Below are 72,089 nucleotides of genomic sequence, written 5' to 3'. Positions count from 1 at the left end.
GTCAAAAATCTGTACTATATTCACAACTGTTGTTTTGTAGAATTTTGCATGAAAAGGTTGTCTCTTCTACAGCATTTACTCATGTCATGTAATACACATGTCATACACATCAGTAGGACTGCTCATGTGAGTAAAGACTTTTCAGGATTGGAGCTCCATTTTGTAGAATGGCTGCCAATGTAAAGCGAGGATCCCAGCCACTAGAGATCCTAAAGTTAAAGCAGATTTTGAGGGAAGATAGCATGCTCAAAATTCTAAGATGTAAAATTACCACGGTGACTGATACCCGTAGAGACCATAGCAGGAAAGTCCAAGAATTACATCTGCTTTACTTGCAGATGAAATTCAAGATTCATTCAAATTCATAGCTATTAAGGGCAAATCATCTAGTCTGACATTATCTATAACACTGGCAACAGAATTTCACAGAATCACCCCTGCATTGAGTCCAATAATTTGTGTTTGACTGAAGACACCACCTAAAGATACTTTTCCATCTTCTCATTATGCTTTTCAACAATACAGCTACCTACAACTGGGGTTAAGTGAAGATCCAGAAATTAGGAGGTCTATGGCTCTTAGAGCTTTATCATTCTATGAAATAGTCAGCATGGTCTAACTTCAAGCAAAGTTTCAATAGGCAATCAAAAATTAGGATGCATAGTTGAAACTTATCTGAATTAAATGAAACACTTAGTTATCAATAATTGGAGAAGAAATCGCTTGAGAACAATCTTTCTTATGAGTTTTCCAATATTTCTGTGACCGTGGTCGCTGTAGGGGCTGTACTGAGAATGCTCAATCGGGGCAAACTGCAAAGAATAGGGCAGATGATTCCCCAAATTTGTGGTTTTCTTCTAATAATTAGATTCACCACGCCAGCAAAAAAAACAACACAACAGTTTCTGTAATAATTTACCAGTTACCCAGAAGTTAAAATACAGTTCCCTTTAAGCAATCCAGCCTTGGGCTCCCACACAGACAGCCAAGTCTAATATATTGAGGATTACTTAAAATCTTATTCACCATATATAAAGTTATACCAATCCCAAGAGATCAGACATATTACTCACCAGGTCAATGAATATTTCAGATCTGACCTAAATTGATGCTTACAGCTAATTCCTATTAACTGATCTAAAATTTATTTTAGAAAGGAAAGAAAGAATTACTGTGGTTAAAAGATCATCATATATTCAAATATGAATAAAGTTCTTGGGGCAGTTTCATAGCAGAGATTGTGAGCTGCTAAATTTTTTAAAAATTCCTTCCAGAATCAGTTTAACAGGTTATAGAAGGGGTAGTCAATAGGTGGACCATGGGCCAAATACGAACCTCCAGATATGTTTGAATGGACCCCAAAATATTTTTATTTACTTATTATCATTACTTTTAAATATATATATATTTCCTCCGGAGTCTGGACCTTGACTATACCTTGACCAAGAAATCTGGATCTTGACAAAAAATAATTGACCACCTTTGGGTTATAGTATAGGCAGTCCATGTGCAGAGTTTGTTCAAAGTCTTCCATGAGAAATATCACATGTAATCCAGGACATACCTGGAGACCTCAGTCTTGCAGCTTGAACTTCCCCTAATAAAGTTTAAGCAGGTCTGAGATAAAAGGAATCGGGCCAGGGAACTTTTTTATAGTTCCTAAGGAGGCTGAGACGTCTCTTGTCACAGCAGGACCTCCTACCAAGGAAGAATAGGTAATATACATTGTTGCTTTGAAGCAAATCTGTTTCCTAGGCATACATTGATAACTAGTTGCATTGATAGCATAAAACAATTAGCCATTCAAATGGTTCATAGGTAGTTTACTACAAACTTCAAAGAGAAATAAAGAGAATGATATTATTACACCTCAAGTTTCATCTAAATCTTAATATCCCCTTTTGATCTCTGAATCAATAGAATATAGTAATAAAATACCATAGACAAGACAGAAGTTTAGCATCTACAAGCTAATTAGATCACATTGTTAAATTTCTAACAGATATAGGTAAACACAGAAAAATACAATTAGTGTCTCCCTCTAATTCTCTAACAATACAGAAGTCTTGTCTATTTAACAATGCTTTGATAACTATCTACAAAGAATGGCTTGCATTACCGTTTCAATACTTTTCTAATATATCGATAAACGTTGATTTTGGGTCACTTAGCCTGCTGGTTGTTTAACCCTTGCTGACTCAGGGCTGGTCTACACTTGGGGGGGGGGGAATCGATCTAAGATACGCAACTTCAGCTACGCGAATAGCGTAGCTGAAGTCGAAGTATCTTAGATCGAATTACCTGGGGTCCACACGGCACGGGATCGACGGCTGCGGCTCCCCTGTCGACTGCGCTACTGCCGTTCACTGGTGGAGTTCCGGAGTCGACGGTGAGCGTGTTCGGGGATCGATATATCGCGTCTTAACGAGATGCGATATATCGATCCCGGATAAATTGATTGCTACCCGCCCATATGGCAGGTAGTGAAGACGTACCCTCAGTGTCACAACTTCCTATCAATGATTGGGCTGGAAGTATCATAACATTTTCTAATAGAGTTTTGAATGTCTTGTTTCTGGAACACAGTAATGAAAATAAAAATATGTTATTTTGTTGAATATCAAAACAGCAGTTTGGGCTCAGTTTGAAAGCTAGGTATTGTCATGAATTGGGAATATGTCTATACAAATTATGTATGCATGAATTATGCTGATATTATGAATTCTATGTTTCTGTTTCAGGCTGCAAACTCCATTTTGAATGTGCAGACTTTTGCCTTTTCTGTGGTCTGTTTGCCTGTTGGGTTGAAAATTCCAAAGGTTGGTGGCAAAAGAATAACAATTTTTTGACTCTCAACATACACACTCCTTGGGAATCTGTACACTCTAGACAAAAGACAGTCCCTATAGAGGGAAACTGGTTAGCAGTTGAGAAGTCACCTTGGTAATAAAGTCACCTGACTGGGGAAGCTGGCAAGGGTGTCACCTGGGAGGGGAGCAGAAGGTGTTAAAAGGGCTAATGCTGATCTGCTCGGGGGAGAAGCATTTTCTGCAGTCCATGAGAGACCACGAACTCTGTAACAGCCTGTATAAGGTAGGGATACCCTGCCTGCCTTCATGAACCCAAATGGTTCGCCCAGGACTCACAACTGAAGAGAGAGTTAGGAAGTGAGGGACACTGAAATGTCAAATGTTAATTGATTTGTATGATCTGTCCTTTACATAAAGGTGTTAGACTGTGCAAACTGTGTGTGTTTACTGCTTCACAACTATCATTTGTAACCAGAAGCTTCACACCTTAAAGATGGAGATCTGGGAGAGAGATAGGTTTAAGTAGCTGGGGTATTTCAGTGGTTGCCACTAGTTCTGGGGTCTAGGGCAGGTAGGCTGAGACAAAGTCAGTGCTCAGTAAATGTGCCAGAGAGGTCAAAGAATGATCAAATGTTGCAGACTGCTGAGGTTTCAGAAACTTAACACACCCCAGGAGATCCAGAGCACAGAGGTTTTGGATTTCCCTCACAGCAATCCTAGAGGAAAGCTGGTAGGGAGCACTTGCTAGGAAATGTGATATGTAATACATTAAGGATATATTAAGGTCAGTTTTTCTTATCTCAATCAATTAATCTATCTTCAATATAAACTTGCTGGGTTTAATTCTTCTCCAAGATGCACACATAGAAATTAGGAGTAACTTCAATGAAGTCAATGGAGTTACACCACTAGTAAAATTACTGGAAATGAGAAGAAAATCAGGCCAGATTTAAGAAATCTCATAGAAACAAGCAAAAAAATCTTTTTTTTCCCTTTTCGCAATTCCTGCTCCTACTTTCCCCAGCACATAGACTGTGATACCGAGACAACTGAAGCCTGAGTTATGCAAAAGAAGTACAGTATTTCGTGTGAAATTTTATAGAAATTCAGACCCAGAGTATTTCTATTATAGCTGTTTATACTTGTTTTGAAAACAAGTAGCCACTTTTTTTCTGGTGAAATGACTGAGCCATAAGTATTCTGGATAAAGATCACATCGTGTGTGCTTGTTCACAAAGACATTATAAAAAGATAATTTATGATGGTTTTACTTTAAATCCAAAACTTTTTTGAACAGCACTTTGATCAATAATTACCAAACATTCAGGGAATGCTTCAGTCAAAACCTTGGCAGGCCAACACAGTTAATGTTATTTAATTATATAGTAGTAGAGCCTAGAAACCCCATCAAGTATTGCTCCATTGTGCTAGGCACAGTGCAGACATATAATGAAAAAGCTATACCTGCACGAAGAAGCGTACACTCTAAGTAGTAAAGGCATTCCATTACTGGATTACCAAGGAGATCTAAGTAGTTTTTTCTAGGGTCTACGTATCTAGGTGAAAGAGCTACTGGAATACAGCTGAGTGAACAACATTTTTTCAGTTCATTGGCAATTTCAAACAGCAAAGAAAAAATAATTGATCTGCTTTGGTCAAAAATAAAAAAAAAATTGGCAAATTGAAAATTTTAGAAAAATATTGGTTTGTGTCAAACAAAATATTTAGTTTGACAAATTACAAATATTTTGTTTTGATTGAGCTTTTTTAAAAAAATTGAATTTTTAAAAATAAAATTAAAAGAAATGTTAAAACAAAGTTATTTCAAACCAAAAATCAATTTTTTTTTGTTAAAGCTGGCCACTTACAATTTTTCAGATTTTTTTTTCAAAACAAACAGATGAAATTAAAACAAATATGCAAATTTGGTATCAACAAATATGCATTTTTTGCTGAAAAATTATTGTGTGCAAGATTTCAACTAACTCCATTCAGATATACTATGGCAACAAAGGAGATACCAAAAGTATTTCAGTTATGATGTAGGAAAAATACCAATAAGAAATGTAAAATATGTTCACCATGGATGTTGTGAATAGTTTATAGTTGACCAGGGAAGTTATTCCTTGGTTATGTTAAGGTGCCATGACATATTGTTGCCTTCAACAAGGTTACTATATAAACTATTAAAACATAGGGACTGGTGAAAATTCTGAAACCCTTTAATGAATGGCAACTCCACTACCTTATATCTTCCGCTAAGAAAAAGAAATACTTTCATGTAGAAAATGCAAGGCAAAAATAGCATATGTCTGAGTGTTTTTTGTTGCTCAGCCTTGCAGAATTACAGTCAAAATCATCCACTAAAATAGCCTTTGCTTTTATAGGCAATATACTAATCAGCAGAAAACACCATTTTGATTGTATGAATTTAATTTACAATATTAACTCTTTCAAACATTTTAAATTACTACAAGTTGTGTTTTATTTTAACTCAGAACATTTCTTTCCTCCCCAGTTACCAGTGCTCCTTCAGTATGTATTGTTTCCCTGCCCCCCCCCCCCCCGCCCCCTCCAGTATATTTCTGTTCCCTCTCCTCCTCTCTCTCTGGCTACAAGCCTATGGAATAGCACTGCTTATTGTCACATCAGGGGTACTTTCAGGTGTTGTCTCCTACTCACAATTTTCCTTTTTCTCCCCATCTACTGTGATATGACACAAATTCTACCTGGGAGACTATTTTGAAAAATGTGTATGAACATTACTCTGTGTCAAAGAAATAAGAAAAGAAAACTCAAAATCATGGATATTAAGTCAATGATAGTGATCAGTTCACTGAAAATCCCCAAAGAAACAAATTTCACTCTCCATTAACCTTAGTACACAAAGGCAGAGGAGACCCAATATATTCTCAGTGATTCCTTTCTTCTGATGGCCTTTTATAAAAGTGTTACCCCTCAGTTACATACTTCCTGGCACATTATCCCTTCTAATTTTATTTCTAGGTCAACAAGAAACTGATCCCTTGCATTTTTAATGGAAAAGATTACAATGAAAAGAAAATAAAAGAAAATGCAAGTACCAGTCTGGGTCCTACTGTACAGCTGGGTCCTACTGTACAGCTCCTACTGAAACAAAGCCAACCTTAGTGTAAGAAGAGGCAAATACATTAATTTCAATGGTGTTAATCCTTACACTAAGGTTATATTTGGCCCACAGTGGCTCTATAAGAACTAAATCCAAGAATAACTAGTGATTTGGGGCATTTTGTTTTATGGGTGCTAAACTTGAGACATCTATAAGGACCTGACTGTCAGAAAATGACGAGGCCATTTAAAAGCATCTCACATTGAGCACCCTAAAGTCAGGCGCTCAAATCTGAAAGTCTTGACCTAAGAATTCACAGTTGTTGTTTTTTAAATGGATGGGGGAAGGTACAAAATTCTCCATTTCATCTTCCTTATAATTTAAAAGTAAATTATTAAATCTATGTTGCCATGAGCATACTGGGACTTCTTTTGTGCAAATAAATAAATAAATAAATGAATAATGAATAGACATTACAGCTGTTCAATAATGTAATCATTGATAAAGTAAAATCAGCTGCTGGTGTACTAATGTTAAGTCACTTATGTCCATTTGCGAGAGACTTCTCACTAAGAGAAATGTGTTTAGTCTTAGACTGGGGTATATATTTTTTTAACTGAACATGTTAACAAGTCGAAGCTATTTATTTTCTAGTGCAATGCATTTCTTTTTAATCAGGTCAGACACTAATTTGTTTTCCAGTTCCAACAAGCTTTACACAAATACTGTACATTGATGATTTATTAATCATTAGTGTGAACAAAGGAATGGAAAACAATGCGTGTCTCATATTGATGCAAGAAGCAGGTAAGTTTACAGGCTCATATCTAGGGGAGACTTGGCTAGATTTGACCTCAGTTGTACCAAAATCACTCCAGGTTTACACAAGAGTAACTAGACGTCAGCGGACCACGTTGTAGGCAATCAGGCCAAGTGGTCGGAGCGGGAATCAGGCCTAGTGTTTGGAGTTTGATTGCCAGAGACATAGTCAGAGTCAGGAACTGGAGCTGAGGGTCGGGACTGAAGTCAGAGTCTGAATGCCAGAGCCAAGGGTTGAGGCAGAGCAAGAGTTAGGGTATGTCTACACTTGCAGAGTTTTTGTGCTGTAAGTTTCACCAGTGATAGGGAACCATTGGCCTGGGAAAGTAAAGTGCTGGTTTGTGTACTCACTTAATTCCTCAAGCATCAGAGAGTGTTTACATTAGCAGCACTTCCATTGTGGATGAGAGCAGCACTCTGGGGCAGCTATCTCAGAATGCAGTTCTCTCTAGTTTGAGGGTGGGTCTTGTGGGAAGGGGAGGGGTGTGATTGCAGGGCATCCTGGGTCCCTGCACAGCCTCCTCTCCCCAAACACTAATCAGATCCAGTAGCACAGCATTGCTCCAAGCAGGAGATCGTTTGCTCCGTGGAGCAGGCATTGTCACCTGGCCAGATAGGTGAGTACTTGCCAAGAAACCAGGAAGGGGAGTTTCAAAGTTCCCGGGGCTTTACAGGGGGAGGGGTGGATGTCTGTTTACATCTAGCTTGCTAGAATGGTCACCTAGGCAGTGTGGGATATCCTCCGGAGGCTAAAAGCTCTGTAAATAGGAAGAACGTGTCTTCACTTGCACATCACCGCAAAAGCATCACCGGTAAGAGCTGTATGCTTCTCGTGGAGGTGGTTTGCTTTTTGCGGTGGAACTTCTAAGTTTCACTGCAAAAAGTCATTGGCAAGTGTAGACGCTCTCATGGTTTTTGCACAGAAAAAGGACTTTCTCCTCTTTAAATGGCAAGTGTAGACATGCCCTTAGAGTCAAGGGTCAGAACTAAATTACCAAGAGTCAGAGAAGGCAGGAGCAGGGCTGGAACAGGATGGGAACAAGGTTGGAGTGGTGGAGGAACAAAGAAGATGCAGGGTTTAGAGAGATGAACACAGGGAGGCAGAAAGTCCATGTATGTGTGTTTTGAGCAGCCAGTGAGCTACTGATGCTGCTAGGTAAGAATTGGCCTGCTGGTTTACTCAGCCAATCAGGCAGAACGGTCCATCAGGCAGCCTACCTGGCTCATCAAGGCATCAGAAGTACTGAGCTGAGGGCCTTACTCCTGATACTAGAGTAGAATTTGTCCCACTTTGGGGAGAATCCAATTTCCATTAGAATCCTTGGAAGTTTTGCGATTGACTTCAATGGAAGACTACTGAAAATGTAGACTAGTGAAAATATAAATCAATAAATAATTTTATCTTGCCTGAGATGTTTGCCATCAGTCCTTATTTTAGAGAAAAGGAAAGAAATTACTTGTTTCTATAACTAGCATCTTCGTAATATTTAATAATGGAAGACATATTAGCAACGCATCTATTTCTGTCCACCATTCTTGGGGATTTAATTTGTATTATGCTTTTGTTATTTGGTCTAAAAATGAAGTGTACCTCCTGTCACTACCTTTGGCAAACTATTGAAGATGTTACTTACCCTACATTTAAAATCACATTTCTCTGGGAAAGCTTTATGGCATGTTTATCATAGCTGTGGTTGACGCGCTCCTCTTCTTGAGTCTCTTTGGAGGGTTGTAGCATCCATGTTCTCTGCAGATCTCTCATATTCAGATATTTATCTTGGCTAGGATTTTCCAAGGAAGATTGGAAGATTTTCTTTGTTATCCTAGCACAATTCTGGATCTTTTATTACTCTACTGCATTCCTTCTATGAAATGACATCCTAAATGGTACAATCACCGGATTCACATGGACAGTGCCATGATAATTTCTTTGGATTTGTTCTTTAGTACAGTGGTTCTCAACCAGGGCCCTTGAGAGTACTTAGAGGTCTTCCAGGGGTTACATCAACTCATCTAGATGAGCGTTTCATGGGATGGGTTTAGAGAGATGGCAAGTGCAGGGCCAGCATTAGGGGGTGACAAGCAGTTGCCTGTGGCCCCACACTACAGGAGGCCCCATGAAGCTAAGTTACGTGCTTCAGCCCCGGGTGACAGGACTTTGGCTTCAGACAAACAGCGGAGGCTAACAGAGGGAGTTTGCCTGGGATCTGTCAGAGAGGAGGTATGCTAAGTGCTGCATTAGGGGGGCTGTGTTGGTGAGTATCTGAGTGTCTGTTGCAGGGGACAGTTTGTCAGTTTGACCATGTGTTTGATTGTTTGTTTGAACAGTATGAATTGGGAGTGCTTTGTTCCAGGTAGGCCTTGAGTGGGCCTGACTGTTATAAAAAGGCAGTCAGCAGCAAACCAGCTGAGCAGCGAACAGCGGAGGCTAACAGAGGGAGTTTGCTGGGAGTTTGCTTGGGGAGAGCGCGCTGAAGCTTACATCTCGCGGGCTTCTGTGAGTTGCTGCAACAGCTGAGGAAGCTCTTAGAAGGAAGAAATTATGGAAGGTGAACATTCAGTTGTTGTAACCTGCACAGGTTGTGCCATGTTTGTCTTTCTTCCACAGGACAGAAACGACTTTGTCTGTACAAAGTGCAAGCTGGTCTCCATATTGGAAGAGAAGGTTCGAGGTCTGGAGAAACAAGTATCGACCCTGCGTTGCATACGAGAAAATGAAGATTTCCTGGACAGACGTCAGGATATGCTTCTACAGGCACAACGTTCTGAAGAATCGGAGCAGGTTGCGCAGAGGGGACTGAGGGACGGTGAAGAAATTTGGCAGCATGTGACCTCCAGAAGAAGAAAGAGGAGTGTCCATGTACCAGCAATGGAAATACAGGTGAGCAACCGTTTTCATGTTCTCTCCACGGGTACTAATGTGGAGAGTGGACTAGATGATACATCTGAGGGAAGGGAGCAGAAGGAGACTCCACCGATTGGAAGGCATGAGATGCACTGTCCTAGGGATGGGGGTTCCACGACCACCGCTCCCAAGAGAAGGAGGAGGGTGGTGGTGGTCAGGGACTCTCTCCTCAGGGGGACTAACTCATCTATCTGACACCCCGACCAGGAAAACCGAGAGGTCTGCTGCTTGCCAGGAGCTAGGATTCACGATGTGACGGAGAGACTGCCGAGACTCATCAAGCCCTCGGATCGCTACCCCTTCCTGCTTCTCCACGTGGGCACCAATGATACTGCCAAGAATGACCTTGAGCAGATCACTGCAGACTACATGGCTCTGCGAAGAAGGATAAAGGAGTTTGAGGCGCAAGTGGTGTTCTCGTCCATCCTCCCTGTGCAAGGAAAAGGCCGGGGTAGAGACCGTCGAATTGTGGAAGTCAACAAATGGCTATGCAGGTGGTTTCAGAGAGAAGGCTTTGGATTCTTCGACCATGGGATGGTGTTCCAAGAAGGAGGAGTGCTAGGCAGAGACGGGCTCCACCTAACAAAGAGAGGGAAGAGCATCTTCGCAAGCAGGCTGGCTAACCTAGTGAGGAGGGCTTTAAACTAGGTTCACCAGGGGAAGGAGATCAAAGCCCTGAGGTAAGTGGGGAAATGGGATACTGGGAGGAATCACGAGCAGGAGAGTGCAAGAGGGGAGGACTCCTGTCTCAGACTGAGAAAGCAGGACAACCAGCGAGTTATCTTAAGTGCCTATACACAAATGCAAGAAGCTTGGGAAACAAGCAAGGAGAACTGGAAGTCCTGGCACAGTCAAGGAACTATGATGCAATTGGAATAACAGAGACTTGGTGGGATAACTCACATGACTGGAGCACTGTCATGGATGGATATAAACTGTTCAGGAAGGACAGGCAGGGCAGAAAAGGTGGGGGAGTTGCATTGTATGTAAGAGAGGAGTATGACTGCTCAGAGCTCCAGTATGAAACTGCAGAAAAACCTGAGAGTCTCTGGATAAAGTTGAGAAGTGTGAGCAACAAGGGTGATGTCGTGGTTAGAGTCTGCTATAGACCACCAGACCAGGGGGATGAGGTAGACGAGGCTTTCTTCCGGCAACTAGCAGAAGTTACTAGATCGCAGGCCCTGGTTCTCATGGGAGACTTTAATCACCCTGATATCTGCTGGGAGAGCAATACAGAGGTGCACAGATAATCCAGGAAGTTTTTGGAATGTGTAGGGGACAATTTCCTGGTGCAAGTGCTGGAGGAACCAACTAGGAGCAGAGCTCTTCTTGATCTGTTGCTTACAAACTCTGAGGAATTAGTAGGGGAAGCAAAAGTGGATGGGAACCTGGGAGGCAGTGACCATGAGATAGTCGAGTTCAGGATCCTGACACAAGGAAGAAAGGAGAGCAGCAGAATACGGACCCTGGACTTCAGAAAAGCAGACTTTGACTCCCTCAGGAAACTGATGGACAGGATCCCCTGGGAGAATAACATGAGGGGGAAAGGAGTCCAGGACAGCTGGCTGTATTTTAAAGAATCCTTATTGAGGTTGCAGGAAAAAAACATCCCAATGTGTAGAAGGAACAGTAAATATGGCAGGCGACCAGCTTGGCTTAACAGTGAAATCCTTGCTGATCTTAAACGCAAAAAAGAAGCTTACAAGAAGTGGAAGATTGGACAAATGATCAGGGAGGAGTATAAAAATATTGCTCAGGCATGCAGGAGTGAAATCAAGAAGGCCAAATCACACTTGGAGTTGCAGCTAGCAAGAGATGTTCAGAGTAACAAGAAGGGTTTCTTCAGGTATGTTAGCAACAAGAAGAAAGTCAAGGAAAGTGTGGGCCCCTTACTGAATGAGGGAGGGAACCTAGTGACAGAGGATGTGGAAAAAGCTAATGTATTCAATGATTTTTTTGCCTCGGTCTTCACAAACAAAGTCAGCTCCCAGACTGCTGCACTGGGCAGCACAGTATGGGGAGAAGGTGACCAGCCCTCTGTGGAGAAAGAAGTGGTTCGGGACTATTTAGAAAAACTGGACGAGCACAAGTCCATGGGGCTGGATGCGCTGCATCCGAGGGTGCTAAAGGAGTTGGTGGATGTGATTGCAGAGCCATTGGCCATTATCTTTGAAAACTCATGGTGATCGGGGGAGGTCCCGGATGACTGGAAAAAGGCTAATGTAGTGCCCATCTTTAAAAAAGGGAAAAAGGAGGATCCGGGGAACTACAGGCCAGTCAGCCTCACCTCAGTCCCTGGAAAAATCATGGAGCAGGTCCTCAAGGAATCAATTCTGAAGCACTTAGAGGAGAGAAAAGTGAACAGGAACAGTCAGCATGGATTCACCAAGGGCAAGTTATGCCTGACTAACCTAATTGCCTTCTATGAGGAGATAACTGGGTCTGTGGATGAGGGGAAAGCAGTGGATGTGTTATTCCTTGACTTTAGCAAAGCTTTTGATACGGTTTCCCACAGTATTCTTGTCAGCAAGTTAAAGAAGTATGGGCTGGATGAATGGACTATAAGGTGGATAGAAAGCTGGCTAGATCATCGGGCTCAACAGGTAGTGATCAATGGCTCCCGGTATTTGGCAGCTGGTATCAAGCAAAGTGCCTCAAGGGTCTGTCCTGGGGCCAGTTTTGTTCAATAGCTTCATTAATGATCTGGAGGATGGTGTGGATTGCACCCTCAGCAAGTTTGCAGATGACACTAAACTGGGAGGCGTGGTAGATACACTAGAGGGTAGGGATCGGATACAGAGGGACCTAGACAAATTAGAGGATTGGGCCTAAAGAAACCTGATGAGGTTCAACAAGGACAAGTGCAGAGTCCTGCACTTAGGACAGAAGAATCCCATGGACTGTTACAGACTAGGGACCGAATGGCTAGGCGGCAGTTCTGTAGAAAAGGACCTACGGGTTACAGTGGACGAGAAGCTGGATATGAGTCAACAGTTTGTCCTTGTTGCCAAGAAGGCTAATGGCATTTTGGGCTGTATAAGTAGGGGCAGTGCCAGTAGATCGAGGGACGTGATCGTTCCCCTCTATTCAACATTGGTGAGGCCTCATCTGGAGTACTGTGTCCAATTTTGGGCCCCACACTACAAGAAGGATGTGGAAAAATTGGAAAGAGTCCAGCGGAGGGCAACAAAAATGATTAGGGGGCTGGAGCACATGACTTATGAGGAGAGGCTGAGGGAACTGGGATTGTTTAGTCTGCAGAAGAGAAGAATGAGGGGGGATTTGATAGCTGCTTTCAACTACCTGAAAGGGGGTTATTCCAAAGAGGATGGACCTAGACTATTCTCAGTGGTACCAGATGACAGAACAAGGAGTAATGGTCTCAAGTTGCAGTGGGGGAGGTTTAGGTTGGATATTAGGAAAAACTTTTTCACTGGGAGGATGGTGAAGCACTGGAATGGGTTACCTAGGGAGGTGGTGGAATCTCCTTCCTTAGATTTAAGGCCAGGCTTGACAAAGCCCTGGCTGGGATGATTTAATTGAGTATTGGTCCTGCTTTGAGCAGGGGGTTGGACTAGATGACCTCCTGAGGTCCCTTCCAACCCTGATATTCTATGATTCTATGATTCTAAGGCTCATAAGTGAAAATAGGCTCAAGTATCACACTGAAATGTTAAGTATGGAATTTATATTCCAATCGATTTATTTTATAATGGTATGGTAAAAATAAGAAAGTGAGCAATTTTTCAGTAACAGTGTACTATGACACTTTTATTTTTATGTATCAGAGGGGTAGCCGTGTTAGTCAGTGATCTACAACCCATCCTGGACAATGATCCCTCACTTTCACAGACCTTGGGAGGCAGGCCAGTCCTCGCCCACAGACAACCTGCCAACCTTAAGCATATTCTCACCAGCAACCACGCACTGCACCATAACAACTCTAACTCAGGAACCAACCTATGCAACAAACCTCGATGCCAACTCTGCCCACATATCTACACCAGCAACACCATCACAGGACCTAACCAGATCAGCTACAACATCACCGGCTCATTCACCTGCACGTCCACCAATGTTATATATGCCATCATATGCCAGCAATGCACATGTATTGTACATTGGCCAAACTGGACAGTCACTACGCAAGAGGATAAACGGACACAAGTCAGATATCAGGAATGGTAACATACAAAAACCTGTAGGAGAACACTTCAACCTCCCTGGCCACACAATAGCAGATGTAAAGGTAGCCATCTTACAGCAAAAAAACTTCAGGACCAGATTCGAAAGAGAAACAGCTGAGTTCCAGTTCATTTGCAAATTTGACACCATCAGATCAGGATTAAACAAAGACTGTGAATGGCTATCCAACTACAGAAGCAGCTTCTCCTCCCTTGGTGTTCACACCTCAACTGCTGGCAGAACACCTCACCCTCCCTGATTGAACTAACCTCATTATCTCAATACTGATTTATACCTGCCTCTGGAGATTTCCCTTACTTGCATCTGAAGAAGTGAGGTTCTTACCCACGAAAGCTTATGCTCCCAATACTTCTGTTAGTCTTAAAGGTGCCACAGGACCCTCTGTTGCTCTGTATTTTTATGTCTGGTTTTGTAAGCAAGTAGTTTTTAAGTGAGATGAAACCTGGGGTACACAAGACAAATCATACTCTTGAAAGGGGTACACTAGTCTAGAAAGTTGCGAACCACTGTTCTAGTAAGTATACATTCTAATATCCCATTTGCTTATAATTGCAGATTGTGAAATTGAAAAGTTTAAATGCCAGGACCATCTTTTCCCCCACACCTATATGGAACTGAGAAGGGTAGGGTAGAGGTGGTATGTAACTCTGATAGGGATTAGCTGAGAAGGTTAATTCATTCCTGTCTAATTTATGCTGTCACTGGACTACTTGATTTTATCTTTGTCTGTTTATTATTGATTTATTAAAAGATTGTCAAATGTACTCAGAATGTTATATGATTTTTTGTTTGTTTGTTTTGCAGACTAGTGAAAATCTAAATCAATAAATAATTTAATCTAGCCTGAGATGTTTGCCATCAGTAGTTTATTTAGTAATAATCTTTTAGGTACACAATATTATATTGCTTGCCTCTCTGCTGTCACCTGCCACTATTATTTTCTCTGACTGATTTCTCTTGCCCTTCTCTTTAAACATCCCTGAAGACTCGGAAGAAATTCTTGTCTTAATATTGTTCTATATGGTACCTTTGGCACCAAAGACTTTTCCTATCCTCAAATCCTGTAGGGGGCTGTAAATTCCTTCCTTGATCCCTTTCTTAATTATGAAAGTCATGATGGCTTCTGTTAAGTTTCAAGGAATCTTTCACAATGTCACAGAGGAATTAAATATCTCTGAATTGTGCACTCTCACAAATTACTAATGAAAAAGCAGCTTAGAGAAAAGTACTGCATTAAACAAAGTGAAGTTACTTTCCAGATCTTGGCTTAGCATTCAATTGACACAAAGAGATCAAAGAGTCAAAGATAAAAAGAGGTGTTAAAAAAAACCGTAGTGATTTTATGTTTAATGTTTCTTGAATTTTCTTAAGAAATTGAACATTTTTGTAATACTTGTATTACTTTTTGTAAATGAAGTTAATCATGAGCAGAATTTGAAGAGCTAAAACAGAAAAATATAATGCTCTGAATTTCTTTCAGCTTCATGAAGCAACAGTTGACTCGCTTGGTAATAAACAACAGTAAATCTTGAAGTTAGCATATTGTTATTAATTATTCTACACTAGTGCCTAGAAGACGCCATTTGTTAAGCAGTATACATACTTAGTAAGAGACAGTACCTGTCCCAAAGACCTTACAGTTTAAATACACAAGACAGACAAAGGAAGTGTCACTATCTTAGATGGGGAACTAAGGCAAAAGACTTGCCTAAAATCACATAGGAATTTGTGGCAAAGCCAGGAATTTAATCCCTGTCACTTGAGTCCCAGTCTAGTGTCTTTATCACAAGACCAGTCTCCAGAAGATGATGGCATTTAATTAATTTTTAATGCAGTGTCATGAGGTGAGGACATCAAGTCATTTATAAAATAAAGGCTCCCCTTAACAAAATCTTGCATTGTGTAGTTTGGGGAACCATCTCTCTGTGCCACCCTCTGTCTCCAACTTGTAGTGGTATAATTCAAATAATCATAAATAAGTGCAGGCCACTTAGTGCTAATGTATTTGAATTATTTGTCTTTTGGTGAAAAAGGCTGCTTGTTTCTCTCTCTATCATATTACCTCTCCATATTCATTCCAGGAACAAAGCTTGCATTAGATAAAAGAACGGAGAGAGAGAGAGAGAGAGAGAGAGGCTAATTATTTATTGTATGGAAATTCATGACAAACAAACCAAAAAGCCATCATCCTCTGGTGGACAGTGTCACATCCTTCCACATTCTATTTCATATTTTGAGAACTCTCCCAGCCATTTGTAAGAGATTGACCCAGTGCTAATTGCTTGCATCTAGTATCATTTATCTTAAGGGAAAGCTTTAAAACATCCCAAACTCTTCCTTTTAATATCCCTTTTGTCTGCTTTTTGTAATGTGTTCAAACCTTTCAGTCAGGCATTTGTAGCAGGGTGACAGAATGCCACTTATGTTTAGAGGAAAACAGAGCTGTTTGGAAACAAATTGAGGCCCATTATCTCTCATTAATTGCATGGTTGAGCAATTCATGCAACACTTAAATGATCTTTATCCAAACGTGTGGCTAAAATCTGTTTCCCGCAAAGCTCTCATTTGGGATTGCAGGTAATTGTAGAAAGAAGAAAGGGTCCTCAAATCCTAAAGATCTTGGGTACCCAGCAAAGCACAAGGACTTCTGTGTGGAGGGTGTTTGCCTCTGTACCAGCTCTAGTGCCCCAGAATACCTCTTCTGCTGAACTCCAGCAGACTCAAGGAGTGAAGGAGGCAGTCTAGGGAGCAGTCCACAATGCCGACCCTCTGTGTTTTGAAGGATGGTAGGATGGAGAGGTAAAAGATTAGGCAATACCCTTACTCCACAAACAAGTCTACTATATACAGCATTCTGAGGTTCAGAACTGAAGACTATTATAATAGTAATAGGCTCAGCCAGGACGCTATTCAGAACTTTAGTAATGTACTCAAGGATGGCCGGAAGTCCATGATTCAGAGAATTTGAAGAGCTAAAACAGAAAAATATAATGCTCTGAATAAGTCATGTCTTAACTGTTCCCAAGTAGGTCACCATGGACCTACAAATCCTGGCAACTGCCTCTTACTTCTGCAAGGGTGGTGTTATTATTTGTTACTTGTTATTTCTTTGCTTAAAAGGTGTCAGTCATTCAATCCTCAAATCAAGGGTCATCCAAACAAAGATATGTATCTTGCATGACCAGCTGCACACCACAAATTATGAATAGGAAATAATCATTGAGCAGTTCACAAATACCCACAGGCTGAAAAACTGCTGATCTAGACTATTCAGCAAATAGTTCTGAATAGCAAATGCATTTGTAGAAATGAAGATAATTTGACAAACAGAATATCAGAATAAAAAGGCATAATTCCGCAGATAATATATTTTTTTGCAATTCAGACAACTATATTGTCAACTTCCAAGAGCTTAACAGTAAGCTACCTTCATTTACAGTAATTCTAAACTCAGATATACTACCTACCAGTACAGCCACAGCTGATAAAAAAATATAGTTTAAAAACTTCAGCAGAAGGCAAAATGATTGGCTTCTTGTCTACTATGTACTCGGATAATAGACTTATTTTTTTTTATTTTGTTTGAGAAAACAAAACCTGTCAACAACCACTAAAAGCAATTAGGGAAAATGTTCCTGAACTACTGCTACTGTGTCAACTGTATGTAACACTTATGAATAGGTTTGTCAGGGGCCATTACATTCCTAAATCAGCAATATGCTTCCCCAGAGTAAACTCAGTACTTTTGTCTCCGTAACAGCATTTGCTGTGACAACATGTTCAAAAATCTCTGTATGTATACAGTATGGTCCAGTGCTCAGATAATTCATCAGATGTATCCATATGTCCAAGTGCTCCAGCCATGTTTCTGTTTCCACACAGTCACTTTAACAGTTGGACAATTTGTAGAACAATTATTAGAAAAGAAATCTGAAAAAGAAAAATATAACAATTTGATAGCACAAGCAACCCAGTGAATTTCGAATGACTCTTATAACCAACTGTTTATTTGTACAGCAAAAAAAAATATTGTGAGGTTCTTAGGTGCATGCACAAGATTGCAGAATGGCAGGTGAACGTAAGTCTGAACCTAGTGGCCTGCCCAATCATGTTCAGCAGAAGGTCAGTGAACACTTTAGAATAACATAAGTCTCACATAACTATTTTTACTGCAATGAAAGAACATTTATTTACTTCCTCGATTTCTTAAATAGTCCCTATATTTACTCTGGGTGCCTATAAAAATGTTGAACCAATTGGTACTGAACTTATCAAAGCAAATAACCATTGGTACCCAGGTCATCATTAACCTGCATACTGTTATGAGCTGTGTGAAATCATGTTATAGGTTGAGTTAAAAACTCTTTAAAACAATGTTTGAATGAATTCTCCATTTAAGTTATTTGTAAGAATCAGTTGAGAAGTCACACCTAAAACAAAGCCTAATTTATAGCTGCCCAGAAACTAGCACCAGGGTTCTAAGAACTCTCTGAGCAGAGGGTTCAACTGGATAATGTGACCAGGTTGAGTGACTGCCAGAGGGCTCTGGACCCCCAGAATTAACTACAGATTCACCCCTGATGCTTAACAGTGTTAACTATAACACTATAGCTGACTGAAGTGGCAAGATTTCAGGTATTTGAAAAACAAACAACCAACAGCTTTCTATTGCAGTTGTGATGCTGGCAGGTCAGATGTCAGCTCTTGCCCGGGCCGCAGGTACTAGCCGAGAACTGACAAACTTATAGCCGGAGACCAGACCAGTTAATTGTATGTTAGTTTTGCTCAAAATAGGTATTAGTCTTATAAGAACGTATTTAGTGTTTAGACTCTGTGAAATGCTTGTAAATTGCTGCATGCATCAATCTCAGTTGTAACGTCGGTATTCCATGCTATAAGAAAATGTGTAATTTTTGCTTTATAACTTTGAAAATGTTTGCTCTGAACTTGTGAACTCAGACATGGGATTGTACCCCAAGCCCATCCAGAATTACTGTCAAAATCAGATGGATCATCTAGGAACATTGCAATGCAAAGGACTTGATAATGGCCCTATTGCACCTGGAAAATGCTACTTCCAAGAAAGCTCATCCTGTGGACCAGAAGCTGACCAAACAAAGTCACAAGAAATTTTTCAATCTTTTTAGCTGTTTGAACTCTAACAGGGCCTGAGACTCTAAATGCAGAGATCCTGTGGCCTCCGGGGTCCACCCTGAAAAACATTTTGAATTGACAGATTGCTACAATTCTGTCACTCTTAGGATTTACATGATAATTCTTTATGTTTGCTTGCTTTTACCTGTAAATAACTCTCTTATTCCTTTTTCCTAGTTAATAAACCTTTAGACGGTTTATTACAGGATTGGCTAGAGGTATTATCTTTGGTGTAAGATCTAGGGTATCAATTGATCTGGTGTAAGTGACTAGTCTTTTGGGACTGGAAGCAGTCTAAATATGGTAAAAAGAAGAACAGGAGTACTTGTGGCACCTTAGAGACTAACAAGTACTCCTGTTCTTCTTTTTGCGGATACAGACTAACACGGCTGCTACTCTGAAACCTGTCTAAATATGGTGTGATTTTTGGTGTAAATGACCATTTATCACTAAGTCCAGTTTGTATGGGTGGCAAGATAAGAGTGGAGAGTCTAAGGGGACTGTCTGTGACTCCATGGTAAGACTGTTACAGTGATCCAGGAGTTCACATTTGTCACTGGCTTGGTGAAATCTAATTATAGAACCACCGGTTGAGGTGTCTGCCCTGTTTTTGACAGTGTGCCCTGAGGTGGGCACTCACAGTAGTGAGCCACTCTAGACCGTGTGACAAGAGTAAGAAAAGAAATAGGTTCACTAGAATGTTTCTCTCTCATGCAGTGCCAAGCACAATATACAATAGGACCAGATACTCCTTTTATATGGCCATGGGAAATTTTTTTTAGTCAATGAAATTAATCTAGCTAAGACTTGGATTAGCAAAATAATTCACAAAGGAAAAAGAAATAGGGGAGGTAACAAGGTTTATACACTGGCTTAGAGAGTGAGTGGTGGTGAATCTTTACTGAATCTAAACAGTCTTTATTCAATTATCAGAGGGGTAGCCGTGTTAATCTGGATCTGTAAAAAGCAACAGAGAGTCCTGTGGCACCTTTAAGACTAACAGAATGTGTCTGACGAAGTGGGTATTCACTCACGAAAGCTTATGCTCCAATACTTCTGTAGTCTTAAAGGTGCCACAGGACTCTCTGTTGCTTTTTATTCAATTAGTCTTCCTTAGCTCAGAAGTTATAACAACGGTAACAATCTCACATTTAATACAGAACCTTTCATCCCAACGAATTATTGAGTACTTTATAAGTTTAACGTCAATACCACTTTCTACAACATGTAAGTGTTCATTTTAACTCTCCCTTCCCAGTAGTGGCCAGGCCCCACACTGCTTAAAACGGTTGTCCGATGGCGGTCACAGCACAAGGTGGTAGACATTATCATTTCAATTGTCTGCTAATAAGTCATTATCCAGACATGTCCTTTCAATTTGTAATTAAAGAACCAGAAATCCGCTCCTTAAAGGAAGTTAGTGTATTTAAGAAATATTGAATTTCAGGGATCAAATATTAGGTTGCTCTCTGATTACTCTCCTTCTCTTCTTATCTGCCATATAATTATTAGGCAAAAATAAAAATATATGGACAGGAATTTAATAATAATAGGTGACATTTTCAAGTGAGTCTCATCCTGACTTTCATGGTGAATGCACAATTCAGTACATTCAAATTACTTGAGTACACATATTCACTTCTGAAAACAAGCACAGAATTCAAAAGCACATTAACTGTTAGCAATTGATTTGTTACCCCCAAATAAGGCTTTTTATGTGTATGAATGACGTCATCTGCTTTCACAAGTGGTGTACAAAAACAACTGTGTAGGTGACGAACATATAGGTTACCTTCAAACAATTAGTCTGCAAAGTTTAACCCAAAAAGACTCTCGCTGGAGCTTATTGGAAAGAATTTTCCATAATTAGGAATATATGGTGGCAGCTTTATTTATGAATGGTTTGTGATGATAGTTTCCAGTAACCACGAGAGATGTAGACAGATATCCAATATGTCCGACTACATACTATTTTAGAAAAAAAAGAAAATCTTTTCCCTATACTCCCCTTTTCCACTCTGGATCAAACCTGAGGACTCAGTGCCCAATCTAAACAGCAGGTGAGGCACTAGTTGTCTCTACAAATTGCAAGATGGAGAAAGGGATCTTCCTCAAAGAGCAGACCAACTATGGAGCTACTTTCAAAATGGCATGGAGTCACTCCTACACCTTCCTTAATGGCCCTAAATGGCCTCAAAATATCCCCACTTGAACAGTGGGATGACCACAGGAGCTGAGCAGCAGAGGACCTCAGGCCTCACTCTGATCTGCACCATTCTGCACTATCAGACCCTACGGACCTGGAGTCTGAACTATAGAAGGTGGTGCACATCCCAGGAATGCTGTTCTTCTGAGTAAGAGCTGCACCATATTTATTTCCAGAGGAACCTTCATGGCAGAGGACAAGCCTGCATTTGCCCCTAAAAAACAAAGCAGAATCTTTGACAAGGCAAAACCAACCAACCAACAAAACAAAAAAACAAAAAACAAGACACTTGAAAACCACAGCAAATAAGAGTGGAACGGAGGAAATGGAAGAATGAATTCTATGCAAGAAATTCTCTTTTTGATTCAGATTTGATCAGGTGAAACAAAGGGATCATAATCCATCTCCAGAGTCCCCACTGGAGACTGCCCTTGAATGAGCTAATCCCTAGCAAGCATATAGTCATCAGACCTGGCTCCTACATCTCCCTCCCTCCAATCTCCAATACAGATGTGCATGTTAGGGCTGGGAATGGATGGGGTCACTGCTTGAGGCTATTCTAACAGAGCACAGAGACATCCAGCTCCCTTATCCTGTGGTATCCAGCAGAGACTGGCCTTAGCAAAGAGCCTGGTACTCTAGGTCCAATGATTGTGATTCCACAACTGCCCTTGAAAGCTTGTTCCAGAGATTAACTATCCTTAGAGTTTGAAAGCTTTTCCTAATTTCATGATCACGTTAACCCAAATTGCTTTCAACCTTCAGATTCACAATCAATTCCTCCCTGTTAGTCAGCATGGCTGTTCCTCGGGTTACTTCCTCCTTGTTCAGAAACAAAAGGTTTTTTCCCAATACATTCTAATAACTTACTGGACATTTTGTGTTTTACTGTATTACTTTTCCAACAGATATCTGGATAAAGTCTCCCATTACTACCAGGTCTTATATTTTGGATATTTTGGTTATTTGTTCTAGAAAATCCTCATCCACCTCCTCCTTCTCCTGATTTGGTGGTTTATAGTTAACTCCTACAATGACATCATCCCTGGGGCTATTTTTTATACATTTTATCTTCACCCAGAGACTTTTAACTGATCTACCGCTCACCTCCTTTTTGACCTCAGAACAAAATCTATCTATCTATCTATCTTGATGTCTAATGCAACACCTCCTTCCTTTTTGCCTTGCCTGCCCTTCCTGAACAAGCTATATCCCTCTCTACCAATATCCCAATCATGAGATTTATCTCACCAAGTCTCTGTGATGCCAACTAAGTCATAATTTATTTTATGGACTAAGACAATTTATTCCCCATGCTCCTTGTACTTGTGAATAGACATCTAAAATGTTGAGCAGGTTCCCTCCCCCACTGTTATCCCTATGACACTATTGTAATTGTCCATTCCCCACTCACATGCACACACAAGAACACACACATAACATTTAGCCTTCTGTTAAGGTCATCTTTCTTTATACCTACCTGTGGGCTTTTGTCATATACCCCCTTTGAACCTAGTTTAAAGCCCTTCTCAGTAGATTGGCGAGTTGGTACATGAAGATACTTTCCCCTTTCTTGGTCAGGTAGACCCCATCTCCTGTGAATAGGTCTGCTACCTGGTACACCTACCATGGTCAAGAAAGCCAAAGCCTTCCCATCAACACCATCTGTATAGCCATGCATTCGTCTCCAGGATGTTCCTGTCCCCTGCTTGGGCCCTTGCCCTCATCCGCGAGAATGGAAAAGAACACAACCTGTGCCTCCAACTCCTTCACCCTTGTTCCCAAAGTCCTGTAGTCACTGTTCATTTTGTCGGGGTCATATGCAGCAGTATTATTAGCACCCATATGCATGTGACACATGGGATAGTAATCAGAGGGATGGATGAGCCTTGGCAACCTTTTTGTAATGTCTAGATGCAAGCTCCCGGCAGACAGCACACCTCCTAGGACATTATGTCAGGTTGGCAGATGGATATCTCTGTCCCCCTCAGAAAGGCATCCCTAACTACCATCCACCCTACATCCCTTCCTCTTGGGTGTGATGGCCGTTATCCTCCCTTGGGAGAAGGTGGCTTCTCCTCCTTAGCAATTGGGGTCTGCTCCTTTTGTCCTGTTGCCAATACAGTATACTGGTTCTTGACCTCAATGGACAGGGGACCTAAGTCAGAGTTGGAGCACTGTCTACTGCCTAAAGTGGCTAGCGGCCTCTCTCCTCCCCACAGAGATTCCAGCTCTCCTTCTTTCCCTGGTGCCTCTGTAGTCATCCGTAGTCAGCTAGCATCCTTAATCTTAAATGTCTCCATGTGCAGATTGCCAATGCAGTTATACTGATGTGAAAAGTGTACTTAGGAGCTGTACTTAGGAACTTTTGCCATCATGTAAGGCAACTGAGTCATGTAACAGAGGACAAAATTACTAGTGTACTCCATTACAGCACAAAACACAGTATGGAATTCTACTTATTTTTAGCACTCATGAAAGTTGCTAGATTGAGCTCTTTGGACACTGAAATTCTCAATTTATATGTAGGGGCAGTGCAAGATCCATCACAATGTCCTGCCATTGTATTTCAGTCACCTAGAGAGGCTACTTTTGGAACTGAGTAGAGGAATTCAGTCTTAATGCCATGATATCCTTGTTCTCCCTGATGAGAATCCCAACAATCACAAGAAGTATTTACTTCAGTAGTGATTTCTGTGATATGAAACCTGTCCATTAGGGAATGGACTATAAAATCACCAAATTAACTTCACTCAAGCTATTAGCCAGATGGTGACTACTTGCATTCAGTATTAACCTGGGTCCTCATCCTACTAATGGGACTGAATATGAGGGCAGAGGTCCATAGAGGTGAATTCCTCAGTAGGATTGTTGCCCTGAGGTGGATTTGAATTGGTAGACTTCAGAAGAAAACTATGATGTATGTCCCATTTCCAGTCCACTAAGCCAAATTAAAACATCAAAACTTTCAGGGGGATGCAAACTTAGTGTAAGTTATTATCAATAATCTTTTTGGAGAAAGTTGATAGCTGTTAATTAAATAAGATTTTATATTTATTACTTTTCTGAAACAGTTTAATTACTTTTTGTGACCAGATCCTCATAAAGACAATCTAATTGTTTTCCATTTTGGGGGGGAGGGAAAAGACAATATAGTCCCCAATTTGTTCATAACTTTCCTTTGACAAATTTCACTTTTCCTTCCGGCACTGGGGCATTGTTATTTTGTAGGGATTAGACCTTTTTAAAAAAATCAATAATAGTCTAAAATTAGCAAATTTAATCTTCAAGTTGTGCAGTACCCATGTAAGGCAGAGAATTGAGAATAAGAGTCATCATACTGTTCTTACAGCCCAGCTTCTCTTGGTGAAATGATCCAAACAGCACATATTACTGACATTTCACATGATAATACATCTAATACCAATGCCAAGAGGATAAATAATATGCATTCTCTGAAGAAGATGGAGGGTAGATATTTTGTGTGTGTGTGTGTGTGTGTGTGTGTCTCTCTCTCTCTGTAAAATTTAATCACATATGAATTTTCATTGCCTGACAAATTACCTTTGCTACATCTTATGTCTCTATTCAATTAAACAAATATTCTGGTGGTCCAGCATTATTTAACCGTGATTAAACCCATTTAAAATGAAATTATGTTTTTCCCCCATGAAAGATTTTTCTAGAAAGCGCAGCATTTTTCAGCTTTCTACTTTCATTTTGTCCTCATTTGTGCCAAAGGAGCCAAGTTTGATTGTAACCTTGACCAAATTAGTAAGTGAGAATCATTCAGGAGGAAACAGTTTAATCTTGAGGGGGTAAAAGATTTATATTAAGATGCTGTCAGTATGTAATGTAATAGAAAGAAAAGTAATTCCATGGTGCTGGAAATGAATAACATGCTTTAAATCTTTTGCAAAATGTGCTACATATTTCTGAAGCAGGATATTCACAACCTAATGGAGTTATGCTAGTTTTTTGCTACAGTTAGAATTTCAGTCCCACTTTGAGTGCATTGGGACACCAAGATAAGAGCTTTCATGACCTGGCCTTTTGGATTCTGGTTAGATACCACTCATTTATCTTTTATTCAGTATTCTACTGGGTTCAACTGTCTGACCTCTAGTATGAAATGACGTTAGTAGCACTACAGTTATCAATATGACTCTCAAAGGGAAGGTAACCCTTTTTTTGAAAAGTAATCAAAAGTCTGGATGCTTCTTTGCAGCTGATCTAGAATCTGAAAATTGGGTCTTGAACTCTCCCAAGATTAAGCTTCCTTGGAAAATTTTAGGTACACTTCACATTCAAATATCCATCCTTCTGTGCCCATAATAAATGAAGAGTAGTGGTATGGATGTGGAATGAATTACCATTTTATTCTAAAGAATCTAATTTTAAAGAAGTATAGCCCACAATCACCTTTCAGTGGGTCTCCTGATACTATTACAACATTGTCTCTTGATACCAACATTCCTTGTTAGCATTCCAACGTGTTACCACTTCTTGTGGATTACCTGTAACTCATGCACTCTGACTGGGGTACATAAAGTAATACATAGTACTAGAAGAGTTGCATTTCTAAGTGTGAAAAAATCCCTGACTGATACTGTCCAAACACCAACTCCCCAAATCCCATACCAGGTTATCCCCCAAAAATAACATGAAGATTCAAATACTGCAGCTCATTGCATGGTAGCATTTTGCTGGAAATTTCAGTGAAAATTAGAAAAGGAATTTTAAAATTACTGTGTTTTGAAAAATTATCTGAGGTTGAAATTTGTCTAACTTTTTGGCTCATAATATATCAAAAATGACTTGGCCTAGAAAATCCAAATGTATTGGGTTGTATAGGCCATACTGAAATGTACCCTTTACTTTGGAGAGTTTGTTTGTTTGTTTGTTGGGGGTGAGGGAAAGGAAGAGATATAAGTGGGGAATTTACAGAGATACGTGTGATACCCCTCCATAAGGTAGGTATAGAAGGGCTAGTTAAGGCTCATTACAGCAGTTTCGTAGAAAGAAGCCATTACAATATGGAAGAAGGGGCTCTGAGGGGACAAGAAAGAGCTTACACAGAAAGGAGGAAGAGGGAAACTAAAATAGTATACACTGCTAAATAGAGACTTTGTAAGTGAAGGGTTTCCCCCTCCCCCTGCTCAGTTGCTAACTATCCCACTGTTTGAAACACTCACCCCAGCTACTTCTAGTCTTGTCCATAGTCCTGTGCAGTTGGAGGAGGCAGTGAGGTTTTCTCTGAAGCATCTCCTTCTAGTCATCTCTTTTCCTTCCTTTGTGCTGAACTCCCTGCTGGATACAAGACAGGAAGGATTGGAAAACACCAACTTCCCATGGATGGGCAGATTAAATGCCAAAATCACTGCCAGGGATACTCTCAGTGAAATAAGCACAGGGCCAGAAGACTGAAGATGTAACAGATACTCCAAGATGTCCTCGATACTAGCCAGCTTTGGATGAACTTCCTGGGCTAACGACAATATCAACAACTGCCTCCAGTTGGTCGAATAGGTTCCCCTCGAGGAGGGAGTCCTACTATTGAGCAAGACTTGTTGGTCAAACATTGTTCCTCCTCTTCCTCCTTATCTAACCATCCAGCATCCACACTGTGAGATGCAGGGAGCTCAGAGCTGGATGAAAAGTCTAACTGTGATGATGAGTCAGGAGGTTGTGGTGAAGAGAAAGGGATACGGGAGGTCAAACCAATAACACAAAGAGGTTGGCAAACCAGCATTGTCTGGGCCACACTGGAAAAATGAGAATGAGCCTGGCATGGTACAATTTTGGCTTGAGAAAGACCTGCAAGATTATCAGAATTGAAGGAAAATCAAACAGGAGTGCCAATTCCCAACTCAGGTGAAAAGCATTGGTCAAGGACCCCAGACTGAGAACCACTCAGGAATGAAACAGCTGGCATTTTCTGTTATCTCTCATGATGAACTGGTCGATGGTCAGGATGCCCCAAACAGCAAAAATGGACCACTTAATGCTACACTTCAGAAACCACTGTGATTCAGGGAGAAATTTCTGCTAAGGTGATCTGCCAGGTGATTCTGGATCCCAGGTAAGTGATTGTCCACAGTGGCCTGATGCAATACTGAACAGCACGTTGGAGTGTGCTTCCTGCTGTCTGTTCATGTAATATATCATGGTGGCAATGTCAATAAGGATTTGCACTGCTGAAATCCTGATGTAATCCTGAAGTGCCTGACAGGCATTGTAGATGTCACGAGGCTCCAGCACACTGATATGCAGAAAAGCTTCCTGTTTTGACCACAGGCCTTGAACTTTCAGCGATCCCAGTTACACTCCTCAACCAGTTAAGGAGGTATCAGTGACAATAGGCCTGGCTGGTGGGGACTGACCAAAAGGAATACCCTTGCACACCATAAGTCATCCCAGGATTGGCAGAGGAAGTCAGACCCATCTGTCCAAGGGATGACAATTTGGATGGTAGACTGACCTCAGCCACATGTGAAAAGGGCATAAGCACAGACAGCATATTGGACTCTATGCATGAATGCAACCATATGGCAAAGCAATCTCAAGCATACTCGGGCTGTAGTTGAAAGTTGAGACTTCATCTCCAGACATAGGTGGTGAATTACCTGGAATCACTCCATCAGTAGAAATGCTCTTTAAGTAATAGAGTCTAGCTGGGCACCAATGAACTCGTTCCCAATAATGACTTTCCACAGTTTAGGATGAGACCTAGATGATTGAGTAGGCATAGTGTGAAGTGGACATGACAAATGACTTCTTCTCTGGACTTTCAGTAACCAATCATCTATATACAGGGAAAATATGAACTCCCCTCTTCCTGAAGTATGCAATTATCACAATCATACACTTGGTAAAAAACATGGAAGCAGAAGACAAGCCAGAAGGCAGCTCAGTGTACTGGTAGTACTGGCCAGCTATGAAAAACCTGAGGAACCTCCTGTGACTTGGAAGGATTGCTATGTGAAAATAAGAGTCCTGAAAGACCAGGGCAGCAAACCCATCATTGTGATTTAAGGCATGGAGGATAGTTGTCAGTGTGACCATCCAGAATCTCATATATCTAGCATATTTGTTAAGACTGAGGTAGTCAAGGATAGTTCTCATCTCTCCCTTGAGCTTGGGAACCAGGAAATACTGAAAGAAGAATCCCTGTCCCCAGTGCTGCAGGGGGACTTTTTCTACAGCGCCTAGAGTCAGTAGAGAATGAACTTGCTCAAAGAGCAATGTCTTGTTAGGGGGTCCCTGAAGAGAGGCAGGGTAAAGGTAGCGGAGGAGAGATGGAGAGGAAAAGTATGGCATAACCCAATCTGATGGTGCTTAGGACCTGTCTCCTCATGGTAAATGAGTCCAAAACACTATAGAAATGAGCCAGTCTGTCCCCAAACAGAGGGCACAGAGAAGGAGAGGTCACCACTGGATCGCTGACGTGGACACGAGTCAAAATGGGAGCTTGCTGGAGCTGGCTTGTTAAACCCAGAAACAGAGGACCTTCTCCTCTAGGATCTGTGGCCCTTCTGGGAGTAGTCCCCTTGCCTTACAGGAAGGGAGGACTGTCCCAAAAAAATGTGTGGGTGGTATTGCTGCTGTTGCTACTGACCGCTGTAGTAGTGTCTCGTCACAGCTGTAGTGTATAGTCCCAAAATATGTAAAGTAGCTCAGGAGTATTTAAAAGAGGGCAGGGTTTCTTCATTTTTTTCTCCCTGAAAACAAAACCCAGCCATCAAACAGTAAGTCCTCAATGGTCTGTTGCACAACGAGTGCAATGCCTGAATTCTGGAGCCCTGAGGCTCACCTCATGGTCACAGCTGATGCCATAATTCTGGCCCCAGCATTTGCTGCATCCAGAGCTGACTGCAATGAGGTCTTGGCCACCATACAGACTTCCACAATGAATTCTATATACTTTTCCCTGGAAGGTTCTGGCAGCATATCCATGAACTCAGGCATGGCCGCCACCCAATTCACAAAGTCATATGTAGAGAGCGATGTCTGCCGGTTCATGATGCACTTTTGCAGAGAAGTGGAGGTATAAATCTTTCTCTCGATTACACCCATCCTTTTAGACTCTTTGTCCTTAGGGATGGACTTATATCTTATCCCCCACTGACAAAGGGAAGATATTTCCAATAACTCAGTGGGGTGCTGAAGGGTTTTATGTCCATGCTAGTGGATTCTACATAATTTTTCTTAGTCTTTTTCTCTTCTTCTCAGCTTCTGAGAAGATAGCCTAAAATTCTCCAGGAGCCTTCTGGCACCTTGAAGCCTGTCAATCGCCATGGCCTCAGGTTATTTGGAGAATTGTCTCTGACAAAATTCTCATCATATCAGTAGTTACGGCTCTAACTGAAGCAAAACTGAGCCATCTGTTTCTTGGTGGTATTTTTGGAACAGACTGATAAAAGTTCTAGTTTGGATTCTCTACCTTCAGCTAGGGTGCTGAAAAGCTCTGCACAGAGATGGATGTGCTTTAAAGTGGCAGGAAACTGTATTTTGTTTGGTTACACATTTATAGGAAACAAGGTTTAAACTTTTATTCATAAAAGCAGATGTTCACCTGATGTAAATTGTCATAGCTCCATTAACTTCAATGGAACTATGGCAATTTAGACCACGTGAATATCTGCCCCATAAGTGATTGATCTGCTGTGGAGTGGAAATGGTGGGTGGGTGAGTGGGTCTGTGTGTATGAGAGATTGAGATAGGCAGAGGAAGAAGAGATGGATGGGCAGTAAGGGAGGGGAAGATTGCATGATGGGGTGTATAAAGAGGTAGTGCTTTGCTAAGTAAGATGGACTAAAACTCATATTTTGATGTATCATGGTCTTAAAGTTTTCAATGTGGATAAAATTCTCCCTTCTAGAGGTTTCTTACTATATCCAAGCCATTTTGTTCACCCCAGTTAGTTGCTGTTTGACAGGAAGAAGTTAAATTGATCTCTAAGATAATACTAGACCCCTTAAATAACTATCAAATTCTGAGCTGAACAAAGAACAATTTTAATAAAAGTAAACTTTTAATAGAAGATTGATAACTGTCAAATAATATTTAGACTTTTTGCTTCAATAACAAGGCAAATGAATCAGAAATATGCAATCTGTAATATTACTTGATGGATGTAGCACTAAATTGTGCAAACAGGTAAATTACATTGGGTGCTGTTTCTTGAATGTATCTAATTTGGTGTGTTTCTGCATCTCATAAAGGTTATATTACCCAAATGCAATTTTTGTGCAGCATCAGGAAGGATCTTTGAAGAAATACATACATTTCCAGAGTCTCAAAAAAGAAGATAACCCACCTTCTCAGCAGAATACAAATTTGTTCAGGCTCATTTATAATGGCAGCTTGATCATTGTTTCCCCTGGCACCAAGTAATGTCATGGTGTGATAACATAAAGACATTACTTGTTGTCCTCTTGCAGTGATAGCCTACTAGCTGAAATGATAACAGGCTACCTACAGGTATATCCTAATTCAGAGAACATCTGTGGTCTCATAGCAAAGATTCAAGTCAGACCAAGGACTGAGAGTCTACACCATATTATCTCACTGTATAATAATAGTGCTGCAAAGGCAGGGAGATAGAAAACTATAGTTCCATGCAGTGATGAATTAATGCATGAGCCCTTGGGGCCTGTGTCTAGGGGACCAGGCCAATTTGGGGGCCCCAGGAGTGCCAGAAGCCGTGTGGAAGGGGAGAGCATCACCAGCGCTGGAACCATGACCCCGCCCTGCACTTCCTCTTTCCTCCAGGGCCCTGCCCCCTGCTCCTCCTATTCCCCCAGGCCACGCTACCTAGCCAGGCTGGAAGCTGGAGCCAGGTCAGAGCTACCCAGGGAGCCAGGCCACTGTGAGGATCCCTGGCCCCTCCACTTGTCCTGAGCAGGGGGCCTGGCCCATGTTTCCACCCCCCAGGGTGCACCACCCAGGGCAGATGGAGGGTTTGTGGCTCCCCACAGCAGCCCAGGCTCCCTGAGTATCTCTTAGGGGCCTCAGGGGGAGAGGAGGCGTAGGGGGCAGGGCCTCATGGTGAGAGGGGGACTAAGGTCCACCTTAGCCCTCCCTACACTGGGAAGAGGCTGGCACTGCTAGCAGGGGCTGCACTTCACAGCAGGGGAGCTGATGATATTATCAGCTCCCTGGCCATGAAGAGCAGCCCCTGCCAATACCACTGCCCCTCTGCGCCTGCCCAAGGCTACACTCATGTAAAATGTGGACGGGGCCATGGCCCCCTGTTCTGGGCTTCTCTACACTCCAGAGTGTGGTGGTGGCATAATGTTCTTTGTGCCTAGGGCCCCAATAATTCTTAATCCACCTCTGGTTCCATGAAGTCTTTTCACAGATTGGGGAATCAGGATAGCCTATAAGTAGTTGCAAAGTAGCTATTTATTTCTTGCAGGAGAGTTTTTGGCAAGGCCTGTAATGATGACACACTGGATTGTTATCATTTTGAGTCCTAATTGCTATTAGTAATGAGCTTATATATATTTCCTGGAATCCTGGAATGTTATTTGATATATATTATTGTAATCATTGTTCTGATTATTTGTCTCATTATTATCAAGCCCTTAGAGACATACTTGGCCCTATGCCCCTATATTTGACTTCCCTTAAATGAAGCCACAAATGCTTCTTTCCTTGCTCAGTAGTGTAGAGCAAGATTCTAATTTTCCAGGGTCAAGGATGTTTTCCATCATTTTCTTTTAGATAACAGCCATTTTAGTTCTCATTTCTATTATCAAAAAGAAGTTTAAATGGCAAAAAAGTGGCCAAGGATTCCAGTGAATAGAATAATCTACTTTCAACAGAAAAAAAAATAGAATATTGTTATTTAAGTCCAAGATTGATCTACTGGCAATATAGAGTATGTACCAGGGATTAAATGAGTTGTAGGATCATAGATAGCACATACCTATTATGTGACATTTTTTAAAAGGGGCTTAACCCTATGCTTTGTATCTATCATTTTGTGCTCAACATTACCTGTAGGTGAAATTCTCTGTAAATGAAATTCACCCTTTTGCAGAGGGCCAGCATGAGACTTATGTCCCACTGAAATCCCATTTAAGCCCACAAAATAGGCAATACTAGGATTTAAATGGCATATAAAGCATTTGCTGGGCCTCTCTACAGGGATGAATTTCACCTTGGATGCATACATAAAAGCATTTTGATATCTACTTGATTTGCAAGTCTAAACACTATCTTTTCTGCCCACAGTGAATTGTGATGCAAAACTGCAGGGGCAAAAGTAGTAGTCAATATTAATGTTGTGGGCATCTACTCTATCCCCCTATTAGGACACTGTTGTTCAAGTTAATGTATTTTCATTTCCTTTTTATAACATTTATTATGATTTTCTTCCTTAGTCCTGTAAAGATTTGGAAAATCTGCAGTATACTGTGATGAAAGATAGAGAGACAGTTATAAAATATGCATGATAGGTGATATCAGTTACAGAGTTATCAATAGTTTATTTTCTAGTGTTTTGTCCAGGGTAGCTTTAAATGCCAGGGGCACATTCAACACCTTGTGGGCTTCTTGAATTCTCTGCTTGCTTTGTTTACCTTCCACATATGACAGTTAATTATATTTATTACCAATGAGAGTTGCCCTTCGGCTCTTGCCTGAGGACATGGTACTGGATCCAGAGCTTTCTTTGCCATGCCATGCCATTTATTATTGTTATTTGCTCTTTTGCATTTATTGGTTGTCTTTCTCAAATAGCTGTCAATATCATGAGATGAACTATCAGTGCAATGCAGATGATAAGCAGTTTTGTTTCTCTTTCTCTAAACTAACACTTTGGTTGTAGTCTATAGACATATGTGTCAGAGATCTAATCTTGGATGTCGGACAACTTTTTTAAAAGCCTCAATTCCAGTAGCACTGAACAGCTGCTCATTGGCCTTGATATTTTCTTGGTTCTTCCTCCTACTTGATATTCCTTTTAATAGCAGCCAAATTCTTCAGGCTTTGGCATTTCAGAGTTGTTGGGGCCTGCTTGTTTGTTTGCTTTTTAATTTGTCTAGACCTACTTTTTTTCTTTGATAAGTAATAAGTATCTGAACTATGTAGTCAGAATATTTTTTTTCCATTTAAGGTTTCATTTAGTTGAATCTTGCCATTTCCCTGGCTGTGCAGAGTTCAATCTTGAAATTGTCATTCAAGATGTGGTAGGTTAGGTCTAGGTTAATCTATTATAGTTAGCCAACTTAGCCAACAACTAAGAATGTTCTTCAGATAAACTTTCGTTAACTCAGAATGCAGATGATAGGAACAGAGTGAGGACACGAGAACGGCCAGGTTGATTATATATGTGCACGTCTTGTGGGGAGGGTGGAGGCACAGAATGGGAAATTGTAGTATAAGTTCATCGGCAAAGTCTCCAGTCAACATTTATGACAAGACTGAAGGGTATGAGGGGCACATAGACAACGGAGGCGGAAAAACATAAAGTGGTACATATTCAGCTGGTATGAATGGTCAGAGCTCCATAGACTTCAGCTGAAGATCTGCCCGGAGGTAGCTTACGTTTTAGATGCATGGGGCTGATACTTTTCTCACTTACACTTGTATAACAGTGGTGTAATGAAGTGGAGTATCAGTCCCCTGGTCTGCATGAAAGGAAAAAAATAATCTTGGGGTGAAATCACAGTACCGGGCACTAGGAGATCTGGAAGTAGAGGAGAGAGAAAAATCGATTTTATACAAAACAATTGTGGCAAACCCAGAACAAACAGCTACAAAGGGGGGGGGGGGAGGTAATACTTAGTCCCAGGGGGTTAAAAGGCCTCTCCCAATCCACTGAGGGGAGATAACCATGGGGAAATAAGATTCACCTGGAAAAGGGGTTACCAGGGAACTAATTAGGTTCAGCTGGCTTCAACTGCTTGAGACCTTTTTAAACCCTCCCCGGTATGGAAGAGGGGGGGGGGGAGAGTGAGAGAAGCAGAGAAGCTGCCAGTAGGCAGGTTGCAGCAAGGCTCTGAACCCTTCCAGCAAGGAAGGCTGCACTCTGTCCCCAGAAGGGAAGGAAAACAAGCACAAGGGACTGACTGAGGGAAGGAATAGCCGGACCCTGTGCTACCTACGAGGATTTGCTTTGCCCAAGCCTGAGTCTCCAAGGCTAAAAAGGACTGAGCCTGCTGAGCAGAAGGTGGTACTTTGCCACACAATATATAAATGCACTAAAATGCAGCCTCAACATAAAAAAGCAACAAGACGATTTCAGTGGATAAGTTCTTGGTTTTTCTGTACATTATACTGGGCTAGACATGTATCCTTAATAAAAGAGGTAGGTGCTATCCAGCTCAGTAAAACAAAGGTGATTTGGTTTATTAATCTGTTCTATGCACATCCCTGTTAAATGGCTCCTTTTTCAATCTATATTCAAAGGGTGCCCCAAACATAAAATAAGCTGATCTGAGTTGGATGAGAACATGATGGTCCATATTTTGACCCACTCTAATGCCTCCTTGTGCTGCTCTGGCAACAGAAGGAAATCTTCAACTGCCCTAAATGGGCTGGCAGAGAGCCAGCAGAACTAGATCTATGCCATTCCCTCCTTCCTGCCCTGAGTCAGCAAGTGCATAAGAAAACACTGCCCTCCCACTATCCTTGGCCTGAATAATTGCTCATGGGGAAACTGTTACTTGCTAGTGTGTCAAAAGGTATACTGCAACTGGAAATGTGATTTCAGGCTTTCATACCAGGCGAGCTTGCCTCCAAAATAGCAGTGAAGCTATGGCAGCATGTGCTTCAGCAACGTGAGCACATAACCAGGGTCCCCAGAGTGTTTGTACAGCTTGCACTGAAGCCCACACTGCCATAGATTCATTGCTGTTTTAGCCAGGCTAGCTAGATTAAAGCTAGCACAGGTACACCATTCCTAAGCTGCAATCGTACCTCTCATTACCACGTAGATATACTCTTTAGAGCAGCCATCAACCTGTTCTGAGTTTTTTCTATGGGGTGAACTGATGTCAGGCAACCCTCAAGGACCAGGGAAATGTGGAAAAGTGACATAAAGCCACCCCACACCTTTTACCTCAGATAAATCATGCACTGCTCTGGCGCTCCTTAGGATTAAGCCCACAGTATGGCAACACACCAAATATAATATTCCCTCTCTATAAAACTTTCAATTGTGAGGCTGCCCTGAATATCAGGCTACTGCACTCTTGCTTCCAACCTCACTCTTAATTCCACTGATAATAAACACAGGCTTCTTTGCATACTAAGACCTCAGAAAAGAGTTGTAGGGTGAAGAAGGGTAGCCTCCCATAGTTCAGTTAGGCCTCAGGAATCTTTTAGAGGTTCTACTCATCAGAAACATTAATTCTCTTTGAAACTAGGGTTTTCAGGGAGACTAAAACCAAACTACAAAATATCTCTTGGCAACCAATTTATTTATAAAATTGCTTCTGTATTTAATCATCTGTACTTAAGAAGAAGAAAAGTTACTGTTTGCTCCTTCGAGGGGAAAAAGGTTTTAATGCTGCTTATGAAATGTGAATGCATTAGGAAGGAAAGTCACAATAGCATATTGACTAATAAAACACTTATGTATTAGGGTACTTATGGTAGACATCAGTTCAGCTACCAAAAGCATATTTTTTGGCATTCATGAACAGTAATCACCACTGACTTCTGATTGTTAGATACAATAGGTTTGGTTTGGATTTTTTCCCTGTTCTTCTGTGAACTTGATTTTTAAGTAAAAAATCATGCCTCTTATAAAACCTCCATCTCCAAAAGGTGAAGCAGTACTGTAACTTAAGAAGCAGGGATTTGGGCTGCATTAACATTGTTATGTTGTTTAGGAAACATCTCTTTTTTGCCAACCATGTTTCACTAAATCTATGTTTGTCTGTCTCAGCCAAGCATTGAAGAATGATAGTGAGAAAAGGTTTAAAAGGTTTCACAATTGTATATGGATATATACTCTGGTTATTCCTTTTAGTTAAGTTATTTTCAGTTAACCTATTCTTGCTGGAATATTAGGCCCCAATCCTGTAAACATGTCTGCATGCACTTAGCCTTAAGTGTGTGAACGATCCCACTGACGTCAATGGAACAACTCAAATGCTTAAAGAATTTGCAGAATTGGAGCTTTAAGAGTGACATTTTCAAGCTAGTTATCCATAGTTATTGTACGTTCATTGCACCTTTCACAACCTTCACTATGGAACAAGGACTCCTACCCTTTTCAGAGGTTACACAAGTAGGAATAGAACACGAATGTATAAGGTAGGTTCAGCCATACTGCCTCTCAGAAAGAACTTTCCGAATGGTAGTTATTTACGCTTTCTGTAAAATGGTCGTACATATGTGACCTACTTTGTCAGTTGTATCTTCCTCTAATGGCTGGTCCACTGAGGATATCAGCTTACTCCTGCTGCCAGCTATAGTAATTATAACCCTCTAGCTTAAATGGCACAGATTTGTGCTACAATGCTGATGGTTTAGGTTACACACCGGGTGCCCATGGGGAAGGATGTGGGACATCATAGTTGCACAGAACAGAATTTGTTTAATATTTTTAAAAAATCTAAGAAATTGCACACAAAAACAACTTCCAGAAAAACTGTTAAAAGTATGTTATTAAGGTTATGAAGTCAAGCACTCTGTGTGCAAATTCCAGGATTCAGGTTGTCTGTGCAGCCTGAATTCTGCCTCTCTGTTCACTGTTGCTACACAGTTTTTATTATATAACACTATTTTTCTATAAAACCCCTGGATTTAAAAATGTTTAATTAATTTATGTCTCATTAAACATTTTATATTTCTTAAGTGAGAGATGTTGTTAAATCAAAACCTTAGGCTTGTTAAGAATATATACCCTCATAACCATTCTGTTGAGCCAACAGCCAGTTGCTCTCACAGCCCATCCATTTTGCTTTGTGAGTTTGTAAGCTACTCACACACACATTTGCACACAGGTGGTCCTTTTTACACCTACAACACCAATAACTACTAAGTCAACAAAGATCAATTAAATCAAATCGCAAAATTCAATAGCACCACAGCTTGTGAAACGTCCTTCGCTTCCAGGATTCAACAAAATTAATTAATTTTATCAATAATTATTTGTAACATTTCACACATCTACAAACTGATAAAAATCCTTATGTGAATTTGCTTTGTTTGTTCAGGGTTCTCCCCTAATTACTATAAGCCAGATAAAGTAATTCTTACTGGTAGCTACATGTATGTATAATTAGCTATGACTACAGAAGACTAATTACTCACCACAACAGTGAAAACATTTGGAGACATTTGACTGTTATGCATAAGCATAACTGTTTTTCCTTTTGGGGAGGATTACTAAATCATTATAAAACCACATTAAGGAGCAGTTAAGGATTTTATACCCACAAAAGCAAAGACAATAAAAGTTGAATCTTAAACTCCACCTTTAGCTCCAGTGCTGCTGAGCATACTTGCAAGCTTCTGTGTTGGAAGAATTTTATACATTTATGGTTAATCTCATGCATAAATTTGTAACATTATCTACTTTCTTTGAGGGACCCTAGGCAATCTCTCTATTTTTTCTCCTCACCGCCACTGTACTTTTTATGGTTCTGTGGCCATAGGATCAGATTATTAAAAAAGCATTCCCCAAGTGCACTCAGTCAAAATGCAAATATTGAATAAAATTTTTCTTTTTTCAAGTCAGTATAAACCTAGGGATTTTTTAAAATGTCTGTAAATGGCATGGGCCATTACAGTGCCTGATTAGAAGGGGAGGGGTTCATAATCCCAGTTTGACTTGCTGAGTGTTACTCCAGGGACTAGCACAGACTTTGGGGTATGACCCAGCCTACTCCTCATCACTGATTGGCATTGGCTGGGTGCCACATGCGGCAAAGCGAGAAGACAAACAGTTGTTAACCCCTGACAGACAGCATATAATCAACCGGATAGCGTGGACAAAACAAGCTGCTATCACCAGTTGGTATTTCTATTTGGAAAATACAGGTATCCAGTCAAGGGAAGGAAGAAATAAAATTGAACCTGGGCACCACATAGGGCAAACAATGAATGGGCTTTCAAGAGCAGTTTACTGCTGACAGACTATATAATGTATTCTAGACAGCACCATCTGATTCAATAAATGAGGATACAAAGGAGGAGATGAGAAGGTGGTGAGCTATGGCTTCTGGGAGGGAGCAGTCTTTGTCCATGAAAAATGTATGTAAAAGCTCCGAGATACTGTGGGAATGGGCATTTTAGAAACACACAAAAATAATCAGTGTGTATTTTTAGCAGGGCTACACTTGGGATGTAAACTTGGTGAGATTCACCTGAAAACATGTTAGATCCTCTACAATATCTGGTTAGTCATCTAGATCTCAGCTCTGTTATATCTCCTATTGTGCTAAATATAAATTCATAATATGCACCTGTTAGTGGACAACTTAGAAATACAAAAGCTAAGCAGGCAAGATCAGGCCAGCATGACTTTATTATTATTTCCCGTATTTAAATGATAGCATGGAAATGGATGGTTTGCAGTGTCTTACAGGGGTTCATCAAGGCAGAAGTGTATCTCTGTTGGAAAAGATTGCTTAACCTTGGGGTAGGCTGATGTATAAAAAAGAAAAATGGCCACACATTTTTACTGAGTTTATGTCTGGCAAAGCACCAGAAGGAACATGTATGAGTAGGTTGGTTACAGCTTCCCTGATTTTCTGGTCAGTTCCTAGTTGTGTTGCTGGTAGAACAGCCTGTGAGCTGCTCTAACCTTTACCAGCTGACAATAGTCCCTAAGGACTAAGTACCCTCTGGCCATTCCTCTCCACTATCCTGACATGCTCCTTTACATCAGATGCAAAGAGAACAGACAGAGATGTCAAATCTACCCTATATGCGCTAGTTTTCTTTATAGACCAGTATCTAATAAAATCTGTGGTCAGAGAATGGTTGCTAGAAAACACTGACTGCAATAAGGACCTGTAAGTGGCAGAAGCAGATGCCATTGCTAGTACTGTGACTTATTTCTTAGAAGATTCTACTGTGCCCGTTATTCTCCTGTCCTCCCTGCATACCCATAGTTCCTATTCTTACAGATCAAGTCAAGCACATATAGTTTATTGGCAAAAAAATGCAGTTTTGGTGAACCCACAACTGTTTTCAAATTTGACAAAACATTCACCAAATAGTTGCTGTTAAATAAATATATTTGTGGAAGGACTAGATTCACAAAACAGGGAAGAGGGGCTCCTTCTCCAGCCATTTTATGTATCTAGCCTTTTAAAAATGTCTGAAAATAAAACATTTTGGGTCAAATGAAATGCTTCTTTCAACCCAAAGTGGGAGTCTTCATTTTGTGGAAAATTCTGGCAAAAAATGGATTTGGTTCAACATGAACTATTTTGTTTATTTGCTTGTTTTTCAGAACTGCCAGAAAAAAAATCAATTATTTGCCCTGCTTTAGTTATAAAGTGCCTCCTTTCAAGCCATGGGGAAGCTGTAGAGCATTGAACAGAGGATCCATTTGTGTGGCAAGCTCACACTGTGTGGATCTGATAATTGTTAACTTAGCTTTACCCTCCCACTTGTCAATCATTTTCTGAACCAGAGTAGGTTTATTCCAGGCTGGGTGAATTCCACAGACTTCCTGTGTAAGAAAATAAACGTAATGTTCCAAATACCATATGAGCAGTTGTTGTTGTCCTTTGTGAATGAAGATGATGCTGATGATGGTACTGCATCTTGTGGCTAAAAAGAACAAAGGGTAAGCATTAGTCCTTTCTGCATGAAGTGCATAGGTAGCTTGATGCTGAGGAAGGGATTACAGTCTGTGTGCCTGCTGAGTCTGCTGCTGTTTACGACTCAACCTCTTTGCCTCAAGAACCATAATGGCGGTTAATCTCAAACTGGGTAACTCCCCAGTTGACTACTGCTTTCCAGTGTGATTTATCCATTGCCAACAACTCCCAGCTGTCATCAATATAGCTCTGTTTCAAGTGTGTCCTTGACTCAGGGTGTCCTTGAATTGTTTCTTTTGGCCACATCATATGTGGTTGCTCACTTTTAGTTCACCATACAGCAACTGTTTTGGCATTCTGGTGTCGACTATCCTCAACACATGACAAGCTCAGCGTAACTGTTATGAGATAAGTAATGCTTCAATCTGTGTGGAGTGACTATGTTCCAGAACCTCATTATTGGTAATTTTATACTGCCATTTCATGCAAAGTATGGCATATAGCTGTCATAAATGGAACTTATCTAGAACCTTAATATGATATCTATAGCAGGTCCAGGTCTCATACACATACAACAATTTACACAGGACAACCTCTTTATAGACTTTTAACTTTATTGGAAGCGTAATAACATTTTGCTTTGTTAGTCAGCCAAATGATAAACTGGCTTTGTTGATATGACTTGTCAATTCCTTGTCTATAGTAACATCATTTGACAGTATACTAACAAGGTAGAATTCTGTAACTGTGTGTTGTCGTAGTTACTGACACACCACATGTTTGAGACCCCTGGTCTCAATCTTCTTTCAAATCTTTATTTAACACCAAAAGACAATCATAAAATCATTTCCCTGACTATAAGCTAGCTATTTCTAACAGTCAACACAAGTCCTACTGTACACTGACTGGGGAGTTCAGTGGGCTGAGATGGATTCACCATCTGACTTTCCTTCCTCAGGCTGATTTTTCTTCATCCACCTCACTCCCATTTAACTATTTATAATTTTCTTATGATAGTTGCAGTGAAATATTTCCCAGGTGCGCCAAGCTTTAACGTTACATTCAAACTAGCAACCATCATAGAATCATAGGACTGGAAGGGACCTCAAGAGGTCAGCTAGTCCAGTCCCCTGCACTCATGGCAGGACTAAGTATTACCTAGATCATTCCTGACAGGTGTTTGTCTAACCTGCTCTTAAAAATCTCCAATGATGGAGATTCCACAACCTCCCTAGGCAATTTATTCCAGTGCTTAACCAGCAATGAACTATGGCAATTGCTAAAACATTTGTTAACCCTTACCTAACCACTTGGAAGTAAGAAAACCTAATTAAGAACATTCAATTCTGCAATTAATGTGATAAAAAGGGTAAAAAAACACTCTGTTAACACTCAATCCTGCAGTCAGCGTGGAAGAGCAAGTCACATGCACTCAAGTAAACACTCAGGTCTGCAAGCATCAACAAGTTCAACATCAGTTACACTCAAGGTGTTCTAGAGGACTGGGCATAAAAGGATTTTCTCTGCTTCTGCTACAATTTCACCTGGAGATCACTATCTACAGAAAACAACTTCCTCCTCTACCCCTATGAGACTTAGGCTTGGTCTACACTAAACCCCCAAATCGAACTAAGGTACGCAACTTCAGCTAAACCCCCAAATCGAACTAAGGTACGCAACTTCAGCTACGTGAATAACGTAGCTGAAGTCGACGTACCTTAGTTCGAACTTACCGCGGTCCAGACCCGGCAGGCAGGCTCCCCCGTCGACTCCGCGTACTCCTCGCCGCGAGCAGGATTACCGGAGTCGACGGGGAGCACTTCTGAGTTCGATTTATCGCGTCCAGACAAGACGCGATAAATCGAACCCAGCAGTTCGATTGCCTGCCGCCGAACCAGCGCGGTAAGTATAGACAAGCCCTTAGATCCAGGTATAAGAAGTGAATCCTTTTTTGAGGATATTGATCCTTGGTATGTCATCTGAAATATATCAGAAAAGCATAAGCAGAGGAAGAGACCCTTCAGCACCTCAGAACATCATCCATAAACCATTGCCCTAAGTCAGTGAGAAACGTGTTAGGGATGTGGCAGACAATGCTGAAGACATTTCTGAAACCAGAATTAGCCCTTTGCTAGCACCATCACTACTGTTTTTTCTTCTGTATCTGCCAAAGACATCACACTGTAAAAAGAGTTCAGTGTTCTATGAAATTGGTACAACAATTATACATTGTATTTGAGTCTTCTTATAGTACTCACTGATAATGGAGAAATCTTTCCTAGGTGGTGATAGCTTCTCAGTGATCTTTTGCACACGTTTTCCAACATCACAGATGAAGCACTAATAAGAGTCATGGATCAGGCAAGAAGTAGCCCCATCCCATGATGAAGTCAGCACTGCAATCAATGCCATGGAGAACTGCAGGCTTCTGGATCTGTAGGCAGAAATAGTCAAGGATGGAGGCGAGATCCTGCTGAAGCAACTGCATGGACTATCTCTCAATATATGGAGTACTGACGATGTACTGCAACACTTCGAAGATACCATAGTCATCATAAGCAAGAGGAAAGGTGAAAAGTCCAACTGTGGTAACTATTGTGGTATCTTGTTACCCACAAGCCCTGAAAGATTCTGACAAGAGTACTCTTTGAGCATCTGCTACACAACATCGCTAAACACGTACTGCCAGAGTCACAATGTGGATTTAGGCCAATGAGAGGAACAGCAGACATGATATTTGTAACTCTTCAGCTGCAGGAGAAATGCAGAGAACATCGACAGGACCTTTACTCTGTCTTTACTGACCTGACTAAAGCATTTGACACTATCAGTAGACCTGGGATTTTGCAATTATTGAGTAAGTTTGATTGGCCAGAAAAAAATCATCAACATTCTGAGGCTATTTCATGATGGACTGCTCGGATGAGCCTGAATAGATCGTGTTCTGTCTTACCCATTTCCTATCACAAAGGGTATTAACCAGGGCTGTGTAATACATTCACTCTTGTTTAATCTCTTCTATGCCACAATGCTTGATGATGCTAAAAGAGACCTGAATGCTGATATCGGGATATGTTTCCGATCCTATGGAAAATTATTGAATTTGAATGGGCTGTGTGCTTCCACGAAGGCCTTTGAGACAACTATGAGCTGCTGTATGCTGATGATTGTGCTCTAGAGCATAGGCGCCGACTTCCCCTCTGCCTGGTGGGTGCTCGACCCTTCTGGCCCCGCTCCTGCACCGCCTCACCGCCCCTGCACCGCCCTCGCCTCACCCCCGTTCTACGCTTTCCCCAAAGTCCCCATCCCACCCCGCCTTTTCCCACCCCTAGTCCTGAGCCCTTCCTGCCCCTGCTCTGCCTTTGCCCCACGCTCATTCCACCCCTTCCCCCAGGTCCCTGCCCTGCCTCTTCTCCACCTCCTCTCCTGAGCATGCCGCATCCCCGCTCCTCCCCCTCCCTCACGGAAAGTCCTAAGCACTGCCAAACAGCTATTAGGCAGCGGGGAGGGGGAGGAGCAGGGACACAGCATGCTTGGGGGCGGAGAAGGAGACGAGGAGGGGGAGCTTGGCTGTCCGTGGGTGCAGAGCACCCGTTAATTTTTCCCTGTGGGTGCTCCAGCCCCGGAGCACCCAAGGAGTCAGCGCCTATGCTTTAGAGGCACATACTCTGGAAGAGATACAATAGATTACGGACAGATTCACCAAGACTGCCTGACAATCAATCTGAAAAAAGACAGAAGTTATGTATCAACCTGTGCCGGGGAAACCTAAATCAAACCAAAAATTACGACCAGCAACACACAGTTGACTATTCGCTGAGTTATTTCCTGTGGTCACCATGCTCTCCTCACCCGCCGCCCCTCCTCCCCCCAGTATGCCACGTCCCCGCTCCTCTGCCTACCTCCAGACGCTTCCTGCCTCCAAACAGCTGTTTGGTGGCGCTTAGCGCGTTCCAGGAGGGACGGGGAGGAGCAGGGAGCTAAGCGCTCAGAGGAGGAGGCGCAGAACAGGGACAGGGGTGGGGATTTGGGGAAGGGGTTGGAATAGGGGCAGGGAGGGGATGGAGTTCGGGTGGGGACTTTGGGAAAGGGGTTGGAATAGGGGTGGGTCTGGGGGAAGACAGGGGGGCTTTTGTATCTTTATATGAAAAGGTGTCAGTGATGCGGCCCTCGGGCTAATGTACTAGTCCTCATGTGGCCCTCTTGGTGATTTGAGTTTGAGATCCCTGATCTAGACTGTGTAATCAGCCCGAAACACCACCAGAGGCAGGGCCGGCTCCAGGCACCAGCTCAGCAAGCAGGTGCTTGGGGTGGCCAATGGAGAGGGGCGGCATGCCTGGCTCTTCAGCGGCAATTTGGCAGCGGGTCCCTCACTCCCTCTCGGAGCGAAGGACCTGCTGCCAAATTGCCGTTGAAGAATGAAGCAGCGGCGGTAGAGCCACCGCCGAAGTGCCGCAGATCGCGATTGCGCCTTTTTTTTTTTTGCTGTTTGGGGTGGCAAAAACCCTGGAGCCGGCCCTGACCAGAGGTTGAGACCCTGAGAGAATCTTGCGTGATTTGCAACAGAAATTATTAGTACATGGAACACTAATAGAAGTAACATGGCAGCATGTAAGGAGCAAGAAATTGTCACAGTATTTCCAATTTTATCTTTAGCAAGAGTAGAGCTGGTGAAATAATTCAAAGTGAGTTTTGGCAATGTTTTCATCAAATATTTATTTTCAATTACATTATTCCATTATTCCGCCAGCTCTATGCAAGCACAATAGCAAGTACTATTATCCCTGCCAGGCTTTTTCCAGGATGGCAATAATTTTCATATTTTGGGAAAGAGATGCAGCATTAACACTGCTGATCTCATCTTCAGAAGTATCATTAATAACTGCAGCACCCTCCTGCCCTATATTATCAAAAACTTATTCTACAAAATTTCCACCTGCAGTAATATCAGCAACATTTTTTTTTAATCATGGCATGACTGTGATCTTATAGTCTCCCGGCATATACTTCCGACTAATCTAAATAGTTTTCAACTAGTTACTTAACTACATAAGAAGAAAAGCTGGTAAGAAATAAAAAAATACATATATTTTCTCCTGGTTTCTTACATTTCAGCTTTAAATGCTGTCTGATGTCTATTCAAAGAATTAACGCATCTATTTAATGGAAGTGACTGAAAATCCACTTTAGGGATTTTCCATTAACGCTACCAGACTGAGGAAAGAGAAAATGTGTTTGTATAAAAGTGTTCATATTATTTCAGTCTTGACAGTTCAATGTTCATTTTGGGGTCTGATGTATGGTGTCAGAGAAAATAGAGAGAAACAGAGTCAGAGAGAGCACAAAATCTCCCAAATGAATCCCTTTGATTACAGAAGTTCAATGACTTTTTTAAAAGTCTTTGATTATTTTTTAAATAACTCAGCACTGCTGAAGAATTTGGAACAGAAATAGAGAAATCCCAGGCACATGACACAGGTCTTGTTCAACAGAGGAGGGGGAAAAGCCCTTTTCTTTTAAATAAAATTATATTCCCCTTGGAGAAAGTTAGCTGAAATTTTACAGTTCTCAAATACACACTATGACCACATCAACTACAATGGCTTCACATCGATCAAATCATCCAAACAATTAAAAATGTCTATATTGGCTTGATTCTCTATCCCCTTACAGTTTACGTAGTCATCTACACTTTGCAAATTCAAAGTGGATCTAAAATACACCCAAACAAAAACATACCATCCACATGGTGATTGCATATTATACCCAATTTGCCCAGGTGCAAAGGACCGTGCAAGGTAGGGAGAATTGGGTGCACATTTGCTAAAGTTTGTTAAGTGCTTGATTCCTCAATCATTTACACCTGTGCAGAGTGAGTGTAAAATGATATCAGGTGAGAATGGTAGCATTTTACATCCAGTTTGCATACTCTGAGATAGATCTTCAGTTGTGGATGAGATAGGCTCAGTGCTATTGAGAAGCGGAAGGAGAGTAAAAGTTGGTTTAAGTCAGGTTTCTGATCCCCTGATCCTGGAGATGGTCAATTCAGTCCTTTGAATAACATAAAGCAGACTGAGGACTGCTCTACATTTTGCCCAGATTCCAATATCCCCAGTAGGTTGCCCAGCAGTCAACTCCAGAGTCTCCAGACAGTCTCCCTTTTCTTATCCAGTCCTTCTACATTAAGGGACTGGTAGCAAGGTTGTATGGGAGCCACCTCAATAAATCTGCACTGCTCGGAGATCCCCAAATGAAGTGGGAATCCTCTACTTGGCACTGAAGCCATCTTTAAAGCTACTTTGTACCTCTGAAGTGATAAGAAGAAGATTTTAATGGGTCTGAGGATCTGTCCTACTTTGCACAAGTGTAAATTACTATAGAAGGTGCAAGACAGTGAAGAATAAAGCCATCTATGTGCTTCTCCCCATTTGTGAATCCTTAGAACTGAGTTTCACACTTCAAACATACTGTAGAACCTTCACACTTAAGAATGCAAGCCCTTACAAATTCTCTCTGAAGTGAGACAAAAAGAAAGTCTCCTCAGCTGTCATTTTGGTTATCTCAAAGTTCATGTATTAGCTATCATAATGATGCAGACATCATAGAAAATGAAAGTCCAAAGTCTACACACTAAAAGCACATTTTCTACTCCCGAGGGAATTATGCACCAAAAATTTAAAAATCATACACACAATATTTTAAAATTCTGCAAATTTTGTCAATAAATAAATGTGGCTCCAGCATGGCAATGGGGAGCACAGGCAACTGGCTGCATTGAGGTGGGAGCTCACCCTGAAGCACCCATATCCCCCAGTACAGGGATGGGGCAGTGAGGCTGCACCTGACCCTGACACAGTGCAAGGGCTGGGCCTACACAAGAAACACCCCGGGGCCCTGCTCCTCTGTGCCAGGCGTACCAGGTGTGGGTGGGCATGTTCAGCCCAGCAGGATCCAAGTGTGGAGTGGCTTAGTGTGAGGGGATAGGTTTCTGTTTGGGGCAATCTGGGTGTGGACAACTCAGTGGGAGATCTGGATGCACAAGGGTTTGTTGGGACTCTGCAGGGGATCCAGGGGACGGTGGTTGGGCTCAGCAGGGAGGTCTGGATGTGGGGAGATGGGGCTTGGTTGGGGGGGGTTTCTGGATGTGGGGGTTCGGGAGGAGTCCAGGTGTAGGGGGGTAGGGCTTGTCAGGGTGAGGCTTCGATGGGCCTGCTTAATGGGGGAGCCCCAGCTGCTGCAGAGGGGATGCCACATGCCAGGATCCCTCTCTGCCCCATGATTTCCCTATCCCCTTTTCTTCTCCTACCCCCTCCTCTCCCCTCCCCCTGCCCTATTCCATTCCCCTTCCTTCCCCACTGCCTCTTCCCCTCATCCTCTGTTACCCAGCCCCACTGCGGGAATTCACTGTTGCACAGAAAACAGGAAGACTCCCAGCACACAGAAGTGGAGCCCCACTGGCACCTAGGACCCTGGAGGCTGCGTTCAGCTGCAGAGTCAGCGGAGTCCCAGACGAGATGCAGCCTCCATGCTGGGCAGCTCTGCATTTGCAGAAATTGGGGGGGAGGGGCAGTGGCATGTAACCCCGTGTGCCTCCCCCTCATGCCTTGCCTCTATTTGTCGGGTAATCCACCCCCCCCAAACCTGCACACATTATCGCCACTGCCACTGCACCCCATGCAGTTTCCCTATGCGGGATTATTAAACTGGTGCCCCTATGCCCGACTTGCTCTTAGCAACACAAACATAAGCTTACAGTATTGGAAAATTTGCCACATGAACTTTATTAAAAACAGTTTAACTTAATTAAGCACACTGTAATGCTGATGGACTATACTTGCACTAAAGAAGTAGTGCTATGGAAAAAATTCTGATTTATTGACAGAATGATGCAAATAATATAATTTTTAAAAATTGTCAACATTTTATTGGAAATTTCAATGAAGAGGTATTAAAACAAGGATTTGTTTTTAATTAAAATAAATCTTTATTACTGATTTTGCAGCCAAAAAAGCCAGAATGTCATTGTATGACAAAAACAAAGTGATGTCTTGTTCGATTGCAAGAACAGCAAGACCAGGCAAGCATTCCTGACTTCTTGTAGAACGGAGATCATTTTTAATGAGCTTTAGTTTTGATAAACTCCATTCTCCTTATGCTACTGTTACAGGAATTGTCAGTAGAATACGAGTGGCAATGTACATATTAGGATATATGTCAACAAGTTTGCTGGTATGAATAAACTGTACACTGCCCATCACCGATTTTGCATGTGGCAACATTGATGACAATGTACTCAATTCTTCGTACAGTTCAAGTCCATTTAAATCAAAACTATCACCGTGCTTCAGGAGGCTCTTTAGGTTCTTGCACTTTGTCATTTGCTGCTCTTGTTTTCCTATTTCGTTGAATTTAGTTATGTCATACAAAAATCCAAACTGTTCATGGTGTACTCGTAAGGTATTAAACCTTTCATCAACAGCAGATATTGCTTTATCTATCACAACATTAAAAAAATCAACCTCAAATTTCTTTTCTGGATTGTCTATGGGCTCATCTGCTCCTTCATATTCCACTTGCCGTTTTTTCCTTGAAACTCGTGTCACGTTTAGACATAGAAATTTTGGTTCTACACCAAGTGCCTGTGCAAGCTTTCTTGCTGTAACCTGTGCTTCTTTGAACCCATTTTCTCTGTATTTCTCTAAAAAGTCTTGTGTGTTGTTTAGTAAGGTAAGCGTTGAATCAAGCTGCATCATTGAAATCTGCATTATTTTGCTTAAACTTGAGATTTTAACAAGAATGTCATACCAGATTACGACAGATGTTAGAAACTTGAAGCTGGATATTTCAGAGGCCAATGACTGTGCTTCACTTTTAGCTTTTGGATCTCTGGCTCCTTCCGAAATAGCAACCAGTGCTTCATAAACTTCCTCAGATTGATATCTCAACGTTTTTGCACTTTCTACTCTGCTTTTCCAGCGTGTCTCAGATAGAGGCTTAATGGTAATACCATTGACATGTGCTTTGAATATTTGCCATCATTGAGTGGAAGCTGAAAATAGCACGTAAATGCGTTGTAACAAACCAAAAAAAGAAATACCTTCTACAGAAGACTTGGCCATATCACACAAAATCAAATTAAGGCTGTGGCATGCCCCCGGAACAAAAAAGGCTTGTGGATTTTCTGCCAGCAATCTAGCTTGCACACCAGAAATACATCCTTTCATATTGGCACCATTATCATAGCCTTGTCCTCTAATATTTATTAAGGACAATCCCATTAGTTTTAGTTCATCAAGGAGAGCTTGAAAAAGTCCAAAACCTGTAGTGTCTTCTACTTCTAAAAATGTGATAAATGATTTCTTAACTGTAATCTGTGCTGAATCACTAATGTCGACAAATCTCACTACTAACGACATCTGTTCTTGATGACTTGTGTCCGGAGTGCAACCTAGAATTACGGTAAAATATTTTGCCAAAGTAACCAATGAAACAATTTTGTCTTTCACTTTATCACTCATTAGCATGATCAGTTCATTTTGAATTCTTGGTCCCAAATAGTGGTCATGTATTTCATTTTCAGTTACTCTTCGGAGATGTTCACTCATCACTGTGTCAAATTTTCTCAGTAATTGTACTAGGCCCCCCAAAATTGCCATTTTGGGGCTGGAATAATTTCTCAATGCTTCCTCTAAAAGCAAGATTGTTTGTTGATAGATATTCAACAATAGATAATAAATGTTCAAAAACACAACGCCAATGCTGCGTCTCTGACTCCAGCAATCTTTGATTTTGGGCATCAAGAGTTGTCTGATTTTTTAACCTTATACTCATCTCACACCATTTGTGCATACTTTCAATGTGGTGTTGTGCTTTTTCATGTTGCAGTAATATGTGACTAAGATTTTTCCAATCATTAATACCCATGGTTGGTATTTTAAAATTGCTACTATTGAAAATCTTGAATGGGAAACAAAATACAGCATCCTTGCATTTAGAGTACACAAGCCACTGTCTGTTGACGATTTCACCGTTAGAAGGTCTTTTGTAGTAATTGTTTTCTGTGAATTTCCTACCTCTAATGTCTTTAGGATATTCAAGACCTTTTATTCTCACAGGGCCTTTCTCAAGTATAATGGCACGTAATTCGTTGTTTAAAGATTGTGCCAATGTCATCAATATCCCATGCTAGTACAGTTTCAACTGTTGTAATTTCTTGTTTTGTATCTGCATCTGTTTCAAATGATTGTTCCATGTATTGTTGTGTTTCTTGAGCTTCGCCTGCATAAACATTTTCTTCTGCAGTTACTTGATGATCTTGATCAACTTTGTTGTTTTCATGACGTACAAACTTAAGTATAGAACCCTTCTGTGCTTGTATAGCTAATCCTATTTCATCTTTCTGTTTTCTTTTTTGTGACCCGGAAAGTTTTCGATACAACATAACTTATAAGGGTGTTTTTTTAAAGAAATAACTGTTTAAATTATTGTCAGATTATCAGAAATATTATTTAAAATAACTAATATAGGATAGCCGTGAGCCTGTGACCTTGAGCTAGTGTGAAGACACCTCACAAGGCGCTCCACCCATGTCATTTTTACAAAGCCACTTTTTAGTTTTAAATGTATAGTGGGCATCAGTCTTAATGTTAGTTACAACTCTATATCAGCCTTATACTGTAAATAGATCAATGGCATTATCCAGTTTAATAAGCTGGGTTTCCAAGCAGTGGGAAAATATAACCCTAGTTTTATTCCTAGGTAAAGCACCAAGTGACCAAAATGAAGTCAGCACAGAATCATCTCATCTAGATTAAGGTAGCACAGAAATGTTGCAGAAGTCCTATTGTGCCTTATTTTTGTTTGGAAAGATGTTAGCAATAGCAGCACATTTTGGGCACTGCCAGAAATACATGATAAATCACTGCCTCTAAAGTTCCATCAAAACCTAACATTTTCACAGCTCCAGCATGATCTGCTGCACAGATTCTTCACGAGAAAGTGTCCCTGGCCTTTTTAACTCATATTAACCATGTATTTACTTTATGAAAATTGGACAAAACATTGTGAAAATGTAAGACATTGGCTGCCCAGCCTCTGGGCTGGCAAAAGCTATATTGACTCACTGGAAAAAAAACACAAGAGAATCTTAGTACAACATATGGTCACTCTATACACTAGTAAGGAGATGAGCATATTACAGTTGTTGGAGAGCTCTATTTAGCAGTAACATGGCTATAGGAAAGCCAGTCAACGTTTTTTGTTTCTCTAATGAAAACAAGCCCACTCCGTGCCCCAAACCAAACTTGTCACAAATAATTGTCAACAACTTAATTTTCTGTTTTTGGCTAAGATATTGATATATATATATTTTTAAAATATTGAAATTGGATTCAGGATTGTTAGCAAGCATTTTTGGCAAAGTTGTTAAATGACAATCTAAATGGCAACACAGTACTGCTTTCATGCTTGGCTCACCCCCCAGCCTGCTGGTCCAACAGCTGCAGTAGAGGAGGAGATAGGTGGAAAACTGCAGGACCCTAAAATCCACCTCTTGGGGTGCAGAGTGGCAACAGCAGCAGCAAACCCTCAGGTCCAATCACACGCCACTGGGCACCATCGCCAGCCCAACGGACCATGGTGAAGTTAGCCCAGCATCTGATCTCAGGGACGGGACACCCACGGAGCCACAGCAGTTCATCCTGCCCTGCGTAGCTCCCCCGGATGAGATGCATCACTGCCCACCCTGGGGAAAGATGCGCTCCCCAGCTAGGGTGACCAGACAGCAAGTGTGAAAAATCAGGACAGGAGGGGGGGGGGGATAATAGGAGCCTATATAAGAAAAAGACCCAAAAATTGGGACTGTCCCTATAAAAGTAGGACATATGGTCACCCTACCCCAACCCCCGTCCTGATTTTTCTCACATGCTACCTGGTCACCCTATTCCCAGCGCAGCCAGCTGTGTGTGAGCATTCCAATCCAGTCCCTGTTGCTTGGGCTGGCTACGGAGGAAGTGAGTCACTTTCAGTTTCACTTTCTCGGCAGGCAGCCAGCCAGTGTCCCCCCTCTTCACCCCCTCCCCCAACAGCTTTACCCAACCAAGCCCTGCCAGAGGGAAGGCTGGAGAGAGGGGTGCTCCGTGGGAGGGAGGTGAGGAGGGGAGAAAACGGGGGGGTGCTCCATGGGGGAGGAAGAATGCACATTATCAGGGGCAACAAAGGATACTGCCAGAGCCACCCAGCCTGCCTCACCTCACGCTGGGGAGAGAATCATACTCACAGGTGAGTTCCTTCCTCCATCCCTTCCCAGAGATCCCAGCAGCCAATCCCCTCCCTCAGACTGTGCTGCAGGCAGCCCATTCGCCTCTCTCTAGGATCCAACCCTGCTCTTACATGCTCCACTGCTTCCTGTCCATCCGGGCTCCCGGTAGAGTGGTGCCCCAGACATACTGGTGCCCTACGCAGCTGCCTATGCTGCATATGGCTAAGGATGGCCCGGGGTGGGGCGGTTCTGCTGTGGGCGTGCAGCTCCCAGAATCCCCCCAGGAGTAAGTCACTGGCATGAACTACGCTCCGCCCAGCCAGTCTTTGATGCTGCTCCAAGCATGCTGGTTCAGACGTGCGGCCTGGGATGCTGGGGAAGAGGCGCGTGGGGTCCCCCAGAAGATTTTTTTTTTTTTTTGCATTTTTTCTGCACGGGAGGCACAGAAAAATGCGGGCCATATGAATTCTGCAGATCCGCATCGGCACAGAATCCCCCCAGGAGTAATGTTCAAAAATGTACCCATACAATTGCATAAGCAATTACTATGATTGTGCAAGGAAACTGAGTGACAAAAAAAATAGCTAGTTAGGCACCTGAAATTAAACAAAAATGCAAGTGTAGTAATTACAAGTGAAACTGTGGCCTTGATTCATCCATAAATTTGGATCCCAGGCCTCCAAAAAGTGTCCCCTGAGGCTTAGTAAACGTTCACCATGCAAATTAATGCAGAGGACAGAAATTCACCCATTCCTCCCACACACTGCCCAGGTAAATGTACTTTCTGCAGAGAACTAAGCAGAGATTGGGAGGATGAAACTCATACCCAGAAGCAGTCCTCAGGTACCACTGTATTAAACCTAAGATAGGTAGATTTACTGGTAAGGATGCATTCTTGCAGCACAGTCTGTGTTCATCCACTATTCCATCCTATCAAAATAGCCCTCAGTGCAGGCCTCTTTCACAGCCCTAGTGAATCCCCATGCAATGCAGCAAGTGTCGTTCCACTGCACTAAAAGGGGGCTTGATGTGGGAGAGCTGCTCAGGAGATACCTATTTTACACAAGCCCTATGGGCAGTAGCAAATAGAGGGCTTAGGGAACAATCGTGTGCCAGGAAAGGTCAAGTCTCAAGGGTCTACAGTTGTGCAGATCCATTCCACCATCACCACCCCAACAGGAGGGCTGCACAGGGAGTGGAGCTTTGTGGCTGCTCTGCAAGTGTTCCATAGCCAGATGTTTCAATTCAAAAGAAAGAATCCATGTGTTTCACATGAGGATATGGTTTAGGGAGTAGCACTTTAGAATAGAAGCTGGATATGGTAGAACCCATGAACTGAACACGAGTTGTGACATTGCTTCCTCCAGTATGGCAAATTCTATATTGTGATATACGAACAAAGGCAGGACTCGGGAGGTAAAAGGATGGCTTTTGAGGTTAACATACATGACTGGTAGTCAGTATCGCAAATTCCCTGTGTGACTGAGAAAATCAAGAAACCTTCCCTGGGCTTTTGTTTCCCTGTCTTTAAAATGGAGACCATAATACATACCTACTTTGAGTCTTGGTGTGGCCAATTCATATATGTTTGTAAATGCTTTAAAATCTTCAGCTGGAAAGTGCTTTGAGGTGGGAAGTATTATTATTATTTTTCTATATAAAATATAAAACGCTGGTAAGGGCATACTGGGAGCACTTTGTGTAGTTTTGGGCTCTGTACTATGAAAAAAACGACATCATTAACGTAGAGAGAAGTGCAATAAAAATGCTGAAAGGTTTAGAAAACATGACCTATGGAGAGAGGCTAAGAGCACTGAATTGGTACAGACTAGAGAAAAGTAAAGCAAAGGGTGACATGATAAATATCTATGAGTACCTGTGAGGAATTAATACAAAAGAAAAGGAAGGGGTTATTTTCATTTGTCTTCATGGGTAAAACAAGAAGTAATGGCCTAAAATTAAGAAAGGTATAAATGGAGGCCAAAGAGTAAAAAGCCTTTATAACAGTGAGGTCAATTAGATAATGGAATAACCTGCCAACGGAGGTCATAGTATCGCAATCACTGGAAGTTTTCACAGTGCACTAGAGAGAGAACTAATGGGGTAGTCTGTAAAAATGTGTGAATACAATCCTGCAGAGATGACGAGAGAAGGGCTAGAGGAACCAAGAGGTCATTCTTAACCCTAATATCTATGATTTTATGATAATACAAAATGATAAATCACCAGTAGTGGAAATAGTAAGGTTCGTGAGCAGAATTTATGGGCCATTCCTGTGAAATAAATTTACACTCTACATTAGGATGCACTGTAAAAAAATGTTTTTTATCAGTACAATCGCCTGAGTAGTACATTTATGCTTATTAGATCCTGGTGCATGTAGTTTGAGAAATTAATTGTATCACAGTTGTTTAAAAGTACTGTAGCATCAAATATTCCTGCAAGCATTTGGAGGTTTAATGTTGTGCAAAATAATTTATTAGTTAGTACCATCTTCAAACCTATATTACTTTTATTCTGAAACAGAGCAATTTTTCACTTTGATGTCAGAAACCACAAAGTACTGTAAAATCGTCATTTAATAAACTTTACATATTAATATTCTGATCCAGTATCCTCTACAGCACGATGACTGCCACTATGGTTAACTTTTTTGCTTTGCTTTGATGAATCTCAGCTTGCCTCTTTCTCTGGTTATCAGATCAGAATGTCTCCCTCTAGAGGCTAGAAACATTGCAAAACAGCTGCCTGGAGGTTAGAGGCAGCTTAGTTCAAGCAATGTTAGTATGGATTATATTAATGGAAAATCTATATCCCACTGATGCATATTTTTTCATATAAATTACAAGGCACTGGCAGTACATCTCTCCAATGCACAGAAAGGAACAGAAGTAGAAAATTAATAGTAACACATATTACTTGGGACGCATTGGGGACAACTGCCCTGTTTTACTGGTTCATAGGGGGGACCTGCAACAAGGCCTATACACCACGTAAGGCCCAATTTATTAAGGTACTTAACTACATGTCTAATGTTAAGCATGTGAGTGGTATCACCCACAATGAGCATGCAAAAGTGAGGCCCCCAAACTCATGAGATTTAGATAAGCATAAAAATATGTTAAAAACAATACATTTGGGGATCTGTTTATATGCCTCCTGATTTTTAGACTTAAAGGGACCTTGTTTTCAATTTTTTTCTCTGCAACCATGGGAGCTAGAAAATTACTTTCAGAAAATTTGACAGTTGAGAGTCTCATGTAAAGTCGCATGACTCCAGGAGCTACGGGCTTTAAGAAGAACATCAAATGTCATGTGAATCGTGATAAAATTACAAGACTCAACTGCACTCCCATGGGACCACTGACATGCTTTGCGTTAGGTATGTGGTTACATACCTTGCTGAACCAGGGCCTAAGCCTGATTTACACCCTCAGAATAGGTCTCAGGGCCTCAGGCCCAATTTAGATGGTTCACATGCCTTACTCAGAGAGCACCTGGTGAAATTCACCCCTCAACACAAACATTTTAATGTGATAAAAATAATATTTAGGACACATTATTAGGCATAAGATACTTCTGATGATACATCCAGAAATTTTCTACAGCATTACAACAATTACATTCTAACCTATAAAGTTTGAGACACAAACCAGTCATTAGAGAGCACCATCAAAACTAATCATTTTTTCCTCTAATCTTATGCTTTGTTCATTTCACTCTATAACAAATACAATTCATACTGAGCAATATTTTAAGGCCAATTTTCTGGGGATTTTTCCCCCTCACATAAAGAGCAAAATGATTTTCTCTGATTGCATAATAAATTTAGATTCAATTATATTTGCACAATAAGCTTATATTGACCAGTGTATATTTAAAAACACTGGGTATTTGTCATTTCAGCTGCATTGAGCTGAAAGTTATGTTGTGTTTCTTTGACAGTGAATGTACTATAATATGCACACTCACGAATATACATCTGCTTTATACCAGTGATTACTTTGTGAGATAGCTGAAATATTCCTGAGGAGGATGAATGTATTAGAAACAGGTTGTTTTATAAAGAGCCCCACAGTCTTCTTCTATGAATGTCTCTAGCAATTGAAAGTCAGGTAAGAAAAGAGAATTAGAGAGAGAGAAAGAGAGATGCTGATGAAAGAATTTATTTAAACACAACTAGAACAAAAGCACAGTGTGGGAATAACAAAGGAGAAGGAATGGAAAACTTACAGCAAGGAGCCAGATTCTGATCTCACTTACACCAGTCTACATCGAGAGTAACTCCATTGATTTTAGTGCTGTTGCTCTGGATTTACCTTTGTGTAATAGTGATCACAACCTGGCCCACTGCACCCAAAATATACATTCTGGTGAAATTCGTTCATTTTGGACAAAACCTAAGCCTTTGTGCAGTGCACCAAGCAGGGCCGGCCCACAGCATCTTGGCACCTGAGGTGGGGAGCTCAAATGACGCCCCCCTGGCCCCTCACTGGGGCCAAAACTTTGAAAGGTCTCAATTCTGCCTTCTTGTTCTACTCCTCTCATGGTACTGCTCTGCTACCTACCCCAATAAAGGAGAACTAACAACTTAAAATGCCTTGTTCAAAAATTTTAAGTAACATTTAACTTTCAAAAGCCTGAACAGCAAATGTAACTTTTTTTGTCTGCATAGTAAACACTGGCATTTTTATCTGTTTGAAATAATCAAAGTGGTGCTTTCTGTGCCTTCTTAGTTGCAAAGATTTGAATTGCTTCCTGCTGAAGGTCCACAGTCTGGGCCAGCTCATGCTCTATTGAGATGGTTGCAAGGCTGACCAGCCTATCCTGTGTCATTGTGGAGCACTGATGTGTTTTTATTAACTTCAGTTTGCTGATCGTCTTATTTGTGCACATATATTCCAAAACAGCCTTTGGAGTTGATCCTGCTGAAATGTATCTTGAAAGGGCTTTCAGTTCAGCACCTAAATCACTCGCATCAATATCGTGCATGCCATGATGTGTCAACACTGTCTCTAGTGCCCTGCATTGCTGGTGTAGGTCTTCTTCAGGTATAGTGAGGAGTTTGGGAATATCAGACAACATCCCAAATATACTGCTGTGTTCCTTGAGCTGCATGAAACGTTCTTCAACTGACTGTATTGAACAATCTAGCACTTGGTTAAAGAATTCAACTTTGAATTATTGTTTGGGGTTTCTTATGGGATTATCCCTTGCCTCGTAATCAAAATGTCTTCTTCACTGACTTGTATTCTTGAATGGGTGGGAAAATAGCTTCAGTTTGAAGTTCCCCTGCCAACTTCAGAACATTTTGAAATCCCTCATCTGACCAGTAAGACTGTAGGTATGACTTTGCTTTGTCCAGTTGTTCCATTGCTCCAGATATATCAAGGTCAACACCTTGGAGTCTCTTGCTTACAACATTTATTTCAAACAGTATGTCATGCCACAACACTAAGCCACACAGAAATTTGAAGTTATGTATGTTTCTGGTGATTCCATTTCCCTTTGCCTCTGTTCTCCCATGAACAGTTCCTGTCATAGCATTCTCCTCCATAATGGCAACTATGGCATCATCTATCTTCCCAATTTGGTGTTTGATAGGCTTTATCGCCTCCACTCGACTTTCCCATCGTGTGGCACTCAGTGGTTTCAGTGTCAGAGAGGATGTTCCCAGATGTTGCTTCAAAATTTGATGAGTTGATGCAGAGAAAAATACATACATGCTTTGAATTACATTAAAAAATTAGGCAGCCTCACTCGAAGCTCATGCTGCATCACTGACCACCAAGTTCAATGAATGAGAACTGCATGGGACAAAAAAGGTTGAGGGTTTAACTCTTGGATTCGTGTCTGCACTCCTCTGTTCTTTCCTCTCATTTTGGCACCATTATCGTAGCCCTGATCTCTCATGTCAGCTATCGCAATTCCCATTTCTTCCAACGTTTTTAAGAAGTACATTTGTCATATGAGCTCTTGTAGTATCATCAATGTCAATAAATTCTAGAAAATGCTCTCTGACAGTCACCATTACAGGGACATTTTCACTAGGTTCTGTTGTTGTTACAAAACGCACCATTAAAGTCATTTGTTCCGTATGGCTGATGTCAGGTGTGCAGTCCAGAATAACATCTTGCTGACTTCAGATCTGCCACAATCTTCTGTTTGACTTTTGTTGCCAGTAACTGTATGATCTCATTTTTAATTGTTTTTCCAAGGTAATGGTGTGTGTACATTTCTTGGGTGGTGATTCTTCTTAGATGCTCCTGGAGTACAGCATCAAACTCAGCCATCAGCTCCACAATTTTAAGGAAGTTTCCATTATTTGGCAGATACAGCTGGTCTGAAGTGCCACGCAGTGCTAGGGTTTGGGTAGCAAGCATTCTCACAATGGCAATGAGAACATTTTGCTAGTAAAGAGACTCTGATGGAATCTTCTCTTGATGCTGATCATCTATGATGGCCTTTAACTCATAGACTCATAGACTCATAGACTTTAAGGTCAGAAGGGACCATTATGATCATCTGGTCTGACCCCCTGCATGCTGCAGGCCATAAAACCGTCCCTACCCCTTCCCTGGACTCTGCTGTTGAAGTCTCCAATCCTGTTTTTAGTGACTGCAATCGGCAGAGACCCTCCTGCTAGAGATCCCTGCCCCATGCTGCGGAGGAAGGCGAAAAACCTCCAGAGGCTCAGCCAATCTGCCCTGGAGGAAAATTCCTTCCCGACCCCAAATGTGGCGATCAGTAAGACCCCGAGCATATAGGCAAGAGTCTCCAGCCCGACCCCGTTAGCCATTATACTATTTACCCACCATTGCTTGGCTTTCCTTGACTACTATGTTTTACCATTAAACCATTCCCTCCATAAACTTATCTAACTTTATCTTAAAACCAGACAGGTCCGTCGCCCCCACCGTTTCCCTCGGTAGGCCGTTCCAATATTTCACCCCTCTGACGGTCAGAAACCTTCGTCTAATTTCAAGTCTGAACTTCCCCACGGCCAGTTTGTATCCATTCGTTCTGGTATCCACGTTAGTACTAAGCTGGAATAATTCTTCTCCCTCCCTTGTATTAATCCCTCTAATATATTTAAAGATAGCAATCATATCCCCTCTCAGCCTTCGCTTTGTCAGACTAAACAACCCAAGCTCCTCTAGTCTCCTTTCGTACGACAGCTTTTCCATTCCTTATTCTCATCTCAAGCTCTTTCCACCTATGGAATGCTGGTGATTTGCTGCCTTCTCATGGCATGCCAGATTTCTAGCCAGATTTTTTCCAGTCTGTTGTTCCTGTAGAACCCAATGTGGCTGGAACATTAGACTGGAAGAGTTTGCAACAAAAACAGTATGCGACATTCTGGTTTTTGAGTACATAAGCCAGGGCCCCTCCACTTTGTCACCATTGGGGATTTCACACCAGTAATGTGTTGGATGGAACCTTCTATTTTCATTGTCTTTGGGGAACATGAAGTTTTTCACTTGCTGTAGCCCATGCAATACAAGGAAGTCCCTCATGCTACTGCTCAAGTGGGTCCACAGTCCTGGATTCTAGACTTAAGAAATTAAACTCAGCAGCAGCTGTTTCTTGCGCCTCCACCACACTCTTCTCTGATCTACACTTTTCTTCAGGAATGTGCATGGTTACTTCCATTTGAGATGGAGATAAGGATGCTGCAGTAGCTGCCAGGTCACCTGCACTCTGACTAACTGGAAGATCAGGCATTTCCTCACCACTCACATCCTCTCTGGGGCCGGAAGGCTCACTGTTAACATTTGTGTCTGTGTATCTCAGGAGAGCTCCTTCCTGCTTAGATAGAAGAGCTTCCTTTGCTTTCTTTCTTTTTCTGAATGCTGTCCCAGAGGGGTGTTTTCTTCTTTCACTCATGACTGCTGTTCTGTTCCAGCTATAGTGGCTCTCAACACTCAATTGAAGGGGACAAATAAGTAGGCTGTTAGCAGGGCCTGAGTGAGGGAAGATATCAGCGTCTTAAAGGCCTAACTGACTCCTACTACTTCAGTTGACTGCCTGTTCTCCTCAAGTGGGTTCAGGGAAGCAGCAGGAAACAGGAAGCTCCCTAAGAAGCTGGTGTTAATCAGTCCAGGCTCCCGGGGGTGCTAGAGAGATACATAAGAGGCTCCTCCTCCTCTCTCTCCCTGCAGCTTTCTGTTATTCCCTCTCACCTTTTCTCCTGCCTGCCTGTTATGTCTCTTGTGCCCTTCTTCCTCCAGCACAGCACTCCACCATCTCTGTGCATCTAGAGCAGAAAGAATACATATGCACCAGAGGCAGACAAAATTTTCTACACTCTGGGTCCTAGTGCCCCCCCCCCCGCAAGGTCTGGCACCTGAGGTGGCCGCCTCAGTTCGCCTCATGGTAAGGCCATCCCAGGCACCAAGTAAATGTCCCTATGCACATCTCCATATGTTGCAGAGATCCACTCAAGCAGAACTAACACATGATAAGCCATGGCAGACATTAGGAGATGAGTGCTGATTCTTTAAATCCACAGGAGAATGCCAGGGGACTGGTGTCAATTCTAGACAAAAGTGTCAGAGAGTATAAGTATAAAGAAGTATAAGTGGATAGCACTGTTCTCTGATTCACATGACGGTGGCTTTGTGGTGAATAGAGTGGGGCTTTGACTGGATGGTGGGAAGAACAGGGGTCGTGGTCTCTTTAAGGAACCCCACTATACTCAGTTCTGAGGGGAAGACAAAAGGGGGCAACAAGGAATTGGAAGCGCAGATCAGGCGGGAGTATTGACTTACCAGGAACACCGGGGGAAGAGTGTTTATACCCTGTACACTTTTGACTGAATCCTCCTTGAGCAACAGTTACTGCCTGTTCCCTCCACATGTCTTTGCCCACTTTGCTTCCCTCCACTCTGTGTTAGAAATAAGAGCACAAAGAAGTTCTCATCCACTTTCACTGGCGATCTGAGAGAATATAACCTTTTTTTAGAAAATACAGAAGTTTTTATTACTGTGGCATTGCTCCCTTGCCTGCCCTCGTTAAAAGGAGATGAAGGTGCAGCACAACAGCACATTGACCCCAACCTCACACTCTCTCCCACCCTCAGTGCCTGCAATCAGTTGGTGAGGAATTAGTCATTATGTGCTTAAATTAGTAAAATAATAATAATAATTGAACAAATGATAAAGGTTTCTGCTTCATGGAAGTAAGTGAAAGTAAATGCAAACTAACATCAAATAGCGATGCTGAAATATATTCCCTACTCTTCCTGTACCTTTACCTTTTGTCTTTACAGACCCCTTTCTAGTCTCAGTCTCTTCAGGAATTTAGCAAGAAATAGAAGATCGGGGTGGGGAGTTCGAGGGGGATGGAAGGTAGCAAACAAACAATTAACATAAGTCACTTGACAATTATAGGAATTCCAGGAGTTCTATGATGCTATTGAAGCACTGTGCAGTAACTGCACAAACTGACATGGAGACAGCTTTCTTTCCCAATTTATGGTAGTTTCTGAGTTGGGGGAAATAGGCCAAATTCTGCCCTCAGTTACCCCAGTGTAAATTCAGTGGAACGGCACTAAGTGAATGGAGATACTCTGAATTTCAAATGGTGTAACTAAGAGCAGAACTTGGCCCTCGGTGTTTTTGTTTTCTCTTAAAGAATTCATTTTAAAATTTAAATTAACTAGCAGGATGCTCTGTTGAGATTAGACTTGCACAAATGCAATGAATGTTACCTGAAGTATAAAATAATGTATTTGATTGCAAAATATTTCCAGTTACCAGTATTTAAGAATTAACTCCTTGATTTTAATCATCATTGAAAATCCTATTATTGACAGAGGCATTCATGCCAGGACATCCCAACTTCCAGAACCATTGGTGAGACTAAAATATTTTCAAACTACATTTGCTCAAGATTTTGACAGTTTATGAAACAGGTCTTAAATCAGCCACTTTTAGAATCTGATTTTTTTCCCCATCTAGCCCAATCAATCCTGGTAAATCTAGATAATTGTGCAAACTTCATTTTTATTCATTAAGAAAATAATAAGTGACGTGTACAACATGATGCTATAAATAAAAGCACTCAGCTTTTAAATCCCCAGCTACTCTATACATCTAAACCAAAGACAAATATATTGATTTTAAGTGCTACAATCTTATGATAATACTTCTAAAATAAAATTCGAGAAGACATGAAGATCTCATTACCCATTCTTTTGGGAATGCTCAAAGAGGTTAGGTGTACTCTCAACTGGACATCTGGTGTGTATCTAATTACATTGAATTCAGTTCATAGTAATATGTAAAGTTTATGTGGAGAGAACCATTTGAACAATATTTTGACAAAAATGGCTTTTTAAAAGAATCAATTATTTTGGTGGAAAATGTAAAATCTGGTCAGATTTTCAATAAAAAACAAAAAAAATGTTTTTTCCCCCTTCTTTTTCTCCTCCCCCACGTCCCCTGGAAAGGAGGGGGAGGGAGGGAGGAAGAAAGAAAGACAAGGAGAAGAAAACCTAATAAAACAAGCCTGAAAAAATGTTCAGTTGTCAAAAAATGAAGGGGCTGGAGGAGAATGTTGGTGTGTGTGTGAAAACATAGTAACACTTCCCTCCCTTGCCTCCTTTGGGTCATTGCATATGCCCAGAGAATAAAGGAGGAAGCAACCCATAGATTCCCATGAGTACAAGGACTAACATTTTGCCCCATTCCTATGGAGCCATGCCATGGGAAAGATTCCTTGCACAGCCTTTCCCTTGACTGCGCACCACATAAGGGTCAGGTAGAATCGAACACTTTGACCTTATTGACCAGAAGCCAGTCGTATTTCTCATATGCTTAATTGTACTCAGTTAATGTCATATGATGGCCTGTCTATGCCGGCACAAGGGATTTTTAGGGACATAAACCCTTACTCCCTTTTGCCAGATAATTGCATCATAGGTAGTAGTGTAGCAGAGGAAATACTTCACCAAGCTGCTGTGATCATATCCCTCATGTGCAGGTGGGCAAGAGGAAGCGTTGGAGAGAAAAAGTGCTCTGTCCTGCCAATGGGTCCAGCAACGTAGCTGTACCAGTGCCTCAGAAAATATTCTGTGCACCCAGGCATACACTTGTCTTAGCATACTCCTGTCATATTTCCCAGAGCTGCAAGGGAACCAGAAGTCACAATCTCCCTCTTGTGCTGCCCTTTGCTTGCGGCCAATTGTCATCTCATTATCTACTCCTTTATTTGCACCACAAAGAAACCAAACCAAAACAATAAAAACTCGAGTAGACTCTCATAGGAAAAAGATCAAGAATTTGATGTCAGGATTACCAGAGATGTAATGGAAGTTACACAGTTAAATTCTTGTGCCTCGCTTTGCTTCAAAATTTATTGAATATATTAGATATGGTTGAAGAGCTATTGTCCATGGTTTGTGATTGGTTGTTGGTGATGGTGTAGATTATCATTATTTTGCATAGCTTAAGTTCATCAAAATCATGCATCATCCTTTCCCTAAGCAGCCTACAAAGAGAAAAAGTTGAGATTTTCAAAGCAATGCAGGGGAGCTAGTCACACCACTTCCATAAATGTAGCCAGTCAAGGAAGCAAAGTTTCTGAAGTGTGTAAGTGTTTGTAGGAACAGTATGTATGAACTATAAGACTACTCATATGAGTAAAATTACTCAAGAATGTATTTGAAACATCAGCCACCAGTTTAGTATATTACTATTGGCTGGCATCCAAATGCAGGCCTGTTTGTTATTTTCAGTAAGGAAAGAGCAATCACCATTGTCCCAGAAAATAGAAGACTATGCCAGTGTTGCTAGCAATTTGATCACGAGTCTCACTATATTTGCTGGCTTTGGTTTTTTTAAAGCCTTACTTATGGAATGAAGTGTTCATGTGAGAATCCTAGTTTTCATTAGTAAAGCTTGAAAGTGGGAATTAATTGTACTCTAAAGGCTCAGAAAACATAAGACCAATAAAAAAAGAACCCAGGTTGAAGTCCTGGCCCCTCTAAAGTCAGTGCAAAAATGTCCTTCGATTTCACTGGAGCTAGGATTTCAAACTCCTCCCTACCCCCCACCTACATTTGTTTGTTTAAACCTCATGATTTTTAAGTCAATCTCATTATTTTCTGAGGACCATCTCATGACTTTTTAACACTTGTGACTGATGAAACTGCTGTACTTATGAGGTCAATCTCATATGATTAATATGAAGCTACCTTGCTCTTGCTTAACATTCAAAATTTTGACTAAAAAAGTAAAAATAATTAAAATAAAAAGCATTACTGCAGCCCTTCAAATTTGTATCTCACTAGTTACCCTTGAGGCATGAAATATTCCTTCTGATGTGAATTGTTGCTCATGGGTTTTTGCTTAATTGATAACTGTTTAGTTGAAGATTAAGTAGAACTGTAATGGATCTAACAAACCAGGAGGTGATGGATTGCTGCACTTACACTATGTAATATTACCATGAATTTCCTTTCAATTGTGGGCTTCTTTATTCCTTTAGAATCTTTTTTTTTTTTAACTCATATGGAGTTGTGTCACGTAACTGACCTGGATAAACGTGTATGATAGAGTTTTCTGAGCTTGTGGAACATAGGACATTTTATTGCTTTACCTTTTATTTTGCCCTCCCCACCCCCATCTTTTGACCACAGTTTGTTTGCCAGATGCAGGTAAAGAATTTTTATGCAATCCTCAGACAGTGCTGTTTTACTCTGAGTTTAGATTAATCAAAGAGGTCAACTTTCAATAGAAACTGCATAAAACTCAGTCCATTAAATTGTCCATTTCAGGCTTGCAATAATGGCTTATAGTTTTGATTATATTAATTAGAGCACTTACTGCATTGCCAGACTAAATGCTTTCAATGTTATTTTAAGGAACAAAAAGTTCTCTTCTTTCTTTTAGTGAGAAACTAGCTCATGGGGAGGAGGGAGAGATGATAGGGTGGAGGATTTTCTTTTAAAAAAATAATCTGTAAGTGATAAATATTGCTATTGAAAGTCATTATAATACCTTAGAATTTTAACACAGTATAGTCAAATGCACGAGCACACACAAAAATACCTCAAGTCATTCCTCTTTAGTTCTTCATTTTTAAATTGGTGTCCTTATGTTACAGCTTTTAATCACAAATTTCATGTTAACTTTGATTAAGTGAGAGCCCAAAAGGATATGTTCAGTAATGCCTAATGCTGTTTTTGTGTTCTAAACATCTGAAAGTTAGAGATTTTCTGGATCCTGCATAGTCCAGAATTGTCTCCATTTCCCCTGCAATATTTGATAGGAGCATAGTATTTGAACTAACCTATTGGCTTATCAAATCTGGTATCCTCTGGACATTGGCCTCTGAGGTTTCAGAGGAAGTTTAAACACCCTCCCTCTTGCCCCACAATACATCTAACCAGGGCTCAGACTTGCTGATGAGATGTCTTATCTGGCAGTATGGTATATCATCATTATTTCCCTAGGCTTAACAATCTAACTGCTTGTTCAATATGGTAAATGGTGGAAAATACTCCCTATAGACTTCCACAAGCAGTCAACTTACCCTCTGAAGCACAGGATTTGATTTCTCTAGTCTTAGCATTAATAGTGAACCACATCCTGAAGTCCTTACTCTGGAAACCCTTGCTCCTAAATGAGAATAACCCAGGCAGGGCACAGGAAACACCACCTGTGTTGATAGTGGTATTTCCTATGCATTCTTCAGTCAGAAGAGGCAAGGTTTGCATCACCTCTCACATAGTCTCTCACAGCTAGGGATTGTGTGGCTCCTGAAATATCTGTGTGAACTGAATGATCTGTTGATAACAGAGGACCATCTGTATAGCACTGGCATCTCCAGTGGCTCTGGGGCTTCCTGCTCTCCCCTTAGCTCCTAGCCAATTTGAATTGATTAGAGTAGGGCTGTCAGGGACTCACAACCTGCAGCTGCCCCGGAGCACCATGCCCAGTGATCACACACAGCATGGAGGAACAAACTGGTGGAAGATGCTAAGGCACTATATTAACTTTTGCTATTTTCACCTATGGTTTTTATTGGGGAGAATCGGAAGAAACCCATCTAGCTCCCTCATCCTCATCTCTGCTTGGCTTGCTGCTCCCTACCTGTGACGTTATTGACATAATCTGGGACTATATAGAACATGGTTGCAACCAAAGTCCTGTAGTGGCACCAAATCTTGTATAAAGGGGGTCAAATGAAGTGTCTAAGACAAGGTTATGGTCTGCTGGTTATGATTATGCTGTCTATATGTGTGTATTAATTTTGTAGATGAAGTTATGAATATTGGCTCTATGCTGTCTGTATTTCAAACTTATGCTATGCTTCTGGGTGTCGTCCCAGACAAGCTGGTGTTAGCTCTGCCTAGCCTGCTTGATGGCCCATTAAGGGCCAATCAGCTATACAATGAACCCATTGAGAGAAGGCAAATGCCTTGAGACTCAGCAAAGTATGCAGGAACTGGCCCATGTGACTCCAAACTCCATTTTGCTGTAATTTTCCACAGTAAGAATAAAGAGATGTTCTTACACCTGGAAAAGACTATAAAAGGCTGCTGCAGCTCCTCCATCTTGTCTTCAATCCTGCTTCATACCTCTGGAGGAACTTTGCTACAAACTGAAGCTCTGAACAAAGGACTGAATGACCCATCCCAGCGGGGGATGTTCCAGAGACTTCAATTGAACCTACAGTTTCTATCACTGCTTCAAGCCTGAATCAAGAACTTTGCCATTACTGTATGTAATTGATTCCATTTAACCAATTCTAACTCTCATCTCTATCTTTTTCCTTTTATGAATAAACCTTTAGATTCTAAAGGATTGGCAACAGTGTGATTTGTGGGTAAGATCTAATTTGTATATTGACCTGGGTCTGGAGCTTGGTCCTATGGGATCAGGAGAACCTTTTTTCTTTTATTGGGGTATTGGTTTTCATAACCATTTGTCCCCATAACAAGCGGCACTGGTGGTGATACTGGGAAACTGGACTGTCTAAGGGAATTGCTTGTGTGACTTGTGGTTAGCCAGGGGGGTGAGACCAAAGTCTTCGCTGTCTGGCTGGCTGTAACTGCCCTGTTTTAAGCAATTTGTCCTGAATTGGCACTCTCAGTTGGGTCCTGCCAGAACCGCATTGTTACACTACCACTTATAGTACATGGAATCTTGTAGAGCTCCAAAAGATACATGCATCTTAGGCACCATTACCCACTTCTGTGGGAGCAGGCTGTCTCTGCACTCAGAATGGAGCAAGTGTCCCAAATTCTTTATTCAGCCACTCTCATGCAAACTCCCATTGACTTAAGTTTGCCTGAGTAATGATGGAATAAAACTAGAGTAAGGGCCTCAGGAATTTGCCAAGGGAAATTCAGAACTGGGATCTTAGGAAGCTGGCAAAAGAGACTAATTTTCAAAAATGGTGTTGTATAAATGTACTTGTAAAGTTCAAGTTAACTTTGGTTAACCATTTTCTTGTTCTTTGCGGAACTTAAACAATTTGTTCTTTGTAAAAAGCACTCTGCTGACCTTTACAATAGAATTTCTGAAACTAGAAGCTTCAGCTATTTACATTTTAAAAGAATGTCATGATGTGCCATCATTTTAAAGAGAATTGATAATGCACCATCATTTATTATAACATGAAAACTCAAAAGGAAATTTACTTGCTTTTTTCTTTCTCTTCCTTATTTCTGAATGAATTTCTTGTTCATGGAAGGTGCCAGATTGACAGCACTGTGTCTTCCTGTTAAAAACAACAAGAAGAGTCCAAGCAGCTTCAGTGCAAACTTCCTATACTAGCTCGCAAATGTATTTCAAGCTTGTTCCAAACAGGCATCTGCAGGCTTAAGAATGCAGTTATTTTTTCAGGTCTGTTCAATATTTGGCCTCTGAATTCAAGCTGGCAAAGAAGATGCCCATTGTGGTAGTTTTTTGTGAGGTAGAATCTTCTCCACTCAAAAAATGTGTTACTTTACTAAACATTTCCCTCATGCATACACACTAGTGTAAGAAACCTTGCAATAACATAATATGAGTCTATCAGAAATAGATTTTTTGTGCTTGTTTCAACCATTTTTAAAATTTTGAAATGGAAAATAATGATGTAATTGAAACATTTGTTTTGATAAAAATTACATTTAGTTTGCAAACAAATATAAAAAGGAGACTAAATTTAGGGCCTATCAACCTTGCCAATTTCCATCTAAATTATAATAGTGATGATTCTTTTCAGTACTACTGACTCTCTAAAAAATAGTAGAATAACTGATTTCAGAGTAGCAGCCGTGTTAGTCTGTATCCGTAAAAAGAACAGGAGTTACAGACAACCCCCCAACCTAAAGCAAATACTCACCAGCAACCACACATCACTGAACAAAAACACTGACCCAGGAACCTATCCATGTAACAAAGCCCGATGCCAACTCTGTCCACATATCTATTCAAGTGACATCATCATAGGGCCTAATCACATCAGCCATACCATCAGGGGCTCGTTCACCTGCACATCTACCAATGTGATATATGCCATCATGTGCCAGCAATGTCCCTCTGCCATGTACATTGGCCAAACCGGACAGTCTCTACGCAAAAGAATTAATGGACACAAATCTGACATCAGGAATCATAATACTCAAAAACCAGTGGGAGAACATTTTAACCTATCTGGCCATTCAATGACAGACCTGCGGGTGGCTATCTTACAACAGAAAAACTTCAAAAACAGACTTCAACGAGAGACTGCTGAGCTGGAATTGATATGCAAACTAGACACAATCAACTCAGGATTGAATAAGGACTGGGAATGGCTGAGCCATTACAAACATTGAATCTATCTCCCCTTGTAAGTATTCTCACACTTCTTATCAAACTGTCTGTACTGGGCTAGCTTGATTATCACTTCAAAAGTTTTTTTTCTCTTACTTAATTGGCCTCTCAAAGTTGGTAAGACAACTCCCACCTGTTCATGCTCTCTGTATGTGTGTATATATATCCCCTTAATATATGTTCCACTCTATATGCATCCGAAGAAATGGGCTGTAGCCCATGAAAGCTTATGCTCTAATAAATTTGTTAGTCTCTAAGGTGCCACAAGTACTCCTGTTCTTTTTAGTAGAATAACTGAATATTAAAAAAAGTTAAGAACTCAAACATATGTCTTTAATGGATATTTTATATACAGAGAACATAAATATCTGTAATAGCCTACCACTCCACATATAATGAGATGAGAATCCTGGAGTGTTGAAGAGGCTTTGAGATTTGATAGGCCAGATGTTCTTTATTCCATCCAATAATTGTTTATATTCATGCACAGTATACATTGTACATTATGGAAATACAGAAATGTGCTGCAAACACAAAGATAGTTGCTATTTGATGTGTTGCTAGAAGAGGTCACATAGTGATATTATTTTGTTATTGCATGCTCAGAGTCAAAATCTCACCTGATGTAATCGATGCAGCTCCACTATACTCGAAGCAGCAGTGTCAATGTACACTAGCAGAAAGTGTGCCCCCTCTCCCCCCCAAATTTCAGATCATATTTTTGTCAATAACATATGTGTTGGTTTGTACATGCGTATTTGACAAGATACCTTTGGATAATGGAAAATAACATCTTTGCTTTTGGTTGTACACAAAATAATTTATATTAATACCAGACAGAGAAATATTTGCGCTTATTAGAGTTAGTCACATATTTTACATGTGGAAAATACATTTGGCTAGTCATTACCAGGGGTGATACAGTCATTTCAGCAATTACATTACAAGCAATTTTCTGGCAATATTGAGAATCTGTGGAGGGGAGGCCTCTTTAATTCCAGTTTTATTAGTATTCAGTGCAGATAACGTAATAGGTCTGTGACTTTGGCTGGACGTCTGACAGATGCCTCCTGGCTAAGTTTTGTTTCAGAAGGTGTGCTGTGGGGATGGTATACAAAATGCAGAAAACATTTCATATACAACTTGCAGCTAAATATTTATTCCAGAAACATATGCCTCAATCCTGTCCTGCTAAAAGTCACTTTTGCACGAGTCCAGTAGCCCAAAGGAGACCTAAAGCTACCTTCAATAAGCAATGGAGGATGTCCCACAGTCTGGCAGAATCCATGTCTGGTGTAAATCTAGTGCAGGGGAGAGGTAGGGGTGTGCAAAAGTGGGCCTAGAGCATAAAGTGCTCCAGCCAGTGCCTGACCAAGTCTAATGTACAGCATAACACCTCATCTGTCCCCTCCACCTCTGAGTCCAGCCACTACTCAGCCCAGCACCATCTGAGGATTGAGCCCATACTTTTTACTTCAAACAGTGGTTTCAACCTTGACATTCTGGGGATAGCTTTCAACCTGTTCTCTGGCCCTCTAAAAGGTGGGAATTTTGTGCCATCTCTAGAAGCACTTTTCTTTGTGACTGAATGGTCACTACTGAAACTTACCAGCACAGATCACCCTTTTATAGAAGCCCTTCCCAGCGTGCTTTTAAGATAGCCAGGCCTTTGCATTTGGCCGACACAAAAAGCTACAGTCTTCAGTTAGCTGACTGGAGCAACGAGCTCCATGTGGGCAGATGTCTGTGCTGAAGCAGGGCCTGGTTGTCTTCACCAACCCTCTGCACAGATGCACGGGTGTGGATATATAGAATCAGTTGCAGGATCAGTACCTTCAGAAGGATAACAAGAAAATTGGGAGACAAGAACTTTATTCCTCCCACTTGAATTGGGAAATTCATCAAAATTGACAATTTTCCAGTTTCTGCTTTGATGAATCAGCATTTTCTCATGAAAACACGTTTAGTTGAAAAATTCCCAACCAGCTCTATTAGCAACTCTCATGTTTTTATTGTGAGACTCACAATATCTTTCTCTTAGATTCCCCACCTGTGGGAATCAGGGGATCACATGAGAAACTCAGCTGTCATTAAAAAAAAAGTTTTTAGCCTATGTGTTTCCCAAGAAAAGCTGGAACATGTGAAGTAAATGCACCCTAAAGAAACCAGAAGGAAAATAAAAAGAACTCCCAATATATTATTTTTTAAAAAACATCAGATTTTAAGACAATTGTATGAGTTTTTGCAGACTTGGGATTGTCATCACTGGGTAAATATCTGGATAGTAGACACAAGGCTTGGACACATGGCAAAAAATCATCTGTCCTACACCTCTAAAACCAATTCAACTTCATAAATCTCATATTAAAGCACAAATCCAGACAAAAATGGATTTTAAAAAACAATAATTTATAAGAACATAAAAATAAACTGTGTATTAAAACTTTACCCATCTTGTATGGTGAACATAACATAACAGACTTCTGGTTTCTTCCGTACATAGAAGAGAATAATCTAACTCACCTACATAAACTCATTTTTTTCAGCTTTCAGAGTTCAAGGACCTGAATCTGTTCTCATTTGCAACAATGTTTATGACAATAAAAAAAATCGTAGCTGTGGTAAAGTCAGGTCAGAAATATCTGAACAATTCTCTTAACAAAGCAACCTCCAAAGATAAATTATATATTTATACACACAACCATTGTATTACTTCCACATCAGAACAGACTAAGCAGACATTTAGCAGTCCCTATCCAAGTCTGACAGTTGAAAACAAACTGCAAAAACTCAAGTGGAAAAGCCGGTGCATCTAAATGACACAGGGCTATTATCTCTGAAACTATAAATAGTGTGAAATGGGTAAGTCACAGCACATTACAAAATAAATGGGAAACAGAATTTCAGACTTTCATGGAAGATGACTTTTGAGCAGACATTCTCCAAACTGCTCAACCCGCCACCTTCTTCCCATCTCAGAGTGATTTCCAATAGGAAAAGTATTCTGAAGCAGCTCCAACCTCTGCTGGAGAGGAAATAAACAGGCTCTACTGCTACAGAAGTACTTTAAACATCTCTCAGCATTAGTTCT

The sequence above is a fragment of the Chrysemys picta genome, chromosome 2 (assembly GCF_011386835.1).
Source record: "Chrysemys picta bellii isolate R12L10 chromosome 2, ASM1138683v2, whole genome shotgun sequence".
Lineage (NCBI taxonomy): Eukaryota > Metazoa > Chordata > Testudines > Emydidae > Chrysemys > Chrysemys picta.
Note: the sequence above shows the minus strand (reverse complement) of the source record.